The sequence below is a fragment of the Dipodomys merriami genome, unplaced genomic scaffold (genome assembly GCF_024711535.1).
Source record: "Dipodomys merriami isolate MVZ:Mamm:240054 unplaced genomic scaffold, mDipMer1.0.p SCAF_543, whole genome shotgun sequence".
NCBI classification, from domain to species: Eukaryota; Metazoa; Chordata; class Mammalia; order Rodentia; family Heteromyidae; genus Dipodomys; species Dipodomys merriami.
The window spans coordinates 471,297-543,385 of record NW_027206117.1 but is presented as its reverse complement, the minus strand read 5'-3'; the positions used below and the strand labels follow the sequence as shown (position 1 = coordinate 543,385).

Here is a 72,089-nt window from a genome sequence, read left to right as displayed (position 1 = left end):
TCCTTGCTGGTCGAGGCGGGTAGCGACATAGGCTCAAGGAGCAAACGCTTTTCTTGAACAAACAAACTTATTTTCTGCCAGGCACCACTATAATTTTAGGTACTCAGGAGGCTGAGATATGAGGATCACAGTTTGAAGCCAGCCAAAGCAAGAATGTCTGTGACTCTTGTCTCCAATTAACCACAAGAAAACCCGGAGTGGCGCTGTAGCTCAAGTTGTAGAGTGCTAGCCTTGAATTGAAGAGCTGAGGGACAGCACCCAGGCCTAGAGTTCAAGCCCCTGACCGACAAAAAAATTAATAATTCTATACTCTTCAGAAATACACACATATACATATCACTTACAATTTCAAAAGGGTGTTCTCATACTCTCAGTCACTAGTTCGTTCAATGCTCATGACTCCTCCACAGGGAGGAAACCATTATGAGAAAAGCAAAGAGGTTTCATTGAGTGAAGCCATTCGCTTAGTGTGACACACACAACCAGCCAGTTGCTGATCCTGCCTGCCCTTCATGTCACCTGTTCCACACTCCTCCATTCCACCACCTCATGTCCACTCCTCACTTCATAAGATTCCTGTGATAGAGACCTTCTAGACCCTTCTAGATCCACAGTGGATGGCTGATCTTGCAACCCCCATGAATGGAGCCAGAACTGTTTCTGTAAGAGCAAGTGGATCTTGGCCAATTTACTTTTGTAGGATGATGTTCAGGGGCTCCATTCAGCATGAAGTAGATAATTTCTGGGGCTCAGATAGTTCTAGCATTGCTTTCATGGAGCCCAGAGAATGCCCTTTGGTCAATAGATCCTTGTCAGTTCACTAGTATAAATTAAAAATTCCACCATAAGATTTATTTACTGATTTATTTATTTTTCCCCAAAGAAGATCATTGTGATTCTGGTTAAAATACAAACCTGCACAAAAGGGCACAGAGTCTGACCATTCGCTTACACACCTTGATCTCCTTCCAGCTGTCTTGGTTTCCTGATTGTCAATGCACTGAAGCCATAGTACCTGTCATACCTTACTGAAGGCAGTGCAGATGTAGCCCGCAGCAAGGTGCTCACAAGAGTCCCTAAGTGCTAAGTAAAACCAGGTCTCCTGGGTGCTTCTTTTTTGTGGTAGCTACTGGGGAAAGGAGCTGTAGGAGGGTCAGGACCGAAGAAATAGCAGTGCACCTGGGAGGAGCAGCTCGTGGGCCATGTGACAAGGGATGTGGCCCTGGTGGGAGGTGGGGGTTGGTAGAGAGGATAGATGGATGGTAGGGAATTCCAAGTGCTGTTGTCCTGCTGTCTGGAAAACCCATATAGGTGACAGACCAAGGCTGGTTTCCTCTTTCCTTCTCATCACAGCAGGTGGGGCCCACTCTGGGTGGCCGGGGGAGAGAGGGGAAGAGGAGGAGGAGGAGGAAGGCAATCAGGTTCTGGCTAAGGATGGGTTCACACTCTCCAGGAAACTATAACATGGGCTCTAGAACAGCCTAGTGCAGAATTTGGAGCGGCCAGGCGGGGCACAAGGCTGTGGATGATAGCAGGTGTGGGTGTTTTATGTCTGTGGTGGTGCAGGTTTGCCGGTTTGTATGACTTGCCTTTTAATGTTCTGCATCTCAGGCATTGTTTCTGCAATGCTCGCTCTTTCTCTTTCTCCCTCTCCTTCTCCCTCTCCCACTCCCCCCTCTCTCTGTCTCTCTGTCTCTCTCTCTCTCTCTCTGCTCCTAGTCATCTTCCCTTTGTTTCTGATCTTTGGAAATGCAGAGGCATCACATAGAAGGGCAGAAACAATGCAGTTCCTATGCCATGCACCACATGTCTGTACACACAGGCCACCACTGTGGCCCACGTCATCCTGCAGCTCAAGGATATCCACACACAAAGGACCAAGGATCAGGCTTTGTTAAAGCATAAAGCAGGCAACTTGCAACTCAGACTTTGCCCTTCACCCTTCTCTCCTCCAAAGATCTATTAAATGTGCAGACACAGAAATATGCTTATGCTGGCAATGAGGCTTGAACTCTGGACCTCATGCACTTCCTTAGCTTGTTTTGCTCCAGACTAGTGCTTTACCCACCATTTGACTGACCCCTCCAATTTTGACCTTTTTCTGGTTAATTGGAGAGAAATTTTCCATGGATTTGTCTGCCCTGGCTGGTTTTCAACCTTGATCCTCAGGTCTCAGCCTCTTGAGTGGCTAGGATTAGAGACATGAGCTATTAGCACTAATGTGAGAAAAAGTCTTTTCTATCAAAAGAGTTTTCTTCATTTCTGTTAATATTGAGAGATTTTCTTTTCTTTTTCCATTTTATCCACTATGGGTCTTTAACTCTGAGCCTGGGCACTGTCCTGAGCTCTTCAGCTCAAGGTGAGAGCTCTACCACTTGAGTCACAGCGCCACTTCTGGTTTTCTGGTGGTTTATTGGAGATAAAGAGTCTCATGGACTTTCCTGCCCAAGCTGGCTTTGAACTGTGATCATCAGATCTCAGCCTCCTGAGTAGCTAGGATTACAGGTGTGAGCCACCAGTGCCTTGTGAGAATTGTTTTTCTGAAGGGTTCCTGCTTTGGCCAGGTGGCTTCGCCCTTGTTAAGTACACTTTAATTACAAACTTCCTTTTCCTGAGCACCTGAGAAGCTCCTTGAATTTTAATTACATCTGCATCCCTTTCCACATTGTGAGCCTGAGCCCAGCCAATGGGAGCAGAGGGGTGGTGCCTGCTGGATCAGGGACAGAAAGGGAACAGCCAGCCTGCCTGCTCTGTGTGGTTGCTTGCCAACTTTTTGACTGATGGTGCATTCTTCTGTAGGAATAAACTTAGCCTTGGTGAGTTCCTTTTGAGATACCCAGGAACTAAAAATCCACTTTACTGTCCAGATCCTAAACCTACACAACCTGGAAGTCTGCATGTACACAGAAGAGGTAGGGCTTGCTGCCTGTCCTGAGCAAAGCAGCGTTGCTCTATATCTGACCATAATGCACTTGTACTGAGACAGGAGACAGCATGGGATAGACTAGAATCTCCATCAGCTCTGTGACCTTGTCTCTATCTCCTGGCTGTTCATTTGCCCATTCAAACAATGGAGTTCATGCTTAGCAATCTCTAAATTCTTCTCCAGTCCCGTTGGCCTTGTCCTCTTGCATTTCCCAGGCTCCTTCTTCTCTCCTATATATTTAAGACATTTTTAAAATTTGTTTATTCCTGGTGCCAGTTATGGGACTTGAACTCAGGGCCTGGGCACCGTCATTTATCTTTTACTCACAAAGCTGGTGCTCTACCACTTGAGCCACAGCCTCACTTCTGGCCTTTTTTTAACTCATTAATTGGAGATAAGAATTGCACAGTCTTTTCTGTCCAGACTGGCTTTGGATAGCAAGCCTCAGGTCTCAGCCTCTTGAGTAGCTTGGATAACATATATGAGATATTAGTGCCCAGCAATCAATTATATCTCTAAATGAAGTGAAACATACAGAAAATATTAATTTCAATGTTGGACAATAAAGTTCTATAACGAATCCTCCATCTTAGACTGTCTTTTTGTCAAGCATATAACTTCTTTCTACTCTGTCAAGTCCCTTAATAATGGCAGCCCTTATGGCCAAATGGTTCCTAACAGGTGAGTACCCCCTCCCCCCACACCAGGGAGGGATTCGAGGAAGACACATATTTTTTAAGACAGACATTCAGACAACGGCACTCATTCATGCCCCTAAACTCATGTCTTTTTTGTAAAACACATTAACTCACCTGGCACCAGTGGCTCACACTTGTAATCCTAGCTGCTCAGAATGAGATCTGAGGTTCATGGTTCAAAGCCAGCCCAGGCAGGAAAGTCCATGAGACTCTTATCTCCAATTAACCACAAGAAAACTAGAAGTGGTGCTGTGGCCTAAGTGATAAAGTGCTTGCCTTCTGCTGAAGAGCTGTGGGACAGTGTCTGGACCTAGAGTTCATGTGCCATGACCAAAAATAACCCCAAGAAAACAAAATAGACACATTAACTTCATCCTAGTATTCCCCATCCCTCCATCCACAAAAAAGTAAACTTCGTCACTTATTCCAGCATTAACTTTAAAGTCTAAAATCCCCAGTATGATCTAAGTCACATATAGACCAGTTTTAAATCACGCTTCCTTCTGAATTTGTACGCCAGTATAACCCAGTGTATAGCTCTAAAACACAATGGTGGATTGGCATAGAATGGACATCCCCATTTCTAGAGTGCTACATGGCACAAAAGAAAGGAATAGCCATTAAGTCTCCCAAATCCAACAGAGTAAGCAACATTAAATCTCAAGGATGAAGATGGGTCATCTTAATGAAATTCCATTTCGTGGACACTTAAGGCCTCAGGAAGACTTTCCTAGGTGATGCTCAAATTTCTACTCATGCTGAAATTTCATGCCTATGATTTCTTTAAGTTGGGGCTGTACATTGTAGCTTTGTGCGTGCGTGTGTGTGTGTGTGTGTGTGTGTGTGTGTGTGTAGCCTGGTCTTCAATCAGTCCTCTCAATATTGTCCTAGCAGAGATCTTGATAAGACTCCATTGTCACAGCCTGCTCTCTATAGTAGCTCTGTGATAAAGCGCTTGCCTTGAGCTGAAGAGCTGAGGGACAGTGTCTGGACCTAGAGTTCAAGCCCCATTACCAACCCCCCCCCAAGAAACAAAATAGACACATTAACTTCATCCTAGTATTCTCCATCCCTGCACCCACAAAAATGAAAACTTTGCCACTTATTCCAGCATCAACTTCGTCTAAAATCCCTAGTATGACCTAAGTCACATACAGACCAGCTTTAAATCACGCTTCCTTCTGAGGCTGTATGCCAGCAGAACCTAATGTATAGTTTTAAATACAATGGCAGACTGGCATAGAATGAACATCCTCGGGCTGGGAAGGTGGCTCAGTGGTAGAGCGCTTGCCTTGCATGCCTGAGGCCCTGGGTTTGATTCCTCAGCACCACCTAAGCAAAAAGAAAAAACCCAGAAGTGGCACTGTGGCTTAAGTGGTAGAGCACTAGCCTTGAGCTGAAGAGCTGAGGGACAGCACACAAGCCCAGAGTTCAGGCCCCATGACTGGACCCCCCCCCAAAAAAAATGCACATCCTCATTACTAGAGGGCTACATAGAACAGAAGAAAGGAATAACCATTAAGTCTCTCAAATCCAACAGAGTAAGCAACATTAAATCTCAAGGCTGGAGATGAGTCATCCTAATGAGATTCCATTTCGTGGACACTCAAGGCCTCAGGAAGACTTTCCTAGGTGATGCTCAAGGTTCCACTCATGCTGAAATTTCATGCCTATGACTTCTTTAGGCTGAGGCTGTACATTGTAGCTCTGTGCTTGTGTGTGTGTGTGTGTGTGTGTGTGTGTGTGTGTGTGTGTGTGTGTGTGTGTGTGTGTGTGTGTGTTTGTGTGTGTGTGTGTGTAGCCAGGTCTTCCATCAGTCCTCTCAATATTGTCGTAGCAGAGATCTTGATAAGACTCCAGTGTCAAAGCCTGCTCTCTATAGCAGCTCTGTCCCTGAAGTAGGACCCTGCCTGGTCTTCAAGGCTTTTGCAAGCATCCTTTGAAATCTGGCCGGAGGAAGCCATGCCCCCATAGCTCCCACCTTCAGATTGCCTGTGGAATTCACTGTATGTGGACAGTACACAAACAAGGCTTGCATTGTGGTGGCCTGAGGCACATCTTGGCCCTCAGAGCCACAGCTGGGGGTGTGGCAGAGGAGTGCTGTTGCAGAATGTAGGGATCAGAAACTAGAACAACTCTGGGCAAGGATCCCCATAGGTCCCACAGGTACTCTGGGCCTGTGAGGGGAAGGATAACCCTAGAAATCTCTGAAATGCCTTCTAGAAGCTTCTTTCTATCCTTTGCTAATCTCCATATGATTACTTGGTCAAAACCTTGCTTTTCTGTCCTCAGCACACTTTGTTTATGTGTGTGTGTGTGTGTGTGTGTGTGTGTGTGTGTGTGTGTGTGTGTGTATGTGCACACATATATGCATGCATGTGTGCATGCTGGTCTTGGGGTTTGAACTAAAGACTTTGTGCTCTCACTTAGCTATTTTGCTCAAGGCTGGCGCTCTGCCACTGGAGCCACACCTCCATTTTTGTTTCTTTGCATGGGTACTAGGACGTGAACTGAGGACATTGAGCTCTTGCTTAGCTTTTATGCTCAGGGCTGGTGCTCTAACACTTGGGCCACATCTCCATTTCTGGCTTGGCTTTTTGGCTGGTTAGATGAAGATAAGAGTCTCATAGAGATGTATACCCAGTCTTGCTTTGAACCATGATCATCAGATCTCAGGCTCCCTGAGTAGCTAGGATTACAGGTATGAGCCACTAGTGAACCGTGATCCTCAGATCTCAGCCTCCCTGAATAACTAGGATTACAGGTATGAGCCACTAGTGCTCAGCTTGAACATGCTATTTTGACTCTTTACATGGACAGTCTCAGAACTTTCCAGATCTTTCCATGCTCAGTCCCTCCTGAGTGTAAATTCTGGGCTTCAGATCATTTGATAATTCCTCTCTTCTTGCATTTTACAAGAAGCTTTTCAGAGAAGCCACATAGGTTCCCGAACCTTTGCTGCCTGGAGAGATTTCTTCTGCCTGATTCCAGAGCATCACCCCACACATTCTGCCTTCTATAGCATCTGAGGAGAGGGACAGAATTCACCCAGCATCTTTTTTTTTGGGGGGGGGGGTCCGGTCATGGGGCTTGCACTCTGGGCCTGGGCACTGTCCCTTAGCTCTTCAGCTCAAGGCTAGCGCTCTACCACTTGAGCCACAGCGCAACTTCTGGCTTTTTTCTTTTTGCTTATGGGCTGCTGAGGAATTGAACCCAGGGCCTCAGGCATGCAAGGCATGCGCTCTACTACTGAGCCACCTTCCCAGCCCCATCACCCAGCATCTTTGCAAGGTCACAGCAAGGCTGGCCTTTCCTCTTGTTTCTTTCTCACACTTTGCTCAGCATGTCTAACTGAGGCTCCATTTCAGCTGATTCTAAGTCCTGACTGCAACTGCTGAGAACACAGTTGTTTTCCCTCCCTACCACTTTATTCTCACAGAACCTATTGCCTAATGCTTCCTTTACAAAAAAGCAAGACTCCTCATGGCATTCATCTCCAAACCCTTCTAGCTTGGGCCCTGTATCCAGCTCCAAACCCACTTCCACATTGTTAGATATTTAGGAGAGCCACCACAGTGTACCACATGGCTCTGGGACCCATCTTTGTCATCTTATTCCATTGGTATGACTATAACAAAATACCAGAGGCTAGACACTTTATTAACAAGAGAAACTTGTGTTTTATTGCCTTGAAAATGGAGTCAAGTTCATGGCCCAGCTGTCAGAGGCTCAATGGTCAGATTATGCTACAATTGGCTTCCAACATGGTGCTTGGAACACAGCATCTTTGGATGGGGACGGACACTTGCTGAACATGGACACCAGCAGTCAGACTCCCCATAGATTCCTTTCTGATAGCATTAATCTCTCCACAAGGTCAGAGCCCTCCTGGCCTAAACACCACCCCAAGTCACCACCTTCTAACACTGAGAGGATGGGGATTAATTGTTCAGCGTGTGAACTCGTGTGTGTGTGTGTGTGTGTGTGTGTGTGTGTGTGTGTGTGTGTGTGTGTGTGTGTGTGTGTGTGTGTGTGTGCTCAGACCACAGTGATCTCACTTTCTGCATCTCTGATATAAAACATTCTGAGTGCTAAACAGGTATATTAAGCAGTTCCATGTAAAATCATATGAGCACCAGGAAACATGCCAGGAACTATAGATAGAGGGAGAAGGGATGATGGCTAGGATTTTTTTTTTTTTTTGCCAGTCATGGGGCCTGAACTCTGGGCTTGGGCGCTGTCCTTGTACTTTTCAGCTCAAGGCTAGCGCTCTACCACTTGTGCCACTTCACCACTTCCGGTTTCTCTAGTAGTTTATTGGAGACAAGAGTCTCACAAACTTTCCAGCCTGGGCTGGTTTTGAATCGTGATCCTCAGATCTCAGCCTCTTGAGTAGCTAGGGTTACAGAAGTGAGCCACAAGCGCCCGCTTTTTCTAGGATTTTTATCCCTTTCTCCTGAATAGAATTAAACACACTGTGAACAAAAGTGTCAGTTTGTCCTCTGTATCTTGGTATTATTTCCAGGCCACCATTGTGATTTCTGAGTACTAGGATAAAAAGATTCATGAAGCCAGCTTTCCAAATATATAGCATGGAGCTATATTTGGTGATACCGATTCAAACAGCATAAGCTTGTTTATGAATTCTAATTTGTATTTTACTCAGGAATCACATGGAATTAGACACCAGACTAAGGTGAGCTAAATGGAAATGAAATGGACAGAACTCGAGACTTCAAAACTCTGTTGGTCAGCCAGGCCCTGGGGGCTTATGCTTGTAATTCTAGCTACTGAGAAGTCTGAGATCTGAGGATTGCAGTTCAAAGCCAGCCCTGGTAAGAAAGTCAATGAGACTCATGAACCACCACAAAACTGGAAGTGGTGCTGTGGCACAAAGTGGTGGAGTGCTAGCCTTGAGCAAAAAGAGCTGAGAGACAGCATCCAGTACCTGAGTTCAAGCTCCACAATAGACCAAAAAGAAAACAAGACCAAGGATACTAGCCAGGCCCCACGATACTAGTTCAAGCCCCAAGAGAAGCACAAAATAATAATAAAAATAGATGCAATCATGGTTCTAACGTCTGAATTAGCTCTTACTTGTTGGAGTTCTCTTTATGAAGGGATCGAGCTATTAGGGGATACTGGGAGTAGGTGAGGAGTACAGAAGTCAGGCCATTCTCAACGTTTTTGTGTGACCCAACACTCAGTTCCATAACCTTGATGGCTGAGCTGTGGGGTGAGTTTTATAGTCCTTGCCTTCCCTCTCAGGGGTGCAAAGCATCCATTGAGTTCTTCAGGTAATAATGGTAGTGTGCATGCTCTTAGGAGGTCTCCTCATCTATATAACCATGTGAAGTAGAAATGGTGTTTCCACAGCCCTTCAAAACCACCTCCACCAGCACATTGACCCTATGGTAAGGTAAACATATGGGAAGTAAAAACACTCAGGCTGAGTCTGAAGCAGTGAGAGAGAGGACCTGCACCATGCACAGCTCCTCTAGGGTGGAAATCTGCAGCTGGTGCCTTACCATTTGAGCCAAAGCTCCGCTTTCAGAGATATATATATATATCTGTATATATGTATATATACATGCTATGTATATATATACAGATATATATTCAAATATATATTATGAAACCTTTATTTATTTAATATATTTTTTGTAAAGATACTGTACAGAGGGTTACAGTTACATGAGTAACGTAATGAGTACATTTCCCATGGAAGCATTGTTACCTCCCCCTCTGTTTTTCCCATACCATCCCTTCCCTCCCTACCTCCCCACTCCTCCCTTCCCACCCTCCACCAGAAGTTGTAAACTTCATTTTCACAAATTTCTTGTACATCTCATTGTTACAATGTGTCAACCTGTATCTTTATTTCAGCATTTTGTTTTTTTTCTTCCCTTCCCCAAATTAGAAAATTGAATATACAAGATGCAGGGCACTACAATCAGTGAACCAGGGGTTATACCATGGGGAAAGAACAGACAAAAGAAACAAAAAAATCACATAGTACATTATACATACATTAAAATAACAGCAAGAAAGATAAAACCTCTTGTTTCCCTATCTTGGGGTGGGGGGGAGTTCATTTCACTTAGCATCATCTGATATGGTCATATGACAGGCGTTTTTTTGAGGGGGGGGTCCGGTCATAGGGCTTGAACTGTGGGCCTGGGCGCTGTCCCTCAGCTCTTCAGCTCAAGGTTAACGCTCTACCACTTGAGCTGCAGCGCCACTTCCGGCTTTTTTCCTTTTGCTTATGTGGTGCTGAGGAATTGAACCCAGGGCCTCAGGCATGCAAGGCAAGTGCTCTACCACTGAGCCACCTTCCCAGCCCCGACAGGCTTTTTTTTAACCTGGGCTTTGAACTATGATAATCAAATCTCAGCTCAGATTAAAGGTGTGAGCCACCCATGCTTGGCTTTGCTCAGAATTTTTATCCCGAGGGTCTTCTGCCAGCTCTCATTTGGCTGGGGGAGGAAGAGACACCAGTGGGAAAAGGAAATGTGAGCTTTTGGTGGAGGGGGCTAGTGGAAGCTCAGTAGAACTTTCTGGAAGATGGAGTTCTGTATCTCCATCAGGGCTTCAATTCTTTGGACTTCCAATATCCACAATCACTTTTTTTTGTGCTGTAAGTGGGGCTTGAACTCAGGGCCTGGATTTTGATCTTTAGGCTAGCACTCTACTACATGAGCCATAGCTCCACTCCCATCATTTTGGTGTAAATTGGAGATAAGAGTCTCATAGATTTTCTTCCCTAGGCTAGCTTTGAACCTTGAGCCTCAGATCTCAGTTTACTGAGTAGCTTAAATTACAGGCCTGAGCCACCAGTGCGCAGCTTACAATGACTTTTTAGCAAGAGGTAGCTATAGGCAGCCTGTAGGTAGGTGACTTGTTAGATGGGTTTGGTTTAGTACCAGCAAATTGTTCCTGGAACTTAAGCTTGGAGCTTGGGTGCTGTCCCTGAGGTTTTGTGCTCAGGGCTGCTGCTCTATCACTTGAGCCTCAAGTCCACTTCTAGCCTTTTGGTTAATTGGAGATGAGAGTCTCATGAATTTTCAGGATGGCTTTGAATCATGATCCTCAGATCTCAGCCTCCTGAGTAGCTAGGATTACAGGCATGAGCCACTGGTGCCTGACTTTAAAATGAGATATTTTCACATACAATTCATATGTGTTTCTGGCTCCTCTGGGACACCAGTTTTTTTGATAACATTGGTCTTTTTTTGCCAGTCCTTGGGCTTGAACTTAGGACACTGTCCCTGAGCTTCTTTTGATTAAGGCTAGCATGCTATCACTTGAGCCATGGCACCACTTCCACCTTTTTCTATTTATGTGGTACTGAGGAATTGAACCCAGGACTTCATGCATGATAGGGAAGCACTCTACCATTAAGTCACATTTCCAGACAATATTGATCCTTATACATCTTCAGTAGTATACTATGAGAAATTGGTGTGTGTGTGTGTGTGTGTGTGTGTGTGTGTGCATGCATGCATGTGTGTGCATATGTGTTTATACATATGAATGAGTATACACCTTATTTTGCACTTGCCCAGAGCTCTCTAGTTCCAGACCTCTTGACCTGTCTAGCCATTTTAATAATTGATGGCCCAATCATTTATGACACCTGATCCAGGCAATCATTTTACCTTAGAAGTAAGTACATGAGGCCCAGATAAGGTGTGTGACTTTATCAGAGTCATACATCCTCCACCACAGACAGAGTAGGCATTGTTTACATAATATGAAGTTGCCCTGTGGCTCAAGTGGTAGAGTGCCAACTTTGAGCAAAGGAAACAAAAAAGCCAAGAGCAAGTGCAATATCCTGAGTTCAAATCCTAGTACTGGCACAAAAGACAAGGCTTTCTCTGCATCTCTATGTCATGGCATCTCATTTACCTCAGAGATGATCGTTGTTAAGATTCCTGAATGCTTACTTCAACATTTTATTTGCATGAATCTAATAAATTCTTATTTTAACACAACAGTAATTAGGCCACTCATGGTGTGTGTAGACCTCCTCCATTTTTGCTTAACATTTTTGCTTTCATTTCAGCACACAGGACTCTTTTATTTATCTCTTTTTTTGGCTGGTTGTGGGGCTTGAACTCTGGGCCTGAACACTGTCCCTCAGCATTTCAGCTCAAAGCAGTGCTCTACCACTTGAATCACAGCGCCACTTCTGGTTTTCTGGTGGTTTATGGAATATAAGAATCTCATGGACTTTCCTGCCTAGGCTGGCTCTTTGACCCTCAGTCTCAGTTTCCTGAGTAGCTAGGATTACAGGTGTGAGGCACTGGCTCCTGGCTTTATTTATCTTTGATGGCTGCTTATGACAGATGAACTTTAGGCTATTACTCAGGACAAAAAAAGTTAATCCACCAAAAAAGCACAGACAAGAAACATCTTAGACTTTGTGTATCCTAGGATCTCTGTACCCACTCTTCTTCCTTCCTCTTCTTTTGAACACTGCTTTAACAATGCAAGGATTATCACTAGCTCACACCAACAGTCTGATGCGGCTACTACCTCCGGTCTCGAATCACAGCTCATTTACTCAGGCCTAAGGTAGAAAATACAAAATGTATCTACCAGACACTTTGGGGGCACATTTCAAGCAAAATCGTGACCAGTCTTGCCTCAACCTTTGCATCTCTGAGTAAGAGAAGAAATCATGTGGAGACAGTGATTCACAGACTCCGGGGCTATTCAGTGGGTACAGCAGAGCTGCTGGAAAGCTCTTCAGTCATTCCTTCAGAGAGCTCTGTCCATTGTGCTGAAGATTAGTCCCCTGCTAGAGGCTTATGTGGAACTTGTCTTGGAATACAGAATTGGAAAGACTCACCTTTTTCTCAATTTGAGAGGGAGGCTCAGAGCATAGCCACACCCCTCCCCCCAATGCTGCTTTATCTCTTTCCTCCTTTTGTTTTGGTCCCACTTCTGTTGTTCACAGTCTTTGGTGATAGCCCTGCTGCCCACACGTTTAGGGCTAGTGAGTGAGTGAATCCATGTGGTCAGGAGGGGAAAGGAGTTGTTTCATCAATTTGGAGGCTTCTGGCTACCATGAAGAGAACCCCCTGGCACAAATGAATTTAAATAAACAACATATACCACATCAGGTATATACCATGTGCAGGCACAGAAGGAGGGATGTGTCAAGGTAAGACACAGAGAGTAGCTGGGTGGGGATGCATCATGGTTTATTTTGGCATATCTATTCAACATATTAAGTCCATCTTTGGGAATAAGATGGGTGGCCTTGCTCTAGGAGACATTGCCTGCCGCTGCTTCACAGAGACAGAAAACTTCTCCCCTCCTCCCTTACACCCTTGACATGCATTCCCTCATTGGCCAGAAATGGGTCACCTGGCCAATTGCTGAGCCAATCATTGATAAGAGGGATTTAGAAAACCAGCCCTGGCTGAGAAAAATTCACTGGGATTGAACAGATAGCTGTTTGGGCTGCCACTGCCCTTTTAAAAAATTCAGTGTATTTTTGTTTGTCAAGCAGATCACATATGGGACACTGGCAGAGAGGAAAGTGGGAAGAACTTTTCTTCTTCAGGGGAGAGATAGGGAGAGTTCTTTCTCTGCAAATCCCTTATCTGAGCTAACCTAGGTCCTGGGGATGAATGGACTTGGAGGAAGGCATTAGAGTGACAGGGAGGAAGAGGAAGAGTTGAAGCTTCAGAGTGAAGCCTGCCTCCTACTTCCTTTTCCATCTTTCTTTGCTTTTTCTTTTTCTAAAATTTCTGTTCTCTGCAGAGAACCAAGCATCCAGAACAGAAGCTCCCAATAGGTTTATCTACTCATTTATCCTTCTCTGGGAACATTTGCTTTGTTAGCATTGAAAAGATTTATTCACCCCATCTTTGTTTTCACCCTTGTGGGCTTTCTGCGTATTATTGGTTGTTTTTTTTGTTTGTTTTCTTGCTTTTTCTTTTTGTACCAGTCCTGGACATTGTCCCTGAATTATTTTTTGCTCAAACCTGCACTCTACCACTTGAGTCACATCTCCACTTCTGGTGGTTTCTTTTATTTAATTTTTTTTGGAGGGTCGGGTCGTGGGGCCTGAACTCTGGGCCTGGGTGATGTCCCTCAGCTCTTCAGCTCAAGGCTAGCACTCTACCACTTGAGCCACAGCGCCACTTTCTGGCTTTTCTCTTTTTGCTTATGTTGTGCTTAGGAATTGAACCCAGGGCCTCAGGCATTCAAGGCAAGCACTCTATCACTGAGTGGTTTACCACTGGTGGTTTCTTTTGGTAGTTAATTAAAAGAAGGGTCTTACAGGCTTCCCTACCCAAGCTGTCTTTGAACTGCGATCCTCAGATCTCAGACTCCTGAGTAGTTAGTATGACAGGGGTGAGCCACAGGCACCTGGCTCTGCTGATTTTATTTTAAGCTTAAAATGGAAAAGCTTCTCTTTGAAATTTTGCTTATGTATATCAAATGTCACTGGAGAGTTGGAACCAATTTACCAAGTGTTTATATCATTTCATTCATTCCCTAATGCATTCATTCTTTCATAATCCTGTAATATCATAAGCACAAGTCCAATGCTGGCCCTTCTTTCTTGCCATAGGGGGGATTTGGGTATGCCCTTTGAGGCCAGACTCCCAGGAGAGTCAAATGAAGAAATACCAACGACTGAGGCAAGTACTGAGAAATATAGTCCCCAAATTCCTTCCATGGAATTTTGCTCCAGTATCCATGCTGCCTGAATCCTGGAATAGGTCACCTGCCTAATCCTGTTTCACAGACAAAGATGGCACAGGTCAGCTGATGCTTTCTGTTGATGTCTCTTCCACATCTTCAGGAAGGAGACCACATGATTACATGACCAGAAGATCATGTGATCGTGTGACCACACGTCTCTTTCGCTGCTCCAAAGATGGCAGACACATGGGAATGGGGAACCACATTGGTTTCTGCATCAGGCTGACTTATTCCTTCTGTCTCTACTCCTGTTCTTCAGTTTTCTGGTCTACCTAATGGGAACAAAGATAATGTTTACCTCACTGGGTGATTGCAAAGATAATTCATGGGAAGTCTCTGGTCTAGGCCCTGCCTTTAACAGTGCTCAATACAGTGTATTCATTTACCTACCTGAAAGTGTATTTTAGTCCCAAACAGTACTATTTTCATAAGCAGAGAAGCATGATCATATGCTTTTGCTGTTTAGAAGGAGGTCATCTGCAAAAGGTTGCTGCTCAGACTGGGTTTCTGTCCTGCCTGGGGGCTGGAGTTGTTTGGTCACCCCATGCCTGTTGCTCCCTCAACATGTTAGAATTGAGCTGCATGTATCACTTTGAACTATGATTACTGCCAGTAAACTCTGGGCAGAAGACTGCATTGGAAATGATTCTTGAAGAGTTCAGTGGGACAGAAAATACACAAATGCAGAACATAGGCAACTAGACTAGGAGCATTGACCATTGCCAAATGTAGAGTAGCAAAGAGATCAAGGAGAAAATTCCATGATTATTTCATCCACAGAAATACCAACTGGTTGTGGAAATTTGGGTACATGGGTCTCTCTGCCTTCGCTTGTGTGTATGTGTGTGTGTGTGTGTGTGTGTGTGTGTGTGTGTGTGTGTGTGTATGTGTGTGTGTGTGTGTGTTTAAAAGAGACAATATTATGATGATATTATATTGTGCTATAGATCCCCCAGATTGTTACCAACCGATGGTTTTGCTTGACCCACAGAAGATTTTAGACTTTCAAATTAGTTTGTCAGGTCTGGTGCCTCTGGCACACACATATCATCCCAGCTACTCAAGAGGCTGAGATCTGAGGATCAAGGTTCAAAGCCAGCCTGAGCAGACCAATTGGAGAGGCTTTTATCTCCAATTAATCAGCAAAAAAGCCAGAGGAAGAGGTGTGGCTCAAGTTGGTAGAGCACCAATCTTGATTTTTTAAGAAAAAGCTAAATCAGAGCATGAAACCCTGAGTTCAAGTTTCAGTGCCTACTACCACACACAAATTAGTTGTCATCATTTAAAGAATAGATGGTTTCATTCTGCATCTGGAGGAACAGATAGCTGGAGTTGAAAATTGCTACCATTAAAAAATGTCATTGTAGCCGGGGGCTGGTGGCTCACGCCTGTAATCCTAGCTATTCAGTGGGCTGAGATTTGAGGATCTCGGTTCAAAGAAAGCCCAGGCAGGAAAGTCTGTGAGACTCTTATCTCCAATAAACCACCAGAAAACCAGAAGTGGCGCTGTAGGTCAAGTGGTAGAGCGCTAGACTTGAGCTGAAGAGTTGCGGGACAGCGCCCAGGCCCAGAGTTCAAGTCCCATGACTGACAGAAAAAGAAAAAAAATCCTTGTTATTATAAAGATGATGCACAGAGGGGTTACAGTTCCGTAAGTCAAGTCATGAAGACAGTTCTTCTTGGCCAGTGGTCACCCCTTCCCATGCTCTTTTGCAGTGTTCCCTACCTTCCCATCTCCACCAGTAAGTTGGATAGTTCATTTAAAAGTGTCCATTGAGTACTGTTACAGCATTGGTTCACCCTTTGTCCCTCCATTTCTATGCCTCCAACTTTGCAGCATTTGAAAGGCCATAAAGGTGATTTGTGGGGGGCAGGGGAAAGGGGGTGCTACATTTCCCGGAACTTCATCTCCACTCACCCAAATGGCTCAGTGGAGTTTGCTGCCTGCATCCCTGAGCAGATCATCTGCTTAGCATGATCCAGATTCTCCTGAGGGTTCTAACTACAGCAAGGCTTGCTCCATCCTTCCAGCCAAAAGGGGAAATAAAAGCAGATTGATATTTTCCTGTCTGTCTGACATTTCACCCCCTCTCCCAGAAAGAATGTGTATCATTAACTTTATTGATCATAACAGCCATTATTTAGTAGAATTTAGGATGATTTCAACACCTTCTCTCAATGGATTCTTTTGAGTTGTTGGCATTAACATCTCCCACTTGGTAGAAGAGGAAACAGAGGTTCAAAGAAGCTAAGGAATTTACCAGGCCAACCTCTGATGCAGATTGACTGACAAAACACAACCCCCTGCCCTGGAACCACTAGAATCATCCAACAGCAGAGATAGGGCCAACTGCTCATCCAATTAAATAACACCAATAAGGCGAGTTTTCAGAGCAGGAAGTTTCCATCTGGGATAGATTTCTCATTTCACATGTCATAGGAAGGAATCCTCAGACCTCTGAATATACCATCTGTGGGCTTGGGAGGAGACAGTGTCCTCCATAGAGGTCAAAGTTTGGCATTGTGATGAGACTCTAGCTGTCAGGCTGAATGTAGCCAGGAAGTAAAACATTGCTTCCAAAGTCAGGGAGAGGTGAGAAAAGAGCTCAGCTCCATGACACTGGCAGAGACCTGAGGCTGGTGCTCTGGGCAACATTTTGCTCAGCAATCTGTGGTGAGATTAGACCAGCTGGGCCTGTGCAAACATTGCACAGTTACAAAACTAGCAGATGTTATAATGGTCATTTGGACCCATAGCTATAGGGAAGATTTTCTTGTAAAAGTTCAGCAGTGGGCTGAGAAACTCAGCATAGCCTGGTGCTGGTGGCTCACACCTGTAATCCTGGCTAATCAGAAGACTGTTAGCTGAGGATCGAAGTTCAAAGCCAACCTGCAAAAGAAGGTCCATGACACCATTAACTTTAATTACCCCTGCAAAAACCTCCACCTGTAGCTGGGCACTGGTGACTCACACCTGTCATCCTAGTATTTAAGAAACTGAGATCTGAGGATCATGGTTCGAAGCTAGCCTAGGAGGAAAGTCCATCATGAGATTTTTTGGGGGGAGGGAGCGGTTGTGGGGCCTGAACTCTGGGCGTGGGCGCTGTCCCTCAGCTCTTCAGCTCAAGGCTAGCACTCTACCACTTGAGCCACAGTGCCACTTCCGGCTCTTTTCTTTTTGCTTATGTGGTGCTGAGGAATTGAACCCAGGGCCTCAGGCACTGAGCCACCTTCCCAGCCCCATCATGAGATTTTTATCTCCAATTAATCTCCCCAGAAAGCTAGAAATGGAGCTGTGGCCCAAGTGGGAAAGTGGTAGCCTGAGCAAAACAAAACAAAACAAAAAAGCAAAAAAGATTCAGGGACAACTCCCAGACCCTGAGTTGATGTCCCAGTGCCAGCCTCCAGAGAAGACAACAACAAAATAATGCAGTATGCTACAGCACACTCTTCTACAGATTTGGTATAGATGTGCTTGACCTTCATTCAAAAGACGAGAACTCTGCTTGATGCTTCTCAGTGGAGCAGAGGGGAACCTCTCCGTTCTCTGCAGGTGTCAACCATTCACGTTGTACGTTGAAGGTTCTATTCCCACTGGTTACCATTCCTCGGCCAAAGCTGTGCTATGTGATTGAGTTTTCAGTTCTCTCCAACTATTTTGAAGCTCTTCTGACCCATTTTCTCTCCTGGGAGATTGGTCCTTCTAGGACACTTCACCTGGATGAGTTTTGCTGGTTGGTCTCACATATAAAGGGACCAGTGAAATATCACACTTAGATGTTTTTTGATGGGCTGGGTCAGTGGGAGGTAGGAAGGAGGCCTAGGCCATTCTCTATTGCTTTCTTGATTCAGTGTGACATTGGTGATCATCATGGCTTCCATCTGTGTGGTCCCTGATGGACGTCCCTTGTGCACAAATCTGACTCTCTGTGGACACTTATAACACTTCTTCTGAGCTTTCATCTTCTTTTGCCTTGGGGAATCCACAGCTCTCTTTTGCTGCCAATCTCCATGTGGCTCAGTGGCCCTTGTTTATTCTTTAACCTCCTACCATCACTTCTTTCTTCCAGTTGGTTCACACAAGTGAACTGAATTTGTGTGTGTGTGTGTGTGTGTGTGTGTGTGTGTGTGTGTGTGTGTATGCAAGTACTTAGACTTGGGTCTCTTTGCTTGTTTTGAGTCCACTCAAGACTTGTGTTCTACCCCTTGAGCCACAGCTCTACTTCCTGCTTTTTGGTCAATTGGAAATCAGAGTCTCACAGACATTTCTACCCAGGCTGGCATCAAATCTTGATCTTCAAACCTCAGCTGCCTGAATAGCTAGGATGGCAGGCATGAGCTACTAGTACTGGGCTTTCCATGGGGCATTTTGTTTCTTGCTGAGACATGGAGCAGATGCTCCTGCTGAATTCACTCCTATGTGTTCCAAGTTGTTTTTCCGTTATTTCACAACCAATTACGTCCAGCCCATCACCAAGATCATCACATTGGCTGCCTGCCCCTGGCACATATCGTTGCCCCTCCCTGAGTTCTTGGTCAACTAGAAATATGAGGTCATTATGATGAGGTCATTCTTTTTGGAACTTGATTTCAGAACTAGGTTACTCAGGCTAAAGGCTTGCCGCCATCTTAAGGACTGTTTATGAGTGAGCTACTGTATTCCTTCATTCTTAACTTTCTGCTCTTAAATAAAAGTATCATGGCATTCCTTTCAAGCTAATTACTGCTATGATGAAGTGAATTGACATACATGGCAAAATTTTCATACAGGACAGTGCTTAGTGCTTCATACGGGTGGCCTTCATTGTCAAGCTAACCATGCTTTACATACTAGAGCAAACATTTAATCAAAACACATCGCTTGTCTTTTATAGGATGCCGATTGTCTCATGGGCACTGCAAACATTGATGCTGTGGTGCTTTCTGGAGCCGGGTATCTTGGGAAGGAAATGGTGAGCCATTGTGTGTGTGTGTGTGTGTGTGTGTGTACACGTGTGTGTGCACACACGGGTGCATGTTCTGGTCCTGAGGCTTGAACTCAGGACCTGGGCACTGTTTCTGATTTTTTCAACTCAAGGCTAGTATTCTACCACTTGTGCCACACTTCCACTTCTGGCTTTTTGGTGGGTCATTGGAGATAAAAGTCATAGGGACACTCCAGACTAGGCTGGCTTTGAACCATGATCCTCAATCTTAGTCTCCTGAGTAGCTAGGACTACTGTTGTGAGCCATCAGTGCCCGAATTGTAGTTGTTTTTTTTTTCTTTTCCCCAGCCCTGTTTGAGTTTTCTCAGGTGCTCCCTAATGTGGGATGGAGTTGTATGTGAAAAGATGATTATAAGCAAAAAATATTGTGTGTTGGAAAATGTGTTTAATTCACCCTGGCTACTGGATATCTTTGGCTAGCAACAATGTGCTAGAGTGGTTAGTTATTAACTCTCAGAATTGCTGGGCTGATCTGAACTGTAGGTACCATCTCTGTTCAGCTTTGCAGGAGAAAATCCCATTCATCAGCCTGAGAAAAGATTCACATTGAAAATTCAAGATATGAGCCAAGTACTGGTGGCTCACGCCTGTCAACCTAGCTGCTCAGGAGGTTGAGATATGAGGATTGTGGTTCAAAGCCAACCCAGGCAGGAAAGACCATGAAACATTTATCTCCAATGAACCACCAAAAAGCCAGAAGTAAAGCTATGACACAAGTGGTAGAGTGTTAGCCTTCATCAAGGGACAGTGCTCAGGTCCTGAGTTCAAGTCCCAGGACTGGCAAACATGTGCATGAACTTACCGTCCAAACCCCTTACCCACAAATTCAAGATATGATTTCTACTAAATGGTTGTCATTTTCTGCCATCTATTACAATAAAAAAAGACTCCATAGTTGGGATAATATAGGCAGGGTAAGGTGATAGGGAAGCTAGAAAATATATTCAAAAAATTAAGCTGCAATTAGGAGTGAGGGTATAATCAGGCTAAAAAAAATAAACAGTCTGGATGGGTGCTGGTGACTCACATCTTTAATCCTAGCTACAGGCTCACGCCTGTCAACCTAGCTACTCAGGAGGCTTGAGATCTGAGGATCCTGGTTCAACGCCAGCCTAGGCAGGAAAGTGCATGAGACTCTTATCTCCAATAAACCAAAACTGGAAGTGGCACAATGGCTCAACTAGTAGAGTGCTCGCCTTGAGCTGAAGAGCTGAGGGACAGCGCCCAGGACCAGAGTTCAAGTCCCACATCATCAACAACAACAACAAATAATAATCAGTGGAAAAATCATTATAACCACAAGAATTTGAATCAAAAACTGTTTCAAGAACACACAGACCTGCCTTCTTTCTAACACTTTCTTTTTTTCTTTTTTCTTTTTTCCACATGTAGAGTAAAGATTGCTGCTCCAGAGAAGTAAATAGGTGGGAATAAAAAGTGCCTTTTTTTGGTAAATCTATGACCAGAATGAGTATCTTAAATACGATCATGAGGAGCAGACTTCCATGGCACAAAACCCCTTTGCCAATCCAGATCCACTGTGCCACTCTTGCATAATAGTAGCAAAATGAAGAAAAACAACCAAAGGATAATTGAGAAGTTGTTAGGTAACCCTTCATCCAGGGGACCAGTTTGAGAATAAGGGGCTGCAACCCACATAGAGACATGAAGGTTACCTACGAAGGCCCTAATTTTCTGTTTGTAAGAAGCCGTCAAATTTTCCCACTCCTGGCAACTGGCAAGATACTGTCAGCTAACTTGTGTGAGGTTTTGTGGATGACTTCAAGCTTGTATTGTTAATCTGAGTTCCTCAGGGGTCACAGTGGGGCATGGAAATCTGGTAGGGTTCCCTTTTCTTTCTTTTTCTTTCTTTTTATTTGTCAGTCATGGGACTTGAGCTCTGGGCCTGGATACTGATCTTGAGCTCTTCAGTGCCCTACCACTTGAGTTACAGCACACTTCTGGTTTTCTGGTGGTTAATTGGAGATGAGTCTCACAGATATTCCTCCATTGGCTGGCTTTGAACTGTGATCCTCAGATCTCAGCCTTCTGAGTAGCTAGGATTACAGACATGAGCCACTAGTGTCCAGAGGGTTCTCTTTTCTATTCGGGAAATCTCTTTTCCACATATCTTCCCAAAGATACCTAAGAAACCAGAAACAGAACTTGATTATTTTGTGGCCCTTGGGATTGAATTTAAAGTCTCACATTTACCAGGCAAGTACTCTACTATGTTAGCTATACCCTCAGTCCTGTTTACTTTTAGGGTTTCTTTCTTTCTTTCTTTGTTTCCCTCAGATAGGGGTCTCATGTTTTTACTCCTACTGACCTTGGACCACAGTCATTCAACCTTTGCCTCCAGAGTAGCTGGGATTATAGTCATGCATTATCATGTCTGAATTTTTTTAAGTATTTGTATTAAAGTTTGAATTCAGGGCTTTGAGGCTCAAGGCTGGTGTTCTACCCCTTGAGCCACACTTCTACTTCTTGCCTTTTGCTGGGTGGTTGGATATAAGACCCAGAGGATATTCTGTTTAGGCTGGCTGAGAATTTGATCTTCATATCTCCGCCTCCTGAATAGCTAGGAGTGCAGATGTGAGCCACCAGTGTCTTTTCCTTCCTTCCTTCCTTCCTTCCTCCTCTCCTCCTCCTCCTCTCTTCCTCCTCCTCCTCCTCCTCCTCCTCCTCCTCCTCCTCCTCCTCCTCCTCCTCTTCTTCCAACTTTTCTCCTCCTCCTCCTCTTCTCCTCCTCCTCCTTTCTTCTTCTCTTCTTCCTCCTCCCCTCCTCTTCCTCCTCCTCCTCCTCTTCCTCCTCCTCCTCCTCCTCTTCCTCCTCCTCTTCCTCCTCCTCCTCCTCCTCCTCCTCTTCCTCCTCCTCCTCTTCCTCCTCCTCCTCGTCCTCCTCCTCCTCCTCCTCCTCCTCCTCCTCTTCCTCCTCCTTTTTAGGTAGGTTCTCACTAAATTTTGTCTTGGCTAGCCTTCAACTATGGTTCTTCTATCTCTACCTCTAGAAGAGTGAGTCAGCATAGCTAGAAAGGAAATAGAACTTTTGCCAGACTCACTGGGGTGACAAGAGCAGCAGGAATTCATATCATCTCAACTGTCTCTCAACCTTTTCTAATTCATTTCTTCCTCCCTCTAAACTTTGTGTGAGTGTGTGTGTGTGTGTGCAAGCGCACACGTGCACGCCCATTTATAATTGTGCTAGTACTAGGGCTTAGACTCAGGGCCTGGAGCTTTCATTTGGCTTTTAATGCTTAAGACTGTACTTTACCATATCGACCACAGCTCCATTTCCAACCCTTTTTTGCCAGTCGTGGGGCTTGATGTCAGGGCCTGGGCACTGTTCCTAAGCTTCTTTTGCTCAAGGCTAGCGTTCTACCACTTGAGCTACAGTGTTACTTCTGGTTTTTCTGTGTATGTGGCACTGAGGAATTGAACCCAGGGCTTTAGCCATGCTAGGCAAACACTCTACCACTAAGCCACCTTCCCAGCCCCTGTTCCCAATTCTTTGCTGGTTGATTGGTGATCAGGCTCTCACAGACTTTCCTGCCTAGGCTGGCTTCAAACCGAGGTACTTAGATCCCAGCCTTCTGAAGAGCTAGGATTATAGGCACGAGCCACCAGCATTCAGATTCATGCCATGTTTTTTGTTTTGTTTTTTGTTTTTGTTTTTGCTTCTGATGCAGATTGTAAGCATGTCTTGGATGGATTTATATCCTGCTTAGGTCCATAGCCCACACAGTACAAAGTAGAGTTTACCTTCACATGAGGTGAATTCTCATGGGCATTTAGTGGTGAGGATTACATAGTGTGGGCTATTATAGGACCCAGGCAGTATGTGATAAAATGGAAAAGCACACAGAAGAGACACTGGCATCTCTTTGATGGCCACAAAGGGAAAGTCTGGGTTTCCTCCTTCTTGACATAAGTTCCTTTTTGGATTCTCCACATGTGAAGTTGCTCTGAAGCGATCCTTCTTTGATCTCCAAAACACGCTTTGTAGAGCATCTTCATCCCTGACCCCCTGTGCCTCTCCTTCCCACAATAGCCGGATATTCTTCAGAGATAATGCCATCTGCACAGTAGCTTTGTGTCTCCTTCATGTCCCTCAGAAGTAGGGGCGGGGAGGCTTCAAAATTAGAGACCTACAGCATTACTGAAAGGTATTTGTTGCTTTTCTTTGAGATAAATGGGTGTCAGTGTCTCTGGGCAAAAGGAATCAAACTTTGCACAGCGATTCTCAGATCTCAGCCTCCTGAGTAGCTAGGATTACAAGGTGTGTATCACTGACACATGGCTGGATTCTTTTTTTTTTTTTTTTGTCAGACCTGGGGGTTGAACTCAGGACCTGGGCACTGTCCCTGAGATCCTTTTGCTAAAGGCTAACACTCTACCACTTGAGCCACAGCCCCATATCCAGCTTTTTCTGTGTATATGGTCCTGAAGAATCAAACTCAGGGCTTCCTGAATGCTAGGCAAGCACTTTACCACTAAGTCCTGCATTTCAAGCCCTGCATTCATGTTTGAGAATGGTTTTCTTTCTCTTGTCAGCCCTCTTTCCTTCTTGTAGTTTCATGAGAACCTCAATTCCTTTCTCCTGAACACCACCAGTTTCTCCTCCAAGTGGAAAAGAGATGGAAAGGATTCAGAGTTTTGTAATGCTTTGTTTTGGCTTTATTTTTCTTCTATTGATTTCTTTGTAATTAAAAAGGTCATAGAAATGTGAGGGGCTGGGAAGGTGGCATGCCTGAGGCCCTGGGTTTGATTCCTCAGCACCACATAAGCAAAAAGAAAAAGCCGGAAGTGGTGCTGTGGCTCAAGTGGTAGAGTGCTAGCCTTGAGCTGAAGAGCTGAGGGACAGCACCCAGGCCCAGAGTTCAGGCCCCACGACCGGGCCAAAAAAGAAAAAAAGAAATGTGAGAGAAATGGTAGAAAGATGGACGGGATCCTAATAGATGAGGTGGGTGGAATATGGTGAATAATGGTGAAAGCATCTGGTTGTAGAGAATGTGGACTGACAATCATTCCTTTATGCTGAGTTTTTGGGGTAGGGAAGCCAAAGGCCCAGGAAAGGGACTTGAGTGGCCTGTGGAATTTCTGTGGGCAGGGCTCTCGGTGAACAGCGCCCCTGGTGGCCAAATCCAGTGTAGCAGCGCATGTTACTTTGGGAAGCAAAGAACTGTCTGGCTCTCCACTAACCATGCAGAGACACGAGAAATGAATAAACCTGGGGACATTTTTTTAGATACAGCCATAGAATACATACATCTCTCTAGAGAATCAGCCTCTGTAGGCAGCTGGTGGTTTAGCTAAGAAGTGCATGGTTGGAGAAGAAAGGAGGGAGAAAAAGCCAGGGATGTTGGTTTCTTGTTTTAAGCTCTGTTAGCGTCTTCTGTCCCCTGTGCTAAGCAAGGTATTATCACGTGACTTTTTCAGAAGTGCAGTGTTGGATTGCTCTGCTGGTACTCAGCGACTCTCAGACAAGCATCTTCTTCAGCCTTCTATTCAATAGTTTTGCTGCTGACCCATAAACCACACATCATCTCTGGGCATAGTTCTGTTTCTCTCTCCCTCTTTTTTCTTCTTGGTGCTGGTTTTGGGTCTTGAACTCAGGGCTTGAGTGATGTCTCAGAGTGCTGTCTATAACTAGAGCCCCAGCTCTACCTCTGTTGAGTGTGTGTGTGTGTGTGTGTGTGTGTGTGTGTGTGTGTGTGTGTGTGTGTGTGTGTGTGTGTGTGTGTGTTTGGTGCTTAATTGACAAAAAGAGTTTCATTCATTTTCCTGCTCAGGCTGAGCTTGAATGATGAGATCTCAGATCTCAGATCTCTCCTCAGATCTCAGCCTCCCATGTAGCTAGGATTACAGACATGTGCCACTGGTGCCCAACTATGGTTACCTCTTCTTCCTTTTCTCCTGTTTCTGTGGTTCCTTTTGTTCATTCCTGGCCACCTCCATTTGGTGAAGAATGTTTTAGCCATCTTCTTCCCAATCCCTTACCCTTTCAAGAAGCCATGTGTGATATGATCACCAGATGCAATCTCTTTGATCATAAATAGGAACCCATTTTACTTCCTGAACTGCCTGTTACACAGTGGCCTCAACAAATGTCCTATCTCCTTCCGATCTCACAACAAGCCTATGATCAAAGCAGTTGTCTTTTATAAAAATTGCCAAACTGTGGGCCAGTGGCTTATACTTACAATTCTAGCTGAGATAAAAGGATCATGGTTTGAAGCCAGCTTGGGCAGACAAATCTGAGAGCCTCTTATCTCCAATTAACCACCAAAAATAAAGAGCTTTACATACAGCAACAACCTTGAGCTGCAAAAAAGCTCAGGAGCAGTGCCTAGGCCCTGAGTTCAAGCTCTAAGACTGTCAGATGCGCACACACATACACACACATGCACACACACACACACACACACACACACACACACACACACACACACACACACACACTTGTCATTTTATAGTTAAGAAATGGAGACACAGGTTAAGCAGCTTGTCCAAGATTAACTCACTGACAAACAGCAAAGCTAGGGAATAGACTCATGCCTCATGGGCTCCATCAGTCATACTTATTCTTCCTGGACTGCCATATCAGCTGCAGAGCTCTGCCTCGTTGTTGGCAACATGAATTATGGCATCTTGAGATGGGTGGAAAATCCCTGTGTATCACTTGGCTGGGCTTCGCCTGATGAAGCTATCTGGGTCGCCCAGGTGGACATTGTCTCAACAACAGTGATATATTCAGGTCCCATGAGAGAGAGAGACACCAGGGCCTCTTCCTTCTTCTGCTTTGGTGCAGGAGGAGCTACAGCTTCAAGGAAAGTGAGAATTTGGCTCTGGTTCCCGGGCTATTGCCAAACCAGCCTTTTTTTTTTTTTTTTTTTTTTTTTGTCGGTCGTGGGGTTTGAACTCTGGGCTTGGGCGCTGTCCCTCAGCTCTTCAGCTCAAGGCGAGCGCTCTACCACTTGAGCTACAGCGCCACTTCCGGTTTTCTGGTGGTTTATTGGAGATAGGAGTCTCATGGTCTCTCCTGCCCGGGCTGGCTTTGAACCGCGATCCTCAGATCTCAGCCTCCTGAGTAGCTAGGATTACAGGCGTGAGCCACCAGCGCCCGGCTGCCAAACCAGCCTTGTAGAGGCTGCTTCTGCTTAGGGATTATCACAAATTGCTGGGCCCTGCACCTGACAGCCAGCCAGCTGCAGGATGTGTTCAGAAAGCCAATAGAAGCCACCACTGCAGAAGCCTTCTGTTTATGTTCCGATCCTCCTTATCCATCATGTCAGACAATGGAGTCAGTGCGACAGTCACCTTCGTCCCAGATGAGGATTCAGGGGTGAGGTGTTACGTCTCTGGGGGACAGAGGGCCTTAGCTCCCTCGGGGAAGGGCGGTCACCTCCTTCTGGCATGTTTGGCAGGCATTTCCTCATTCAACTCCCATTTGTTAATGTATGTATTGAGCAAGTTGCTGATGCCTAGCTACTGGTAGCAACAAATAGTCCTTGACCTCTTCTAAAAGATGAGAAGAAACAAGTGCTACCATTCCTCCAGGGTAGTCAGCAAGAATCTGAAAGTTTAGTTCGGAGATTGCTGCTAACCGTGTGTGTGTGTGTGTGTGTGTGTGTGTGTGTGTGTGTGTGTGTGTGTTTGCGCACGTGCATGCATGTGTGCGCGTGCGCGCACTCACATGCCAGTACTGAAGCTTGAACTTAGAACCTTCTGCTTGCTCTTGTTCAACTTTGTTGCTCAGGGCTGGTGTTATACCACTTTATCCATACCTGTACTTTCTTGTGCTGGTTATTTCGAAATAACAGCCTCCCAGATTTGTCTGCCCAGGATTCTCAGATCTCAGCCTCCTGAGTAGCTAGGATTATAGGCATGACTTGGCACACAGCTTCTTGCTAATTTTTGAATAAAAGTTCAGAAAGCCATTTTCATCCTTGGAGCCAGAACTAATCTATTGCTTTTCATGCATGATCTCTCTCTTTACAATTGGTGATTTAAAAATAAATAAATGAGGGCTGGGAAGGTGGCTCAATGGTAGAGCGCTTGCCTTGCATGCCTGAAGCCCTGGGTTTGATTCCTCAGCACCACATAAGCGAAAAAAAAAAGTCGGAAGTGGCGCTGTGGCTCAAGTGGTAGAGCGCTAGCCTTAAGCTGAAGAGCTGAGGGACAGCGCTCAGGCCCCAGAGTTCAGGCCCCATGACCGGACCCACCCAAAAAAATAAAAAAATAAAAAAATGATCCTTAGTTATGGTGGGCCACTAAACCTTTCAAAAGGCTTAGAAGGGGACTGGGAATGTGGCTCAGTGGTAGAGCGCTTGCCTTCCATGCATGAGTCCCTGGGTTTGATTCATCAGCACCACATACGCAAAAAGAAAAAAGCTGGAAGTGGTGCTGTGGCTCAAGTGGTAGAGTGCTAGCCTTGAGCTGAAGAGCTGGAGGACAGCGCCCAGGCCCAGAGTTCAGGCCCCAGACCGGAACCCCCCCTCCCCCGCAAAAAAAGATACATTTCAAAAGGCTTAGAAACCAAGCAAAGGCTGGAAGTATAGCTTGATGGTAAAGCATTTGTCTAATGTATATGAGGCCCGGAGTTCATCCAACAGCACAAAACCAAATAGCAGCCAACCAAAGTTCTTCCTCCTGAGCTCTAGCCTCTCTCCACAAAGTGACAGCTTTTCCTTTCTGGAAAGCAGTTTGGGGACACGTAAAAAAATATGAGGGTGTTCTGTGTAGAACCTTGATTTTCTTAGCTAAACCATTTATCTTAGAAGCCTTTCTGTGCCAGTGTGATATGTTGAATTTATTCTTTTTAAAGATTGTGCAGGATTATATTGTAGGGATGTGCAATACTTAATGATGCAACCCAATGGCTCTGTGTGTGTGTGTGTCAGTACTGGGGTCTAGCACTACCACTTGAGCCATAGCTCCACTTCTACTTTTTGTTGGTTAATTGGAGATAAGATCTCACAGATAATCCTGACTGGGTTGGCTTCCAATTTTGATCTTCTGATCTCAGCTTCCAGAGTAGCTGGAATTACAGGTGTGAGCCACAGGTGTCTAGCCCCGTTTGATATTGACAGATGCTTATGTTTTTTTTTTTTTTCTTTTCTGGTTGCTTTATATTCAGCTCTACAATTTCCTTGGCATACTTTAGGCTAAATGCTTAGTGAAGAAACTGCTGATTAAGAAATGTGATTTAATTTGTTATAGCTGTTTCCACATTGTCTTCTGAAGCATCCTACAGTATGAGACTATTTTTTTCCTTACGATTTTCCTTCTTTTGGCCAATCTTGCAAAACCCATTTTCTAGTATGTGGAAGGAATAACCTGTTATCTCAAAAAATGACTTACAACTTCATTTAAAAATTTCTTTTGTGCTACTATATATGTTTGTATTCTGTCCTTTTTTTGAAGGGAGCTTAGTGAAAGTGTTATTGTTCATCTGTGTATTCATAAAGGTATTTTTGCTTTTTTTTTGATGAGTCGTGGGGCTTGAACTCAGGGCCTGGGCACTGTCCCTGAGCTATTCAGCTCAAGGTTAGCTATCTATCACTTTGAGCAACAGTACCACTTCCAGTTTTCTGATGGTTTATTGGAGATAAGAGTCTCGTAAACATTCCTTTGTGGGCTGGCTTTGGACCTCAATCCTCATATCTCAGCCTCCTGAATAGCTAGGATTACAGGTGTGAGCTATCAGCACCTGGATTATTTTTATTTTTTAAGTTGTCTAATAAGAAAAAGGTTTTAGAGAAGAAAGTCGACCTATATGAATGTAACCAAAAGCTGCTTGGCTCTAATTGAGGAGGCCAGAAGGAAAGGTAAGAGTGTGAGGGTCATTTGATTGTAAAAACAATCCCATCTCATTATTCTATAGGGACTTGGCCTGTGATGGCCTTGATCCTTTGTGAGTTCCTGTAAGTAATGTGCTAGTCTGCTTTTCCCAATACTTGTCCCTAATTTGCAATTGTCATAGAACAATGGCGTTTGGGGTTGGAGGCATGGCTCAGGTGATAGAGCACCAGCCAATGAGCAAAAACATCAGATACCCAATTTGAGTCCTAGGCTCAAAAGAAAATGTGTGAGGAAAATAAAGTATTACCTGATTGAAATATTACATATAAACATCATAATCACACAGTTTCAAATCTTTATTTAAATCATGGATCCATTTGAGTTGATTTCTTCTTTTGAAACTGCTAAAGGTAGGGATCTGATTTTATTCATCTGCAGGCAAGATATCTAATTTCTCCAGTCTCAAGTATTGAAAAGATTGTCCCTTTTCCAGTACCTGCCTGTCTTTTCTGGGCATGGTCAAAAATCACTTGGCTCCAGATGTTGGGGTTTATATATAAGCTCCATATTCAGTTCCATGCATCTAAATGTATTTTTAAATATATTTTGTGCCTGTCCTTGGGCTTAAATTTAGGGCATTCAGTTCCATGCATCTATATATGGTTTTAAATATTTTTGTGCCTGTCCTGGAGCTTGAATTTAGGGCCTGGGTGCTGTCCCTGAGCTTCTTTTGCTCAAGCCTAGTTTGACCACTGGAGACACAGCTCCGCTTCCAGCTTTTTTTTGCTTCAGATTAAGATCCTCAGATCTCAGCCTTCTGAGTCTCTAGGATTAAATATATAAGCCACCGGTGCCTGGATAGTTTTTCATTTTGAATAAAAGTTTACAGAATCAAATACTTCTTTCAAGGATAATTGAGTATATATAGTAATCAATAATTTCAATTTTGTACCTTTAAAAGGGTGTGTCAGCTGGGCACTGGTGACTCACACCTATAAGTCCTTGCTACTCAGGAGGCTGGAGATCTGAGGATCATGGTTCAATGCCAACTCAGGCAGAAAAGAAGTCCGTGAAACTCTTATCTCCTGTTAAACACCAAAAAGCTAGAAGTGGAGCTGTGGCTCAAATCGTAGAGTGCTAGCCTTGAGCACAAAAGCTCAGGGTCAGGGTCCAGGCCCCGAGTTCAGTCCCAGTTCTGGCACACATGCTCCACTAAAGAGAAATAGTAGTTATTGGTCATCCCCAATACCCCTTTAATGTACAAATCCCATCTTCATCATTTGAATCCTTCCTGTGAGTATTACATAGGTGATTGCATGAATATTGGAAGCTTACTTTAGGTGAATGTCATTCTTTGCTAAGCCACAAAGACATGCTTCTAACTTGATTTTCTGTGGACTTGCTTCTACATATATGTATATAATTTGTGCATAAATACATATATATGTATATAATTTAATGTAATTATAATATAATATATGTATAATATAATGTATAATATAATATATGCTAATGTATATGCATACATAAATTATATAAAATTATATAAATATATAAGTAAATGTACACATAAAATTTATGTATAAATTATATACATATGTAATTTAAAATTAAATATAATTAAAATTTTAAATTAAAGATTAAAATATGCCTCCATCAACCATACTGTCCTTAGGTGTTCTAATTTCTCTTCACTATTTTCATACATATTGAGTGTACAACCTATTGTAGAAAACATTGTACAATAGATTCTAGAATATGTTCCAGACCCAATCCTGGAGACTATTCCAGTGCCTATTCTAGAACCTATTCAAGAACATACTTTCTGGAAATGTTCTAGAACATTTTTTTGGAGCTATGACCTGTTGACTTTCTGACTTGTTTGAACCTGTATATGTCCCTGTTTCTGTCTGTGTTTTTTGTCTGCTCTCCTATTGGGGTCTCTCCAGTTGTCATCTTTGTGAATTCCTTCTCTTCTTTTCCCCAACTGAACTTCATGTCCATCACCTTGCTTTTTAGTCCCTGCCTGGTTTTGGAATGAGGATTATGCTGAATTCATAAAAAGAGTGTGATAGGGATGTTTTGCATTTAATGTCATTGAAGAGATGGAGGAGTATTGGTGTGAGTTCTGCTTTGAAGGCCTTGTAGAATCCAGATGTAAATACATCCAGTCCTGGACTTTTCTTTGGTGGGAGGTCTTTTTTTGTCGGTCATGGGGTTTGAACTCTGGGCCTGGGCGCTGTCCCTGCCCTCTTCAGCTCAAGGCAAGGGTTCTACCGCTTGAGCCACAGTGCCACTTCTGGTTTTTTTCTAGTGTTTTATTGGAGATAAAAGTCTCACGGACTTTTATGGAGGGGCTGACTTTGAACTGTGATCCTCAGATCTCAGCCTCCTGAGTAGCTAGGATTATAGGTGTGAGCCACTGGTGCCTGGCAAAGTTTGGAGGTCTTTTATTGCTGCTTCTATTTCGATGCTTGATATGGGTCTGTTATGTTGGTTTAAATTATCTTGGTTTAGTTTGGGCATGTCAATATTTGCTAGAAATTTGTCCATACCTTTCAGATTTTCAAACTTACTAGCCTAAAGTTTTGAGAAATATGCCCGTAGTATATTCTGAATCTTGGCTGTTTCTGTAGTGGTGTTTCCATTCTCATCTCTGAGTTTGTTTATTTGGGTGTGTGCTCCTTTTTTCTCATAAGATTTGCTAAGGGTCTGTCAATTATCTTAATTTTTTCGAAGAACCAAATCTTTGTTTTGTCAATTCTTTCTATAGTTTTTTAAAATATAATTTATTTAATTTGGATTTAATTTTAATTATTTGTTCCCATCTACTGGATTTGGGTTTAGCTTCTTGTTTTTTTTTTTTTTCAAGGAGCTTTAGGTGCCTCATTAAGTTGTTAGTTTCAGATCTTTCCAATTTGTTAATGCAGGAACTCAGAGCTATAAACTTGCCTCTGAGTACTGCCTTTGCTGTGTCCCAGAGGAGCTGGTAATATGTGTGTTCTTTTTTGTTGAATATCATGAACAGTTGAGTTGCCTTTCTAATCTCTTCCAATACCCATTGGTGGTTCAAGAGTGTGTTGTTCAGCGTTCATGTGTTACAGTTTTTCCTTTGGTGGCTTTTGAGGTTGAATTCTAATTTTATTCCCTTGTGGTCTGATAGAATGCAGGGCATAATTTCAATGTTTTTAAATTTGGACAGATTTGCTTTTTGGCCTAGAATGTGGTCTATTTTGGAGAATGTCCCATGTGCTGCTGAGAAGAACGTGTAATCTGATGCTGTTAAGTTTTGTTGATCTATACAGATTTTAAGATCCGATATTCTTCTCTTGAGTTTTTGACGGGTTGATCTCTCTAGTGAGGAGAGATAAAGTCCCCAACAATTAATGTCTTTGGATCTATGTGAGATTGGAATAAAAGTAGTGTTTCTTGGATAAGTTTTGGTGCTCTGTTATTTGGTGATTAGATATTTAGGATCATAATATCCTCCTGAAAGAGAGATCCCTTAATTAGTATGTAGTGACCTTCTTTATCAGTTCTCATTGATTTTAATTTGAAGTCTATTTATCTGATATTAGGATTGCAAGTCCTGCCTGTTTATGGGGTCCATTTGCTTGATATATTTTATTCCAGCCTTTCAGTTTCAGAATATGTTTATTTTTGTGGACCAGGTGTGTCTCTTGAAGACAGCAGATAGAAGGATCTTGCTTTTTGATCCAACTGGACAATATATGTTGCTTAATTAGAGTTAAGACCATTCATTAGTATTGAGGGTTAGGACTGAGAGGTGTTTGTCCTTACCATTTTATTCAATTGGTGGGGGGGAAGCTGTGCCTTGGCTGGTCTTGTTGTGATTTGATATTTCTCTGTGGACTGCTTCATTGCATATATTCTGTCCTTGTTGGTTTTCTATATTTAGAATGTCTTTGAGGATTTTTGAAGAGCTAGTTTGTTAGCAATATAGTGCATCAGATATTCTTTGCTGTGGAAGGTTTTTTTTTTGTCCGGCTGTGAATGAGAGGTTAGCTGTGTAGATTATTCTTGGTTGGTAGCTATTTGACTTTAACACATGGCAGACCTCTTTCCAGCACATTCTTGCTTTTATAGTATCTTCTGTGAAATCTGAGGTAATTCTGATTGGGTTACCTTTATATGTGATTGTTCTCTTCTCCCTGGCAGCTTTTAGAATTCTTTCTTTAGTGGCTATTGAGCCGTTATGGATTATAATGTGGAGGTGGGATGACTTTTTCTGTTCTGGTCTATTTGGTTTTCTAAAAGCTTCTTGTATGTGGACAGGCATGTCCTTTTTATATTTTGGAAGTTCTCTGCTAGGATTCTGCTGAATGCATTTCCTAATCCATTGGCCTCTCCAAGCCCTCTTGTAATCCTATTATTCTCATATTAGGCTTTCTGAATGTATCCTGTATTTCCTTCAGTGATCTGTCATGATTCTTAATTTTGTTATGAATAATTGTGTGCTCTTTCTCTATGGATTCCAAATTGTCTTCAGCTACTGATATTCTTTCTTTGTCCTCTTTCATTCTAGGTTGAAGACATTTTACTTTGGTGTTTAACTCCTTTCCTTCTTGCTGGTCTTTCTTAATGGTGCCCAGCTTCTAATTAAGATTTTCTTTCAAGCCTTGAATAGATTACCTTACCTCCTGGAGTTGATTATCTGACTTCTTTTTCCACTCTTTAATCTGAGTTTCTATCTTTTAATTAGATTCTTTCTCCCTCTGCTGGAGTTCCTCTATCTTTTTATTTGTGGGGGCCATGAAGTCATCTACTAACTTCTGGTTGGCCTCTGATAACCCCATGTAGGGTGTCCAATTTTTTATTTAGCAGGTTTACCAGCCATGCATTTAATCTATTTTGATCATCATCTTCTAAGTCATTATGGGACTGCTATGTAGCTTGTTTATGTGGAGATGGTGGTGGGATTTGTTTATTGGCTATTTTTCTTGTGTTTCTGCAGTTAGTTCTACCCATTTGGAGACAAGAACCACACTAGTACAACAGGACACTCTTTTAGGACCAGAGCCAACCTGGTGTCGTGTACATTTGTAGATCTTAGGGTTTCAGAGGTAAGGTTAGGTGTTTTCCTGTTTAGCTCTCTTTTTCCTTGCTTGCAGAGATATTTTAGCTTCCGGGTCGAGATTGCATATAGTTGTAACTTTTCAGACAATATAGGTTTGACTAATAAGTAGTTTGCTCCTTAAAGTTAACAAAATGGGCCCCTTGTATTCAAAGTTGGCAAATGGAACCAATTTTGTAGTCAAATATAGAACCAACTGTAAGTTTGGTCAGATATAAATCATTAGGGATCAATGAGCTGGATCAGATGGAGAAGTGAAGGATTAGGATTGGAGAGATACAAATTTAAGTTCAGGAGAGGACTTGGGTATAATGATAGTAGAGGGGTAAGAACAGCTTTGGGAAGGGTATATTTACTAGGAGTAGAATAAATACTTGTTACTGAGTGTAAAAGGTTTAAATAATTCCAAGAAAGCTTATGTAGCAAGTAGCTTAGAGATCAAGATGAAGATAAGAAAAATAATTTATATATATACATATATATATATATAAATTATTTTATATATATTATTATATATATATATATATATAGGGGAGACTTGCTGAGATTAGAAAAAGATCATCCAGATATTATTGGAAAGTTGCTTAATCTAAGTTAACTCCTGTAATTATTTTTTACTCTCATAGAAGGAGGCCTTATTTGTGTATAGAACTAGACAGGGTAGCCTTGATGGAGTAGTAGTATAAGGTAGAGAAAGAGAGGTGAAGGGGGAGTGAGAAGAAAAGAAAGAGGAAAAAACTTACAAATTAGCAAATTGGAAAGTAAAAGAAGAAACCAAATAATAATGAAAAATAGAAACTTTAAGTGGAATAGCAAATCCTAAATCACAATACACATAAGTAACACATAGAAGTACAAATGAACAACAAATGATCAGGCATAACAACTAACAAAGCAAAACCAAAGCAAGAAGAAAATACTAAAGATTGGATTTTTCAGGTTCTTTGGGGAGCTTTAATCTCCCTGTAGTCCTCAGAGCAGATTCCTGATGGAACCTCATATGCCTTGCTGTAGTCCACTTTCCTTGTGGCTTAGTTGGGAGCAGATGTCTTTTTGATTGGGGAAGGTGCCTGTTATCTAGATTTCCATTCTCAGGCCTGGTGGCAGGGAGTTTGGAGGGTTTCAGGCTTGTAGACTGCTATCATAAGCCTGGAGTTGGGTTCCCAGGCTTTGCCAGGTAGCCACAGGAGCCTTAGGAACAGAGCTTATGTCTGTGCTCAGTTTTGATGTGATCCATCCCTTTTGGAAGTGGGCTTGTGTCAGGGGGCTTTGGGATCCCTCAGAAAATTACCACTCACAGAGCGTGGATCCAGTTGTGTTACTCACAAGATCTGTAGCTGATGGTGTGCTGCACCACAGAGCCTGTCGTATGGTGGATAAGATGGTTCTCAATCAGAGAGTCTGGGTGTTAGCAGATCCAGGTGGGGGATGGCTTTGCTGATGCTGAAGGTTCTCTCTCCTATTTGGTGGTGTGGGGAGCCCTGGCACAGGGAGGACTGGGTAGAGGTTGGTGTGGCAGGCTGATGTGGACTGCGGGGGGTAGCCATGCTGGACTGCGGCAGATGTAGTGGAAGGTGGCAGACACTGGAGGGCAGTCTTGGTAATTTCTGCCTGTGGCTGCTAGGTTTGTTGGCAGAGATGCATGCAGAAGCTTGGTGGTGAAGCAGCTTAGAGCCTGGGGTCTGTGCAGGGTGACAGCAGGGAGGGAGCAGGTCTCAGCAGAAAGCCCAATAGCCAGAGCAATTGGCCATTAGAGCATACAACGTTGGATTGACTACAGCTCTGGTTTCCTGGAGGCCTTGTGCAGGGTTGCAGGGGGCCCACAGGGATCCTGCCAGTGCTGCAGGTTGGGCTGATTTGGGGGGCTTACCCGATGGTGCCAATTTCTGGCAATTGTAATAGTGGCGGTATTACTAAGTTAACTCCTTCCCCATAGCCCTTCTAGGTGGGGGACAGGTTAGAGGAGGCATTCACCAACTGGGAGATCTTCACCAGATTCCCTCCTAACATTCCATGGGTATAGTATTGAGCACTTTCTTCAGCTTTTGGGTGCTCCTCTGCTTAAAGTCTGCACTCCTCTGCTTAAAGTCTGCAGAAAGTCCCAAAACATCATGGCATGTGGTGCAGGTGTGCCACAGTGGTCCCGTTCACTCTTTCTCTTTTGCCTTTTCATATTTGCCTGCTAGGATAGTCCTCTTGTAGTAGAAAAAGCCTTTAGGGGTTTAGAGTTTTATTGGAGTGGATTTCTTGAGGTAAAGTGTGGCTGTGGCACTAGACCTTCTTTAGGTCAGAGACACTTAATGGGGTTACCTGTGAGAGCAACACCATCTTCCTACAACCGGCTGAATTTTTAAATTATATTTCATCTAGTTCTTTGTTGGAGCATTGCAGTTTTTCTGGAATTTAAGGTTTTCTGTATAACTTTGTCTTCAAGTAATCCAAAGCATTAAATATTACATTTAAAAGCTATTCTGTAGCACATAGATTTTGGAATTATAATATTAAGATGAAATTCTTATTGTTTGTACAAAATACCCCTTTTAAGTCCAAATGGGAAATAGGCTCATTTCAGCAGCTTTGGGTCTCCTTCTTCTTTTTGTTTCTCCAGTATCTTTCTTGTTTTGGAACAAGTGTCATGGGTTATCTGTCCATTCCAAAGTAAGACTACTCCATTAATTTAATAGCAAAGGAATCTAACCTCCCTGTCTCTCAAGACAGCTTTGAGTATAATGATAATCTGACCATTCACATTAGTGAATTTTCAGTCATATTGATAATTTTTTGTAAACCAATCATTAAAAAGTTTCCAAAAAGCAAAATAAAGATGATGTTCTTCTTTCTAAGGTTAAAAACTGGTATTTCAACAAAACACATTCTATTCTTCCCAGATTACATGGTGAAGAATTTCTCTTTCATCATAACCCTTAACACTGAACCCTCCCTTCAAACATGTAGCTTTATTCAATTTTCCTGTTCTAGCTTTCATTTTGGTACTAGCATCAGTAATCTCCTTCTAGTATTTGACAATGAAATTCCATTTATTGATAGAGAGCTCAATTCATATTGACAAAGGCAGATTGGTGAGCATATCATATAGCATAAAATATTGAATATTATTAACGTGATCTTATGTAACTATTCCATAAATTAATATAAGTACCACATCAATGTGCAATTTCATGTAATTTTTAAAATGCAAAACAATTGCATATCTACGTTATAAAATAATGCAGATAACTAGTAGAAGAGAATAAGCTAAATCCATTGCATCATTCCCAAAATTCTTTTAAAAATTTTATTTTCCCATTAATATTCACCTCGGGCCCTTCTTTTTCTAACAACCAGTGACATGTTGATGTCTCTAGATTTTAGTCACCTCTGATTAACCTCTTTCATTTCCACCTCCAGTTTGTCCTTCATGAGGAATAACTTGTCCCAATGTGCCTACAAGAAGACAGTAGTACCCAAGTCGACTGGCTGTCCCCATTCTTCCCTTGCTTTGTTAGGGAAGGGGGTATCAGCAACAAGGTTGCCAGGGACCAGGTGGCTGGAACCATGGTGTTGTGAATTATGAGTAACAGAGTAGAGTAGCAGAGAATAGGATACCAGGGAAAGGGGAATTGTGACTGTAATTGCTGAGTGACAGTGGCACCAACAGCTTTGCAAGGATTGGGATATCCAGACAGTTTAGCAGGGACAAGGAGGAAAAGAGAACGTGAAAGTGTGAAAGTTGTGAAGGATTAAGGTGGCACAATCAGGTTAAAAAGGTCGAGAGTGTGCAAACTGGGTAGCCAGTACTAGGATAAAGCAATTGGCATGGTAGACTGATGTGGTGCAGAGATCAGAGTTTCCCTCTCCAGTTTGGCTGTTAGATCTTTAGGGAATTACCATTAGCAGCTCATTATCAGCATGTTGGGTTCAGGCATGTTCCATCCATAAATGTCTACTCCAAATAGATTGCAATCTTTGACACTGGCTTTCGCATCTTTTCCCTTAGCATCCTGAGAGACCACACTCCACAATGCTGCAGAACAGGCTCCACATTGTGAGCTGAAATCACCTTTTTTGTTTGTTTGTTTTTGTTTTTTGTTGGCCGTGGGCTTGAACTCTGGGCCTGGGCACTGTCCCTCAGCTCTTCAGCTCAAGGCAAGCGCTCTACCACTTGAGCTACAGCGCCACTTCTGGTTTTCTGGTGGTTTATTGGAGATAGAAGTCTCACGGTCTCTCCTGCCCGGGCTGGCTTTGAACCACGATCTTCAGATCTCAGCCTCCTGAGTAGCTAGGATTACAGGCGCGAGCCACGAGCGCCAGGCTGAAATCACAGATCTCACTGCTCATCTCCAACATCAATTATCATGGTAGCAAGGGATCTGTGTAGTGCTCAGCAGCAGTGCTCTGGGAAGCTACCAGTTCTTACCCTAGCATTCTGGGAGCTCCCTTGAAATTGGCAAGAACGCTTGCTTCTGCTCTTCTAACTTCTGTGGCTCTGGAAATCCAGACTGTTTTACCTCAGATGTGTTACTTTGATCTACAGGTCCAAATGTTGCTTCCAACTTTCTTTGTCTCCTCTAGGTAATCATCACCTTTTACTATCTCTCCTTTTCCTACCATGTTGCTTACTTCATCTCCACATCCTTTCATTTCTGCTTTGTATCAACCTGTGGCTTTCACACCAAACCCTTCCAATTTCTCATCTGCCTATCTAGGTGTGAATCCGGCACAGCAAGCTACATGTAACTTCTGTACCTGTTTATCAACATTGACTCTGGAATCCAAGGTGGTACTAGGCAACTAAGAACATGGGTAGAATCTTAAATACTCCCCAGCCAATCACTGCTCATTGAGAAACATGCAAATGTGCTGTGGTCAGTCTCTCCATCTCCATTACTAGTTCAGTAGAATAAAGTGAAATCAAAATGGAGCCACCAGACAGCTGCTATGGCAGCAACCGAACCAATCATAGATAATTTAGTGAGAGGATATGAATCAAATGTAGTAAGGTAAATGCACATATTTATAGGACAGTACACAGGATTTCCATCAAACAAGTTAGTTTATGTCCAAAATGCCAGACCAATCTTGGGTTCTGTCCTAGATCTTCCTTTTCTGAAGGTACTGAGGACTCCTAGATACAACTCAGACCTAATGACATGGATGAATAGAAATGTAGGTGAGTATTGCTTAGTGTTCTGAAGTTGTGCTAAGGTGTTGTCTTGTCATGGCTAACATCTAATCAATGTCCTTTCTTGATCTCCACCACATCTCTTTATTTGGCATAAGTGGCATGTGGGAAGATCTAACAATGTCATCTAGAGTTTGGGCCTGGGGTTAAAAACTCCATTTTGTGATCATAAATATTCCACCACTTCCTGAAACAAAATGTAAGGATCAGCAAGGAAGTTGGGTTAGCAATTCAAAAACTTATAATTACTTTATAGTGCAATATCTGAAATCTTTCCTTCCCACCCCTCAGAATCTGATTCCCCAACTGTGTAGACACTCATACACTCTGTTCTCCTGGAGCATTTGTGTGGGGGGCATCATCAGCTTCTTATGTGTACTGCTATACAAAGGGAGATTTTTCTCCTAGGATCAAAATGACTTCAGTGATTGGGGTACTCTGCAACACCGTAAGGGCATGGTCATTTGTTCATACCCCTAAGTAGAACTGTCAAGGACTAAGGACTAGTCAGGGCTCACTTTCTGTCAGTGGTATTGCTCTGAGGAATTGCTGTCAATGTTGCCCACAGTGGCTAGGCTAAGGTCTCTCAGAAAAGCTCCAAACTCAACCTGCCTGAGTCTCTGAGTTGATCATCATTGAGCAACTATGCTCCACAGTATGTGAGTCACTCACTTCTATGGACCTAGGCATATGAAGGCTCAAGAAGAGAGTTCCCTGGAAGGAAGGTCCTGGAATGCAAAACATCTACTAGGACAATGGAAACCCATGGTTGGGTGTGCTTAATATGCAATGAAGTAACAAGAAAGAAAGAGACACTGTCAAACCCTAAACAAAGGGTCAGAAGGACTGAGGGGAAGGGAGCCCCATGATCAGGAATATAAATGGAGCTTACAAGCCCTTTCAGGCTCTGACTTTCTAGGTTGAAAGTAAGATAACAGATAGCCTGAGTTCCTAAGAGCTCAATGTTTAGGCTATATTACTTTTTCAGAACTTCTTTTCCCTCCTTCTGTGTTCTGAGAGGAACAGTTAGTACAGTGCTTCTGTCTCCTAGAGGCAATCTTTCTCATCACACAATGCTTAAAGTAACAATATATGGAAGCTTCTCTTAAATAAAAAATATGAAGTAGAAAACAGTGCTTCTCCTGAATTCCTGGCCCTAAGAAGTTCCCAATTCTGAGCACAGAGTCATCATGGGTGAGTGCTAATTATCTGAATGGTGAACTTTGAACACTCCCCAAGGCAGATACCATCCAGTACAGTAGTTGCCACCTATGATCCTGGTTATTAAGACTGAAAATTCTAAGATATTGAGTCCCAAAAGAGGAAACTGGGCCAAGGAGAGACAATTTATCATTGCTGGAAAAGGAGGAAGACAAATTGGAGAATATTTCTCTGAGCATGGACATGGTAGTCATTTCAACAGTTTTCAAATTGTGGCTCATCAGTAGAGACAACCAAGTCAAATCTCACTAAAGCAATACTAAAATATATAAAAAAAACTATTTGGATTTCGTTACTAACATCTTTTTTCTTTTTTTTCTTTTTTTTTCTTTTTTTTCTTTTTTTATTTTTTGGGTCCGGTCGTGGGGCCTGAACTCTGGGCCTGGGCGCTGTCCCTCAGCTCTTCAGCTCAAGGCTAGCGCTCTACCACTTGAGCCACAGCGCCACTTCCGGCTTTTTTCTTTTTGCTTATGTGGTGCTGGGGAATCGAACCCAGGGCCTCATGAATGCAAGGCAAGCACTCTACCACTGAGCCACCTTCCCAGCCCACTAACTTCTTTTTTCAAGTGTGTGTGTGTGTGTGTGTGTGTGTGTGTGTGTGTGTGTGTGTGTGGTGTCAGATTTTGTATGGAACCACATTGGTTCTTAAAAAACAACATATTGGCACTATCCTTTAGGTTTCCCAATCAAGACTCGTGGCATTCTAACTCTACCACTTGAAACACACAATTCTGCTGGTTATCTGGAGATCAACATGTAATGGATATGTCAATCTAGGTTGGTTACAAAGTATGATTTTCAGATCTCACTCTCTGAAGTATATAAGGTATAAGAGTGAGCTTCAATGCTCAGCCCAGTATTTCCAGTAAGTTACTTAATCTTTCTGAATCTCAGAAAGTGAAAAGAACTACTTTGTAGAACTTAGAATCTGGTGGGAGTTATGACTGGTTGCATGAAGTATAAGTGTTTGGGATGTGTGGACAGAGACTGACACTCTCATAAAACTACTGATGTTTATATTGAAATGAATTCCAGCAATTGGAAACAAGAGGGATTTTTCTGCTCTTATTTATCCATTTATGGGTAGTGAGGGGCCACAGAAACTCAAGGAGGACAGGGGAGCAAATGCAGCAGTGGTTCTCTGTAGATATTATGTTGACAATGAACTATACCACTTGTGGACAGGGACAGGGGGGAAAAACAGAGAGAGAGTGCAAAGGAAGTGATGAGACTGTCCAATAAGAAATGAACTCATTACCTGACTTACAAAATGGTGACCCATGTGTACACTTCCTTAACAATAACAATTTTTAAAATCCAGGTTGATAATTTTCTTCTCCAGTTTTCGCTAGAGGCCCTTAAGACTCAGATCCACCTATGGAGCTTTTAAAGGTTACTTTATATGATAATTAATATACAGCCAGAATCTCTTAAGAAATATTATAAAAAGTATTCCATTCTTAGTAACTTTCTGTTTGAGTGCAGATTATCTATGTTGTTGGCAGAGCTATTTTTTACTTTTTGTTTTCAGTACTTGTCAGGTGTTGAAATCCTTCTTAAAGCTTTGTGACAGAGGTCCAATATGTCTTGGCACCCTGCCACTAGGTATCATGATAATGAACCTTTGAAATTAATGTCCTTGATTATGAGTTTTATTTATTTATTTTTTGTTTTTGTTGGTGAACTCTGGGCCTAGTCACTGTCTCTCAGCATTTCAGCTGTAGGCTAGTGCTCTACTACTTGAGTCACAGCACAACTTCTGGCTTTTTCTGCTTACATGGTGCTGAGGAATCCAACCCAGGGCCTCATGCATGCAAAGTAAGCAGTCTACCACTGAGTCACCTTCTCAGCCCCTATGAGTGGTACTTTTGTGCTTTGATTTATTAAGCAAATCTATTGAGCAAGTACATTCATTTTGCCACTAGATATAATCAAAATTATGAATTATCTGATATTTTAATGAATAAAACTGTTGGAATTGTTTGTCTCCTCATGCCAAAATCACAAAGGAGGGTATTGTGTACTAAAACCACAAAAGAAATTCAAGATCTTGGTGCTAACAAGAGAATTCAAAATGGTTTTTCATTATGAATACTGAGCTCAAAACTCTTCTAATACTTATTTATAAATGCAAATTAATGGGGGAAAATCAAGCAGGAAGTAAAATTATATTGATTGTTAATTTTTAAAGCGGAAAATATGATCATTGATGACAGACTAAAGACAAAGTAATACCACAGCCCTGTATGCTCAATAAGAAATAAGAAACTTTTGTTGAAAAATTGAGTTGGAAAGTGAACATCAGGCAAAGGCAAGTAGTCAGAGCCTACCACCAACAAAGAAACACCACAATGTATATCTCAGAATAAGGAAACAACTTCAGAACAGAACTCATCATCTGTATCCGTGATTTCAATAATACGTGTACACTTCCCTACACATACACACACACACACACACACACACACACACAATGTATGCAACCACTCAACCTACTCACAAACATCCACTCATCATGAACCATGTTCTTCCTGTAATATTTGAAATTTTAAAAGTTTTAAGTATTGTAAATAATTAATAACAGATGCATAAGCAATCATTTTCTTAATAGCACTCTGCTATGGAAGTGAGAGTTCATGATTATTAAAACTACCTAAAACATCTCTGAATCTGGAAAGAATTTTTAAAAAGACAATCTAAATTTTGGGACTATATTTCTACCAGCTATTCTGCAAAGGATTAATGAAATGATACTTATAAGATCCAAAAATTAAGTACTAAATTAATACAATGAATACATGAGTAAGTAAAGTGAAAGACACTGATCAGAGAGACCTATGCTGCCTCCAGCTCTCAGCCAGCTGCACACTGTGGCACCCTTGATGCCACCTGGGCCACGTGGTTGTGTTCCCCAGAGCACTGGCCATATTGGAGTTGGAGCTGGGGGTGGGGGTCGGGAGAGGAGGGTAGGACATGGGGGATACTACACTAGGGTTGGAGCTCGGGGTGATGGGGAGGGGAGTATAGGCTGCAGGGGAGGCTGCACTGGAGTTGGGGCTGGGGGTGGTGGGGGGAGGAATGTAGGCCCTGGCAGAGGCTGGTGAGGGGAGGAAGGAGGGGGGGAAGGTCAGCTTCTCTGACAGCAGCCACCCCTATGTTGGCTAGCTTCTGGGGAGTGTCTGTGAGTTGGGATGGTTGGGGCGGATCCCCTGGGGCCTGGCAGCCTCGTGAGGAGAGGAAGGAGTCTCAAGTCCTGTCAAAGTAGACAATGAGAAATGAGAGAACCAGTGGATGAAGAATTTCAACAATAAAGAGGAGGACTTGGAGGCAAACTCTGGGGGTGTGGAGGGTGGTGGCCACAGGACTGAAGCTGCAGTGATGCCTCTCTCGATGCCTCTGGCAGTTTGTGAGGGCCAGCTCCACTGCTTTGGGCTCAGCCTATGACTGGTTTTGCACTGGGCACCAGGAACGGCCAGCCCAGCCTCAGCCTGCCCTCACGGAGCAGCAGCAGGGAGGTCATGCACAGTGGGGTGAAGGAAACATGCCTGGCCAATGCTGTTTCAGCCCAGTCAGGACAAGGGCCACCGGGGATGTTCCAGCTGTAGATCAGGACTGGAACCATGGACAAGACCAGGTGAGTCTTCTGGGAACCAGCATGGTGGCTCTCACATGTGGGCGGGGAACTTCCTTAGCTTGCCCTAGGGGTTTCCACAGAAAAGCTCATTCACCCTGGTGCCTCTCACACCTTCTGGATTCCAGCTGTCCTCCGGTCTCCTGCCTCATCCAAGTACAGTGTCAACTCCATGCCATTGAGAGGTCATTACATAGATGCTCACAGGGCTTCTCAAACCTGGTTCACCATGCATGCAAGGCTTATGGTGTGCCATCCTCCAGGCAAAGTGTACCCCTGTTTCAGCTTGACCAGCTATGCCTACAGGACCATGAACTCCATTCTTACACACAAAGCCAGGGATACACAAGGCTATGCTGCAGTCTAAGTATCCTATTCTTCATCCTGCTCAAGTGTGGGGTGGCTGTGGAGCCAACTGCACTATCACATTTTATTATCTCAGTGGAAGAAGAAAAAAGCTTCATTGTCCGAGATACAGCTGCCCCTGGGTTTCTATGTGTACAAGAGGTGTGTGTGTGTGTGTGTGTGTGTGTGTGTGTGTGTGTGTGTGTGTGTGTGTGTGTGTGCGTGTGACGTGAGAGATTCAGACAGAGCAGAGGTTAGTAATAAAACATTTCTTTCCTTCAGCACTGAGTTTTGGTATCTAGTGGTTTTTCCCCCCTCCACCAATCTTTAGTAAACGTTCTAAAGTTGTCCGTTTGTATACTTTTGTCCCCTGATCTTCCTGATGATCAGGTTCCTATGGTCTGCGTGTGAACTTCAGCATTTGCTGCATGAAGGTGGTGCCTTTTTAAACATCTTTTTTTGTAAATATAATTTTATTTTATTTGTGAACATACTGTACAGAGGAGTTACAATTACATGGGCAGGATAATGCGTACATTTCTTACCAAGCATTGCAGCCTCCTCCTTTGTTTACCCTTCACATCCCTTCCCAGACTCCCCCCTCCACCCCAATCCCAATCCTTCTCCTTCCCCCCCCTCCACACCCCCTCCCCGCACCGACGTTATAAAGCTCGTTTTGGACATGACAACTTGTACTTCTCATTGTTGCAACAGGTCCACCTGTATCCTTAAACAACTGGTTTTTCCCCATCTCCTCCACAAGTTATACTGACATCAAATATAGTGAAAGCAGGGTTATACTGTGGGGTAGGGACATACAAAGCAACAAAGAAACAAGCTTATAAATGCGTTAGAAACACATGCATGAAAGAAAAAAACGTTAAAATACACATCAAAGTGTTCATTTTTCTGACATCACATTATCTGAACTTTTCCGCTTGACTCATACATATACTAGATATTACAAATAAGGGAAACCATGGGACCTATGTTTCTTTGGGCCTGGCTTACTTCACTTAATATAATTTTTTCCAAGTTTTTCCATTTCCTAACAAATGGGGCAATGTAATTCTTTCTGATGGTGGCATAGAATTCCATTGTGTATATATACCACATTTTCTTGATCCATTCATCTACTGAGGGGCATCTGGGTTGGTTCCATATCTTAGCTATGGTAAATAATGCTGCAATAAACATAGTTGTGCTGGTAGCTTTAGTGTGGTCTTGTTTGTAAACATTTGGGTAAATGCCCAAAAGTCGGATTGCTGGGTCATAGGGGATTTCTATGTGAAGTCTTTTGAGGAACCTCCATACTGCTTTCCAAAGTGGTTGAACAAGTTTACATTCCCACCAACAATGATGTAAAGTTCCTTTCTGTCCACATCCCCTCCAGCATCTGTTGTTGTTAGAGTTCTTGATTTTTCCCGTTCTAACTGGAGTGAGGTGATATCTCAATGTTGTTTTGATTTGCATTTCTTTTATGGCTAGGGATGTTGAGCATTTCTTCATGTATCTATTGGCCATACTTCTTTCTTCTTCAGAGAAGTTTCTCTTTAAGTCTTTTGTCCACTTACTTATTGGGCAGTTGTTTCTTTGAGGATTTGTTGTTGGGGGGTTTAATTTTTTGAGTTCCAAGTATATTGTAGATATGAGACCCTTGTCCATTGTATGGCTAGTAAAGATCTTCTCCCAATCCGTGGGTTTTCTATTGATCTTGCTAGCTATGTCATTTGCCCTGCAGAAGCTCTGCAACTTTATGCAATCCCATTTGTCCAACCTTTCTTTGATTTGTTGTGTTTCCGGGTCTCTATTCAGAAAATTTCGGCCTGAGCCAAGGAGAGCTAGGGTTTCTCCTATTCCATCCTGTAATGTTTTCAGAGTGTCTGCTTTGAGTTCAAGGTCTTTGATCCATTATGAAGCTCTTTGATCTCTTTAAATGCAATTTGTGCTGTGTTAATGTGTTACTTAGCCAAACTGTTTGGACCTAGGCTGTGACTGTTAATTTTGAGATTATCTTAGCACTAATATGAGACACTATCCTTTCAATCTACATTTCTAGTGAAAGAAGTTCAACATGTTTATTAAAATAATTGCCTGGGTGTAAACAAACAAACACAAAAGCAGTGTTATAAATGTCCAATCACTAGATTTTAGTAAATTGTGGACCACTGAAATAAATTTTTTAACTAATGTTAATAATTGGAATAGGAAAAAATCACAAATTATAAAACTTAAAAATTGATCAAATACCAAAAAAGACACTGATCAGGAATGAAGTACAAATGTTAATGTTTAATAAATAAATAAAATATTTGAAATTCTTATCTACATAGGAAATACATACCCAAAAGTCACTGACATCCCATCTTACACATTAAAATACTTATAGCCACTCAAACAAATAAACCAAATGCTGGAGAGGTTGTGTGGCATTGTAACCGAGTACAACTTATATGTAGTTCAGAGTGGAAGTTTACACAATACCAAAAAAAAACCCACATATTTTAATGACCTTTACAGTAACTTGGATACATATTGAAGGAATATGATTCAACATGAACATCCATGTTAATGGCAGCAGTATTCATAACAACCAAGATCTGCAATCAACCTAGTTGTACCAGTAAATGGAATAAACAAAATGGGCTATTCATAGCTATAAACATATTCTGGAATATAAGAGAAGTTAATGCTTCTACTGTTACATTGCAAAGTATTTTTGGATATACACCTAATACTATTTTCATGGGCTTTTCTGGCATTGTGTTTTTTCTTTTATGAGGAACGTCAATATTGATTGTCAAAGTAGTTACTACAGGTTAAAGATATCCTGTAAGGGGCTGGGAAGGTGGCTCAGTGGTAGAGCGCTTGTCTTGCATGCCTGAGGCCCTGTGTTCGATTCCTCAGCAACACATAAGCAAAAAGTAAAAAGCTGGAAGTGGTACTGTGGCTCAAGTGGTAGAGCGCTAACCTTGAGCTGAAGAGCTGAGGGACAGTGCCCAGGTCCAGATTTCAGGCCCCACAACCGCACCCCCCCAAAAAAAAGATATCCTGTAATAGGTGAATATTAGACCAAAAGTTAAATATATCAGTGGACACATACAGGACCATCATATGTAGTTTATAATTTGAAGCAATTTTAAGAAAGCAACAATTGAGAAAAAAAGATAATGCTAGAAGTTTAATAACAAATTATTTTGAAAAGTTGAATGAAGAAGGTATAAAATAAGACTCATCAAAAACTGTTGAATGATAGAAGATGGATGAAGGTTAGAAAAACATTCATCTGCATGGCCAATTTGAATGAAGTAATTGCATATTTGGTGTACACTGAAGAAACATTCCAATTCATAACATACACTTAAAATGTTTATGAGAAGACAAATCAGGATCTGTCTTTTGTATATGTAATAGCAAAAATTCACAGAAGGATCAGAACTGTTAAAAAGAGAGAATATGGCCAAAATTGTTGATGTGATTGTTTGAATATATCTGTGTTTGTGTGGAAAAGGAGGAAAGAAGATGAAGAAAACATATGGGGTGCTGATCAAGATATATTTTCACATTTATAAACAAGGTAAAATATGAAAGATGTGCAACTAATTAGTGTTAATTTAACAAATCATTTTGCTCAAGTTTTAAAAGTGAAACAATAAAAATAACTTAATAACATCAAATAAAAAGGTCATTGAAGAAAATGTCCCATAGACAGATTTTCCCCATAATTTGTTTTATAACAAATGGATAAAATAAAATGTAATTACATCTGAAGATGTTAACACTTTCAAAGGTCACTTTTAGAATCCAGCAAAGAAAAGTATCAGAGAAGTAGAGAGCAAGAAAAACCTGTGCTATGGATGAAGATATTTAGTAGAACATTGTGATGAAACAATGTGCTCTCTTTTCCTAATCAACATAGTCCAGGTCACTTACCTTTTTACAGAACACTTGTAGTCAGAGAAGAAGAGTTACTAATTAGGTAGTAATTTATTACTTTTATTCATTAATCTTATTATGTGATTACTGAATGATGTAAGTGATCCTATGAGATTTTCTGACCTCATTTTCACGGTGTCTAATTCCTCCCCTTGACCATGATTCTTCTGCTAGTCTCATTTTTCCTTGTTTCTGAACTCAACTCCTGTGATCTTTCGGGTCATGAAAAAGAGCTGGAGAAATGTGAGTATGGCTTGGAGTCTGTGCTAACTTTCACTCCAGCTCAGAGGAACTATTGAAGGACCTCCACCTGAGCTTCAGAATCAGATATTAATTGACCTCTTTGGAAATGGAGAAATTCAGGCAGAATCTGTCATTCCTTGACTTTCTCTGAAGAGATTTTGTACTAGGGCACAATTCAGAGGATGAGCTTTCCCACCAACCACCACAACCTTGATAGAAGGATCAGATTTAGAACTGATAGTGGTCTCAGTTCCCAAAGGGCCAATGGGAATCCAGGAGACCACATGTTCCTCCTGATTAGGGACCTTCTGGTAAGAATAGAAACTGGACAAAGTCTAATGTGGAGATTAACTGAGACTGGGCCTAAGGGCCACACAAAAGAATTTCCCTTTCTTTGACTACAATTGTGTTGTTTAGTGAGACATGACACCTTCCTTCATATCAGAAAATACACTAGGTGAATTATGTCACTGCCACTATGTGGGAGGTCAGTTCCTTGGAGGAGAAGGGGTTAAATGTTGTGAGTACCAGTTTTTTCTCTAGGCCGTTATCTCTCCCATGCCTTCCCCTGCCAGAAATATGTTGCTTCTTTCCTGCATTCAACTACTTGTGTACCATAGGGTATTCTTTTTCTAGTCTCTTACATTCGAAGTAGCATAGGCCCAGACTCTGCTCCTTCCAAGAGGTGACAACAAGATCATATTTGTACTGAAGGTCAATCATATTGAAAAAAATAACTGAAATTAATAGCACCCTTTCATACTTGCATCTTTAATAACAGACAACATCCTTGTTGCTCATTCTGTAAATTCAATTCTTTAGTGGCAAGCACCATTCTAGGAGGTCTTTCCTGGCCACTGAAAATTGAACTCACTAGAAGCTGAAAAGTTTCATTTTGTGGGGTGGTGGATAATGGTGGCTCACATCTATAATCCTAGCTAGTCATGAGGCTGAGATCTGAGAATTGTGGTTCTAAGCTAGCCTGGGAAGAAAGTCTATGAGATTTGTCTCTAGTTAATCAACAATAAAACAGAAGTTGTACTCTGTCCCAAAGTGGTAGAGGGCTGAGGGACAGTACTCAGGCCTTTAGTTCATTCCTCGTGACCAACAAAAGGAAGTTTCATTTTTCTACCATGGTTTCTTCTTCTAACACACTATGTGCTTTATCTGTAAGTCTTAGGGTTCCTGTGTCTCACTCAAGTAGATTTTTTCTTTCAAAAATAAGAAAGTCTACAAAGTCTACCTATTGTACATTCACTAAGTTTGTAATAAACATTTGTTAACTGTTGGTGTGCAGACATTAGACTCTTACTTTAAAGAAACTATGTTGGCCTTCATTCCACTTGAACAATTGTGTGGAAAATAGATATATCTTTGGATTCCTTTGGTTCTTTCTAGAATCTGTATTCTCCAGATTGTTTTTCCATTGATGCAGAAAAGTTCCAAATTGTGGCAACTATTATTTATTGTATTGCTAGTTTTAAGCATGGAAAAACCGATCAAAGATATTTCAAATTTAATTTTGTGAAAAATGTTCATTCATTATCTAAATTCAAAAAACATAAATTACTAAAGGAACTGTTTCTTTGGTAATAAAAAAAAAAGAAGATCATTCGGGTCAGAAATAGTCTCTTCCATGTAGGAGTCTTGGAGGGTCTGCCTATATAGTGATCTGACTTTGAGAAGTAGTTTGCCATAATGGGTCTTTTCAACACTTCTTGTTTGGCACTAGAAGCCTGGTGAAACAAACACATTTGTGTATGATTCTCTTTCAGGAAGTCCATGGCTGACATTGATTGTGTTAGATAATAATTGTCCTCCTATCATTTCCTTCTAAGTAATTTTAGTTATATTTGTGATTTTGGGACTTGTATCAGGTTATATGTAACAATATCCTGTGGAGCAATTTAAAGAAGGAAACTTCAGTATCTCTGTTATAATGTAGTGGTATCATAAAAGTTCCTTATATTTTACAATATAAGAAAAGTAACAATGATTATCTTATCAACTCTAGCTAAATTATGTAACATTAGGCATTATGATAATAGTGTCTGAAAGTCCACAGATCACTTTATTTTCAAAAAAATCAAAGTAATCAAAATATTGATATTTTTGAAAAGTATATTATGAGGCACGGATATTTCCAAAGACAATGTTACCCACAAGACATTTTGTTTCTTATTTTGTCATGTAGCTAATTTAACTTTTCTTTTTATCCAAATTATAACTTACGATTTACTACTTGTGCTACAAAAAATGAAGCACAAATTTATTTTTTGTCTTTTTTACTCATTTGTATTTATCATTGTGCAAAGTGGTTTCAATTCAATGAGTTTGTTTATAAGTACAATGCATCTTGATTACTGTTCCATGAATCTACCCATCTTTCCCCAAACTACCCATCTTCCAAGTTACATGGTTCCATTTTTACATTGATATCATTAATATAATGATTATATTTGCCATTCCTTCCTCTTTTCATTAATCTAGCCCCTCTTTTCTTAAACTTCTTCTCCAGCCGAACATCATTTCCCTTTCTGCTACTTATTTGCTTGAACTCTTCATTGTTTGTTAGCTATTCAGAGAATCATCATCACTGAAATACTTTCATGAGCATACTGAGTATTGGATTTTTAATTTCATTTTGATTTCAACTTGTACACAGGAGTTGACATTCATTATGAGTACATGAGTACAATCTCACCTATTTCATAATTTTCCCCAGCACACTCACTCCCACCTTTTCCTCAAGTTTCTTCATTTGGTAGGATATGCATTAAATTAGAGCACTGCATTTCACTCCAATTTATTGCTTCATTTATCTATTTCTTCTCACCTTGACTCCATCCATACCTCTGAGTACTTGATTCGTAGTATTTATTTTGTTGGAATGTGAGTTAGCTATTCTAAGGAATTACATTCTTTGAATTATTCTCTGAACTATCCATATTTCAGTTCATACCTAGGTGTATAGTTGGATTCCACCACAAAGTGTGCATATTGTTATGATCTATATTATGTCTAACTTCCTATATAACAGAAAACATATGTCATTTGTTTCTCTGGGTTTGGCTTTCTTCCCTTACTTCATTTAGCATGATTTTCCCAAATTTATTTCCTTTCTTTGCAAATGATTCATTATAATTCTTTTGAATGGATAAATAAAATTCTGTTGTGCATGTACCTGTGTATGTATGTATGTATATATATGCATATATGACAATGTATATGCATACATGTATGTTTATATGCATATAGCTATCATATTTTCCTGATCTACATGTCCACTGAGAGGCATAGTCCATGTCTAAATGTGATTTCTTGTACTATTATGCTTTTGCTTTCAATGTTTTGGAAAATGACTAAAAATCATTTGCCTAATCTTATGCATACAGTCTATTCTATAACAAAAATCATTCTATTAATATCCTAATCTGTTGGTTTACGTTTCTTTTCATGTTGGCTCCTATAAATCACAGGGGTTCATAATTGCATATGAATCTGTTTTTAAGAGCAACACTAAATATTTGCTTGTATATAGTTGACACTTGCTAATAATTTATTATAAAATTACATACATATGCATATACAATTTATATATATTTACACACATATATGCCTATATATGCATGCATATAGAATATATATGTGCATATATATATATGTATATATACACACACACAAACATATATGTGCTACTACTAGGAATTAAATTCAGGGCCTAGTTTCTTTTGGTTTTCCTTTTTGCTCAAGGTTGACCTACTTCCATTTGAGCCACAGCTCCTTGTTTAGCTTTTTGTTTCTTAGTTGTAGATAAGAGTATCATGGTCCATTTTACCTTGTCTGTCGTGAATCTACTTTCCTCAGATTTCAGCCTTCTAAATAGTTAGGTTTAAAGGCATGCAGCATTAATACTAGCCCTATTATATTTGAATTAAAAATATATTTAAAGAATGATAACTTGTAGTATTTTCAAATAAATCTTTTCAGTTAAATAAAACATATTGCTTAATTTTTTTCTTATTCCAACTCACCTACCAAGAAAGGAAAGGAAAAATGTGAAACTGAAGAACCTCTGAATGTAACCATTCTCAAGCCTGCTAGCCACAGTTTCTTTGCTGGAAAATAGAAGAGGATGCTACCATATACAGGCAAAGTGGAAAAACATGCTCTTCACTGAAGATTCTGAAAGGCTGATGACAATGAGGACAAGCAACTTTATCCATGAAATGTCACGAAGGATACGCTGTGTTCGGTGACTCTAGTGGATAAGTTTAGCCAACGTTAGAGGATGGTCATAGCGATGAGAATAATCAAAGGTGTATATGGGATTACAGAGGTGTGTTTTCTTGAAGATGAATGCTCTTGATTTTGTTGCTAAGCTTGTCAACCCTCTTGAAGTCTCTTGTCTTGCTGCTGGCCCTTTTTAACTGTTTACTCATTTGCTTCAACTGGGCCTTCTTTTCACTTAAAAGGATTATTAACTCCATGTGGTCCTGGTAAGTTATGAAAATAGGAAGCTCCATTATTACTCCATCTTTCTTTTCTACTTTTTATTTGTTCCACTATGAGAATATGAACTCACGGCCTGGACACTGTGTTTTAGCTTTTTCTGTTAAGGCAGGTATTCTATAACTTGAGGTAAAGTTACATTTCCATGGTTTTGGAGAACTAAAGGGAGATTTTTGTCTGGACTGGATTTGAACTTCAATCTTCAGTTTGCAGACTTCTGAATAGTTAAGATTATAGGATTGAGCCGTTAGTGCCTGGCCCCCAACGCATTTATTTCTTAGCCACAAACATGGCATGCGTCTTATAGAGTTTTGTAATTGAGAAATTCTCATCATATATGAGAGTTAATGCAATTTCATAGGGAAACGTTGGAAAGTCAAGAAGTGCTCACTAAACAAATTCAAAATGTGGTTTGTTCTTACTTTCTTGATACAACAGCCCCACTGATTTCTCTCATGGATATCTTCTAATCTACTTCTAATTTACTTCTAATTCACAAGTGGATATAACTCAATTTCATTTAACTACATGAATTCTTGTTACATGTGTTACTGAACTACATTACATCTGAGGCCTAGTGACTACATGAAATCATCAATTTAATCATGAATGACCTCTGCTCTTTTGCAATAACTAGACTCCTTCAGGGTTCTGAGACACCAAGATACTTTAGGAGACACAAGCCCCTTCTCCTATCAGACTTGCCAATGCCAATAAGAAAACTTGCCTGTAACATGAGATTCTCAGCAGTGAGAAGGGTGTTCAAACTACACCTGCCTGGACACTGCTTGCTCACCTTCTGAAACTTCTCAAACCTTTCTTCAATAATGCTGTCTGCTGTATGTAGAATTGTTGTTCGTCTACACCAGCCATCCAGACATCTCCTTATTCTCTTCATTGAATAGGATCCACGAATTGAGTCTGTCTACAATCTCCTCTTTGCTTATAATCACCTACAGAGAAAAATGCATTTGGCTGTTGAAGACAGCAAACAAAATGGTGCCCTTCCCTCCTATTAATTGAGTGTGAATTTCATTCATTTTAGTCAGCATCTTTGAGGACTTATATCTGTGTTTTTCCTCTCAGAAACCTAGGGTTCAACATCATCAGACATTCTCATACATTTGCTGAAGTAACAACTCTATGTGACCAACAACACTTTTACCCATTGCAAATCTATTACCATCAGGTCACAACAAACCTTATAAACAAGAAAGGCTGAATATATTAAGCACCCCATAAATTCTTCTGCTTTATATCTTTTCAATATTTATTTTCGAATGATGATAACCTAATTTAATTCTGATGATATATTTCCTCTTAAAATTAATCAAATTCTTACATGATTAAAGCCAAATGTCCTGCTTATTTAATTTAAAAAACTATAATTCACATCGTGTAAAACCAAATGTATATAAAACAACGTATCAGGAAGATTCAAGCCATATATATATATATATGATGGAAGATTCATACATAGTAAAATAAAAGAAACCTTAAACCAATGCCCATCATTCATTTGATCCTGCACCTCTAGTGGAAGAGGGTGATTTTACCTATAAATCATGGGAATGTCATCTCAATCCAGTCTATTCTACAGAGGCTAACCCCAAAATACCCAATGCTTCATTACTTACAAACAACTCTAGCAAGTAGACTTTATTCACATAGGATTCTCCTCCCTACAATGATAAATGGATTATGCTAATAAATTTGAAAGTAAATAGTTCAAAACAGCCTGGCTGAGAGTACAAAAGGATTTTGAGGTCTTAGAAATCTTGAAATACTTCCAGTTAAAAAGGGGCCACAGAAGGTCCATTGCTAAAGTTTTAACATGAAGTTCATAAATACGAAAGCAAAGGGATTTTCTTCTTACACACAAAAACCTCAACAAGAATTTTCGAGTGAAGCAAAATTACCAAATGTAGCACCATCTACCCAGCCAAATGTGTTGAAATGGTTTGAAAGTCTATCCCTAGAAACCCAAGTTTTGTTTCTATATCTCTGACATGTATTTATTTCAACTTTAAAACTTTAGTCTTTCATGGCTCAGAATTCCTAGTTAATCTCACAATGGCCCTACATACTGCTCTACATTAACTTTTGGAGAACTTTCCTAGAACACCAAACACATTCTTTGTGTATAAAATTTGAATAGAAAACTTAAATTGACTTTTAAAAATGAAACGAGTAAATGCTCATTCTGATATAAAATATAGGTCAACACTTCAATTTAGAGGACAATGAAGTTAATATTTAGTTGAAATTTATTTACTAATTATATATATATATATATATATATATATATATATATATATAAGTTGATAAATACGTGACATCCGTGACATCTCCTTTTAAAAAACTAAAAAATGTATTGTTTCTGAAGTAGTCATCACATACAATTTCTCTTCAACTGGCATTATTTTGGGGCTAATTTTCTAAATTAAAGAGTGTAAGAAATGTTTTTAAAAATATAATTAGTGCAGATTTCTAAGCAAACGTTTCATCTGGCTATGGATACATAATTTTTTGGTTTGTCTATTTATCTTTGTGGTGGCTATCAAACTAAGAATTTTAGGAAAACTAGGCAAACTGTCACTAGCCATACCTAGGATTATTTTATGTTCTATTTATTTTAATTTTTGTGATGATCTTGGGTTTGCATGCATTGCCTGAACATTGTCCCTAAAATTTTTCTGCTCAAGGTTATGACTTTAAAACTTGGGCCACAGTTCTACATCCAACCTTTTGGTTGTTAATTAGAGATAAGACTCATAGACATTCTGTCATTAGGCCCAACTTCACACCAAGCTTCTCAGTGTCCATAATATCAAGGACTATAACCATGAGCCACTGTTAGCTACATTATGTGTTTTTTAAAGCATCTGTCAATAATAATAGAAAACTATCACCATTACTAAAGGCTTAAACCTGTAAATCTAGCAATTTCAGAGGCTGAGATTGATAAGATCATGTTTTAAAACTAGACTTGTCAGACAATTCAGAGTTTCTTTGTTTAACCTGCAGGACACAGGGTTTAAATCAGGCCTAGGCACTTTATATGAGTTGCTTTTCATTAAGGCTAGTGCTCTACCTCTTGAGCCACAGTGACACTTCCAGCTTTTCCTAAGTAGATATTAGAGGGAAGTGGTAAGGAGACCTCACAGTTTGGCTCTTAACTGTCATCAAAAAACTAAGCCTTCAAAGTAGCAAATCAGAGATTCTTACCTTCAACTAAGCAGCAATGAAAATACTGAAGGTGTGATTCAAGTGGTATAGTGTCAGCCTTGCTTGGAAAAAGTTAAGGAAATTCAAGCCTCAGTATTGGCACATATGTACACAAAAGCATGCACATACATACATATAAAGGATCCTATACTCAATTCCCTGGGATTAAAAAAATAAAATATTAAATTAAATTAGGACAAAAATAAGAAATTCAAATTGCTAAAAAAAAAAAAAAAAAAAACCTACCATAGCCGGGTGGTGGTGGCTCACACATAAAATCCTAACTACTCAGGAGGCTGAAATCTGAGGATCACGATTCAAAGCTAGCCCAGGAAGGAAAAGTCCATGAGACTCTTATCTCCAAGGAACCACACAGAAAACTGGAATTGGCACTGTAGCTAAAGTCGTAGAGCATTAGCCTTGAGCTGAAGAGCTTAGGGATAGCACCGAGGCCCAGAAGTCAATCCCCACGACAAATAAAAACAAACAAACAAACAAAAAACTGCCACAACTGAATTGTGACTTAGGTGCTAGATTTCTTTTTTTTTTGTTGTTTTAAATTTAATTTTATTTTATTTGTGAACATACTGTACAGAGGAGTTACAATTACATGGGCAGGATAATGCGTACATTTCTTACCAAGCATTGCAGCCTCCTCCTGTGTTTACCCTTCACATCCCTTCCCAGCCTCCCCCCTCCCCCCCAATCCCAATCCTTTTCCTTCCCCCCTTCCCCCCCCCAGACCGACGTTGTAAAGCTCGTTTTGGACATGACAACTTGTACTTCTCATTGTTGCAACAGGTCCACCTGTATCCTTAAACAACTGATTTTTTCCCCATCGCTAGATTTCTTTCTTCCCATAAATGAGGTATGAGTTCAATCCCGAGTTGTTCATACCAAAGCAATCCAATAAAAGCATACTAAGAACTAACTAACAAAAAATATGTCATTCGTTGTAAAGAAAATTAAAACTTATGAAAATAATTGAAAGAGAGCTAAAAGGAGAACCATGGCTCAATAGTGAACAGCAACTTAAGCCACACCACCATTTCCAGTTTTTAGCTATTTATTGGCAAAATGAATATCACAGACATTGCTGCTTGGGATCCCTTTGAATCTGGATCCTCAGATTTCAGCCTCCTATGTAGCTGGGATTACAGGTGTAAGACACCAGCAGTCTGAGATATGCATTTATTTTGTCATGTTTTGTGGCAAATTATCACAAATTAATTTGTTTGGCCACTGAATACCAACTATTGTAGGATATAAGATTGGGCTGGTAACTTGGGTGTGGTTTGTCTATAGTAGCTGCTCAGTTTCTAGCAGGGGCCACTAGCCTATAGTCTCTCACAGAATGTGGGGATCTCTTACAAGCTTATGAGATGCTTAGTAGGGTTTAGGTTCTGTGGTGGTGAGACTGTGGTTTCTGCTTTCTGGTCTCCTATCATACAGCCACTGTTGTCAGCTCCTAGGCATCCCCATACTTTCTTGAGAAACATATTCTCCTTACTGTTTGATTCATTCTGTTTGCATCACTGACTTCTAGAAAGGCCTTAATTTGCACTCACACCTTGGAAATAACTCATACCAACTCTTGTGGGAACTAATTACATTTGTAGAATCTGTTTAATTTTGTTATCTACCAGAGCATATAGTGGGGTTAGATCATGCCCGACTGGAAGATAAAAGACTTCCCAAGGGTCTGAGTTGTTGTGTATCACCTGACACACATTAAAAGCTATTTATTGGGGCTGGGAAGGTGGCTCAGAGGTGGAGCGCTTGCCTTGCATGCATGAGGCCCTGGGTTCGATTCCTCAGCACCAAATACGCAGAAAAAAAAAGCCGGAAGTGGCATTGTGGCTCAATTGGTACAGTGCTAGCCTTGAGCTGAAGAGATGAGGGACAGCGCCCAGGCCAGAGTTCAGGCCCATGACCGGACCCCCCCCCCAAAAAAAAGCTATTTATTATCTGGGCACTGGTGGCTCATTCCTGTAATCCTAGCTATCTGGAGGATGAAATCTGAGGTTCCCAGTTCAAAGGCAGCCTGGGAATGAAAGGTTTAACTCCAATAAACCACTCAGAAAGCTGGAAGTGGTACTGTAGCTCAACTGGTATAGCACTCACTTTGAGCTGAAGAGCTGAAGGATTGCGCAGAAACCAGAGTTGAATCCTCAGAATTAAAAAAAGAAAAACATTGGAAAAAGCTATTTATTATTCTAAGTGTCCTCAATTTCAGACACTGGTAATGTTGAGTTATTGTTTGACATTAACCAATGAAGTGTGAAATTTAAGAAAATGAAAGATAGTTCCTTGGGTGGAGTGGAAAATATTTTGGCAGTTATAGGTAATGAAACACAGTTAGGAGTTAAATTGAGGATAGATTCAAGAGCAATGGCCGTGGCTTCAGAGATGGGACAGAGCTAAACATGTTAGACATATGTTAAAAAGAGGACATGGGGCTTGGAATGTGGTTTAGTGGTAGAGTGCTTTCCTAGCATGCATGTAGCCCTGGGTTCAATTACTTAGTACCACATAAACAGAAAAAGCCAGAAGTTGCCCTGTGGCTCAGGTCAAAGGGTGCAAGGCTTGTGCAAAAAAGAAGCTCAGTGACAGTGCCCAGGCCCTCAGTTCATGCTCCAGCACTGCCAAAAAATAAAAAGACAGAACATGTCAATAATGAATGAGGGAGGGATCCAGAAACCAAATTCCTCACTGAATATTTTCTTTATTTCAATATCATTCCAGAGAGAAAAATGAGGCATAAAGATGGTCCAGAAAGAACATATCTTATGAAGTAATACAAGATTCTTTAAAAAAAAATATGGAACGCTTCACATATTTGCATGTCATCCTTGTGCAGGGACCATGCTAATCTCTGTATCATTCCAATTTTAGTATATGTGCTGCCAAAGTGAGCACTACAAAAAAATTTTTTTTACTGCAACTGGCCTGTAGAGACAATCCATTAGACATAATTGTGACTTGCAATAGCATAAGAGCTCATTGTAATAGCACAAATGCTTTCTGGATATTATGTATGGGTCCTGAGCCTTGATAAAAGCCTAGGTGCTATTCCTATGTTTTTCCTCAAGAATATTACTCTATTACTTAAACCACAGCTCCATTTCTGACTTTTCTGGTGATGAAATGGAGATAAGAGTGTCATGGACTTTTCCTGGCTCACCTGGCATAACATTGGGATAACATTGGGTTAATACCTGGGATAACATTAATAATGTCAAAAATCTCAGCATTCTGAAGAGCTAGAATTATAGTTATGAGCCTTTAGTACACAGAGAAATATTTCTTTTTCAGTGGAATGAATTAAGAATACAGATTCTTAAGGAAGATTCACCCTCAGTACTAAGTAAATCATCAAGAACAGTTCACGTGGATACACACACACACACACACACACACACACACACACACACACACACACACACACACACACACACACACACAAGCACACAACCAGACACACAAACCCACATAAACATCTCAGGGATCTATATCTCTTTCCCCTAAAGAGTAGTATGGTCTAATGGGCAAACTGTGGTGTCACAGTCATGTAATCCCAGATATTGAGAGGTAGAGGTATAGGAGCATGGGGTACTAAGGGTGACTTGGGTGAAGTTAGCACAAGATCCTATATGAAAAGCAAACTGAGAAAGAAAGAAAAAGAGTTGGGTGCATGTAGGCACAAGTGGCAAGTTATGTGCCTAGTAAGTTTAAGGCCCTCAGTTTAATCCTCAGTTCCATGAAAAAGACAAAAGGAATAAAATCTCAGTCCATTTTGTCATTGTTTAAAATCAATTAACCTGTATACTTCATGAGGAATATAAGGTCTATTTCAAGCCTAATAGTAGTAGCTGGAAAGTCTATATAGCATGGTAGCACATGGGACAAGGCCCCGTAGGTGCATCATATCACAGAGGATCTCAGCATTATGGCATGTGCTAGAATGACAGGGATTAAGGGGCATAGGTTGCTTTTAACAACTGATAACAGTGATAACGTTAGTCCCTTGAGAGTTGATGAGATAACATTTATCCATTTATGACTGAAACATCTTTTAAGGTTTCTACCTCCTGACACTGCTACATTGAATAGTTAAACTTCAGTATGAGCTTTGATGGTGACAGACCATTAACAGGCTTCTGACCGAGGCAGGTGAGACCATTGGAAGCCAAGGATGTTAATACAACTAGGCACCTTGGACAACTGCTTCGATCTCATTGATTCTGATATTTACTGTATTTGGGGCCATCTCACAGCCAAGATCCATCAAGTCCATGTCTGTTCCATGTGCCAGTGTCAGTTATGCTGAGTGTTACATAAACCTCTAGACAATAGGGAGAAATAGGATGGAGATAGACACAAAAATGTAAGTTTGGCATTCTTCTTGGCCCTTATATAACATTAAAAGATTCATGTAGGTAAGTCAGGAGAAAGCTCTATGTCGTTATAAAATACATACAGCCATATAATAACTACTCTACCACCCTGAAAGATACCTTGTAGAACAGCCTGTTTACACATAATACAGACACTCCTATGAACACAAAAGATGGAAAAAAACAAACAAGTTTCGGTTTACAAAAGTAATTGTCAACCTCAGAGTCAAAGCAGACACCCTGAAAACAGTAATGGAAAGAATAGGAGAAACACAAGGTCTCCTTGGCACAAGTCAAAATTTCCTTAATAGAGACCCAGAAACACAACAAATCAAAGTTACACAAATGGGATTTCATGAAAGTGCAGAGCTTGTGCATGGCAAAGGACATACCTAGCAAAATCCATAGAAAGCCCACCGATTAGGAGAAGATTAACCATACAACAGACAAGGATCTCATATCTAAAATGTGCTTGGAACTCACAAAAATAAAACCTCCAACAAGAAATCCACAAAGAAACAACTGCGCAATAAATAAGTGGGCTAAAGTTTTAAAGAGAAACTTCTCTGAAGAGGAAAGGAGATGGCAAATAGACACATGAAGAAATGCTCAACATTTCTAGCCATAAAAGAAAAGCAAATCACCAAAATTACTCAAGCTGATTTAAAATTTGGCAAAGGAGCAGGGTATAAAAATAACCCTCAAAAATCAATGGCTTTTCTGTATGCCAACAATGAGAAAAGCGTGGTTGAAATCAGGAAAGCAACTCCATTCATAACAGCCCACCCAAAAAATACCTAGGAATTAATTTAACCAAAGAAGGGAAGGACCTCTATAATGTAAACTTTAAAAACATGAAAAGGGAAATCAAAACAGAACTTACAAAGTGGTAAAACCTCCCATGCTCCTGGATTAGAAAGATCAACATCTTGAAAATGGCAATATTTTCCAAGGGTTTCTACCAATTTAATGCAATACCTATCAATATTCCAACCCCTTTCTTCAAAGAATTAAAGAGGCTATCCAAAAATTCATATAGAACAATAAAAAACCCAGAATAGAAAAAAAATCCTTAACATAAAGAACAGTGTTGAAGGAATATCAATACCAAATTTCAAACTCTACTACAAAGCCATCGTAATTAAAACAGCTTGGTACTGGCACAAGAACGGACATCAGGAACAATGGAATAGAATTGAAGAGGCAGAAATGAACCTACAGATATATAGCTACCTAATCTTCGATAATGGAGCTAAAAAATAGAATGGAAGAAAGCCTCTTAAGTAAATTGTGCTGGCAAAATTGGTTAATCACTTGTAGAAAACTAAAGCTAGATCCTTATATATCAATCTGCACCAGAATCAGCTCCAAATGGATCAAAGACTTCTGAGTCAAAGCAGACACTCTGATGGAATAGGATGGAATAGGAGAAACCCTAGGTCTCCTTGGCACAGGCCGAATTTTTTTTTAATGGAGACCCAGAAACACAACAAATCAAAGAAAGGTTGGACAAATGGGATTGCATGAAATTGCAGAGCTTCTACATGGCAAAGGACATAGTTAACAAGATCAATAGAAAGCCTATGGATTGGGAAAAGATCTTCACTAGCCATTAAACAGAAAAGAGTCTCATATCTAAAATATACCTGCGACTCAAAAAATTATATCTCCCAACAACAAATCCTCAAAGAAACCACTTCTCACTAAATAAGTGGGCTAAAGACTCAAAAAGAAACTTCTCTGAAGAGAAAAGAAGGATGGCCAATAGACACATGAAGAAATGCTCAACCTCCCTAGCCATAAAAGAAATGCAAATAAAAAGAGCAGAAGTACCATCTCACCACAGTTAGAATGGCTATAATCTAGAACTCTAATAACAACAGATTCTGGAGGGGATGTGGATAGAAGAAAACCTTACTGTATTGTTGTGGGAGTGTAAACGTGTTCAACCACTTTGGAAAGTTTATGGAGGTTCCTCAAAAGACTCCACATAGAGCTCCCCTATGACCCAGAACTAGCACTTTTGGGCATTTACCCAAATGTTCACAAACAAGATCATACTAATGCTACCAGCACGACTATGTTTATTGCAGCATTATTTACCATAACTAAGATATGGAACCCACACAGATACCCCTCAGTTGATGAATGGATCAAGAAAATGTGGTATATATACACAATTCCATGCCTCCATAGAATTTCTTTGTCCAATTTGTTAGGAAATGGAAAGACTTGGAACAAATTATATTAAGTGAAATAAGCCATACCCAAAGAAACATAGATCCCATGGTTTCCCTTATTTGCAATAACTAGTATATGTCTGAGAAAAACAGACATTTTTAGACAAGTTGATGTTAGGCGAAATGAACCCCAAGATAATTTTTTCTTTCTTGTGATTGTTTCCAACATATTTATAAATTGATTTCTTTGTTGCTTTCTTTGTACCTCCCCCATGGTATAACTCCTGTTTTCACTGCATTTGATTCTGGTACCCTGCATCTTGTATATACATTTTTCTAATTTGGAGAAGGTAAGGGAAAACATAAAATGCTTAAATAGGGATACGGGTTGACCCATTGTAAAAATGCAATGTACAAGACCCTACGTTGAAAACAAACATTAGAACTTCGGAGGTGGGGAGAATACTCGTGGAGGTGGGAGAGAAGGAATGGTAGGGGAAAAACAAAGGAGGAGGCAACAATGCTTGATAGGAAATATACTTGATAGGAAATTACCTTACTCATTTAATTGTAGCCCCTCTGCACAGTATTTTTTTTATAATAAAAGACATACAAAAATTAATTCAATGTATGATTATGGGCCAGTACTAGGATTTGAATTTATGGGCCTTCCACTTACTTTCACACTTCAAACTGGGATCTCTATCTGTCTTTATTTATTTATTTTTTAAAATCAGGAATGCTTCACAAATATGCGAGTCATTCTTGCACAAGGGCCATGCTAATCTCTGTATTGTTCCAATTTTTGTATATGTGCTGCCAAAGTGAGCAATCTTTAATTTTTTGTTGATCTTTTTTTCAAGGATAAATCTAATAACACTGTCCCCTAATTTTGTATAAAATAAGTTTTGGACATATATTTAATATGTAATATATTTGTGTGATATACATGTATATACATACTATTTATCTGCAGGAGTTGGGCACACTGAAACAATTGAAGGCACTGATTTAATTTCACTGCTGTCATTCTATTTTAAGACTTTTTTAAAATCAAAACATTTATGACCATGATTTCATCGAATGTCCTGTCCAATATTGATTTGTGTGTATCAGGCAGGCTGTACCTCATCTCACACAAGAGTGCAAGAATAATAGGGTTTAACTCATTACAAGTGGCTCATCAGGACATAGGAAATATCCCTCAATTTGGTTGAGCTGATCTCCATTGTTTGTTGTATACTATGCCTCTGCTTTGGCTATGCAGTTTACCATTTCAAGATGATATTTTGTTCTTTTGGAGACAGATGAATGGAGAAATGTATGTGGCCTCCAAGACAATTACCTGTATAAGGTTAAAATTCATACTTTCAAATGGGATATTTGCCATCCCTGTAGAATACAAATGAGGACTCCCACGCACCAGCTATCTACTTTGCAGCCATTGTAATATTCATGGAAGCAATATTTTATAGGGACAAAATTAAGGTACCAAATATGTCCTTCAGCAACTACCCTACGGAAATCCTTATGCTCATGCCAAAGTCATTGAACTTCACATTGCCTTTGTCATCCAACACGATGTTATTGGGTTTAATGTTTCAGTTATTTTCAGTTTCATTAAAGTAGTGCACAGTCCTCACAATCTGTTTGAATAAACTCCTGACTTCATTCTTGAAAAGGCAGTATGATTTTCACATTTGTCTAAGGAGGTCTCTGGATGGCCAGTTCCACTACCAAATATTTGTGCTCATCCATTTCCCTCACCTGGTATGACCTGATCATGTTTGGGTGACGGAAAATCTTAATAATGTCCATCTCATTTAAAAATTTTTTGTGGGTCCTGGGGCTTGAACTCTAGGGCCTAGGCATTGTCACTGAACTCTTCAGGTTATGTCTACTGCTCTACCACTTGAGCCACAGCACCACTTCCAGCTCTTTCTGTTTATGTGGTGTTGAGGAATCGAACCCAGGGCCTCATTTATGTAAGGCAAACACATACCACTGAGCAACCTTCCCGGCCTGTCCATCTCATGTTTGATTTAACAATTGAACTCTCATCTTCAGGATTATTTTCACTACAACCTTATTGACTACGCGGTGGTGCTAGGCCAACTTTCCATATCCATAGCTTCCATAGTCAATGATTTCCTCCTTCATGCTATATTGTTCAGGGAAAATCTCCTGCCATAGCTAATGATCACCTTCAAAGTATCTTGTTCATTGAAAATCTCCTTCTCTGAAGAGCTTGAGGATAATACACTATGTTCTTCCATCTTTCTGCTAAGATGGCAAGGAGTAAATCTACCTAAACTTAGCTAAGAAAATAAAAACCCCAGAGCAATAACCTAAAGGAAACTGTCAATGTAGCACTCAGTCCTGCAGGTCACCAGGAACTCTCAGCAATGTAATGGACTGCAGAGACCACTCACAATATTTGCAATGGACCAATCACAGCTTGGAATGAACCCACTGGATCTTCTGGTCTTGAGCCTGGAGGACTGTTGCCAAGGTTTCCACAGGGATGTGAGGTGCACAGAATGATGCCACTGGTGCTGCCTTGGCAGTGTTGCAGGAACATAAAGTGTATCAGAAAGTGCATTCTGTCCTTGTTGGCTTCAAGATCCTACGGTTGCTCCCAAGGATTTTGTCCTTGAGTAGTATCCATGTCCTTATGTCTGCTCCTGCCAGAACAGTGGCCATGTGCAGGAGCATACATCAACCAGTGGCTTCCATTCACTATATGTGCAAGTCTTGGAACTTGCTCCAACAATCTAAAAACAAAGTGGAATCCTATGTATTCCTAGATGCAGGGGACACATAACGAAGAGTTCAATTGGAAACTTTCACTAAAGTGGATCCAGATTTCTTTTTATCTTGACAATAAAGAGAAAATTCAAAGAAGTTGTTAAAGTATAAGAGGTGTCCCTCTTTGTTGAATTAGAACCTTCTTGCACAACTGCTTAAAATAATATGAAAGTCCTTATTTGTTATGGACGTGATTTAGTGTTTTGGTACCATATAATAAATAATTTCTGATCTTTAAAAAGTTGTAATATCAGTATGCACTTTGGTGTGTTTTCAATGGAATCCAAGATGAGCCCCATAGCTCTTGAGTAGATCTAAAACAATATCACATTCAACAATAGCATGTGGTTGAAAGAAGGCAGGTAGTACCAGCCTACTGTAAAGTGACTATTGCCAGGATGAATCTTCTGTAGAAATACTGTTTTTTTTCCTTTTCAGTATTTACTAATAAAATACATCCATGTATTATTATAAATTATGTTCTCTATTCAGCTCAGTGAATTTTGACAACTATTTAATTATGTAATACTAAGAGTCCCCTAATAAAGTAAAAAAATGGGCACTTTTGTCATTTACATTAAAATGCAAAGAAAATAAGTCCAAGTAAGTTTTATACTTAGGTGGATAATGGAAAACAGCTGTTTTCTCACTCAGAAATTGAATCCAATAGGGTATTTCATGGCATCCATAATCTGAAAAGCTGCTCTAACTTTTGCCTTTTAAAGACCTCATCAGTTAACTCAAGATATTCAATGTCTTCTTCTTTAAATGTAGAATGACTGATGTCAAAAGGATAGTGGTATCGCTTCAGAATCATCTGATACTGTATCAAAATGCCCTATGCCATACATCTCCATGAAGTGGGTTATTAACATCTATAGGAGTGAGAAAAAATAGAGCATCAACATTTCTCATGATAGTTTCCTCTGAGATAATTTACATCAGAATCCTTGAAATCCATAAGGCAATGTGTTGATAAGTTCAAAGTGAAGAACAAGGCCTGGAGTAGGGAACTTAGATGGTAGAACCCCTAACTAAACAATTGGAGGTCCTCCGCTTGAACTCTCCTACTGCCAAATCCATGAGTCTTCCTGTAGAGAAAGAGGTATAGCTGTTTATTTCAATTCCATTGTGATGCTATAACAAAACTCCTTAAGACAAGGTCCCAATAGCTTAGAGAAACTTATGGGTATTCAACAGAAATTCTGAAGGACATTATCTAGAACCAAGAAAATTCAATATGCTGAGAGGTCAGCTTCACCAGGCCTTTAATGTGTTCCCTTGTTGCTGCATTCTCACATGGTCGAAAGGCTAGAAACTTATTTAAAAGAAAATAACAGAGCTGAGAGACTTCTTCCCACCATCCAGATGAAGTTTAATTTGTATCAGATTATTATTTCTTCTGTCATGTCCCTCCTCCTCGTTTTTTGTTGTGCTTTTTTTTTTTAGCTGACTAGCCTTGAACACTTGAACCACGAAAGAACGGATGTTTAGATTCCAAGTATGTACCCCCAAAATCATCTGTTGCTACTTCTTCTTTGGAAGTAAACCACTTACTTGCCCCAACCCCTGTGCTTTATTTTCCTTCATGTATCATTTTTTAAAGTTTTTGGTCTATTTTGTATTTTGCAGGTGATTTAACAAGGACCCTTCACAAATAGTAGGTGAATACTCGACCACTAAGTTTCAAATTCCCTGCATAGATTTTTTATTTTTTATTTATTTTTAATTTTATTATTTTTTAAACAAATTTTTTATTATAAAAAAAACTGTATGGAGTGGTTCCAGTTACATGAGCAAGGTAATGAGTACATTTCTTATCAAGCATTGTTGCCTCCTCCTTTGTTTTTCCCCTACAATTCCTTTCCTCCAACCTCCACAACTACACTCTAACCACCTAAATTTTGTTTGTTTGAGATGTACAGGATTATTTATTTCTTCATTATTAGACTTCGTGTGTACCCAACTTACTGAAAGCATGTAAAAGTGTAAAACGGTAAATATGTTTGAATTTTTATGTAGACTACCATGCAATCTTGCTCACAAATCACAATATTTTCCTTCCATTGCAATCTTATGCAATCTTCTGTGATCTTGTTGTTGTTGTTGTTGTTGTTCTTCTTCTTCTTCTTCTTCTTCTTCTTCTTCTTCTTCTTCTTCTTCTTCTTCTTCTTCTTCTTCTTCTTCTTCTTCTTCTTCTTTTTCTCCTTCTCCTTCTCCTCCTCCTCCTCTTCCTCCTCCTCCTCCTCCTCCTCCTCCTCCTCCTCCTCCTCCTCCTCATTCTCCTTCTTCTTCTTCTCAGTTAAAACATCAAATGTGTTGTCAAATGCCATCATTGATAAATTTCTCTCTTGTTTGCATCAGAAATGCCTTAGCTATTTTTAAAGAATATTATAAGTGCTTGATAGATATTCTACTTAAGCTAAAGCTATTTTCCTTGTTTCAGAATTTTCACTAATATTAAAAATATTAAATGCTTCTGTGTCAGCATCTATTGGGATTATATGGGATTTGTTCTTTACTTAGTTTAATAAATTGCATTAGATTTCCTAAATTGTAGCTATGTATGTAGGCTTGCACTTTGGTGGTAGAATAACTTGATTTCTATGTGTGAATCCTGTGTTAAATCTTCAGAAAAAACACACACAGGAAAAATGGAAAAGGAATAAATGTAATCTATCCATTTCTGATACATATTCTCTTTTTTTAGGAACTTTTGCCTTTCTCTTCATAAGTAAAATTACTATACATGCATTCTCATTTTGTCATTGCGCTTATGAAGTTAGTTAAGAAGTATTTCTTCTTTTTAAAAAATTTCTGGAGCAGTCAAATAAGAGATGCATTAGGTGAGATGGTATATATTGATTATTCCAGCTAATCATAGTCTATCCCCACAAAAAAAAGAAAGAAGAAAGCAGGAAAGAAAGAAAGCAAGCCAGCCAGCCAGCAAGCAAGCAAGCAAGCAAGCAAGCAAGCAAGCAAGCAAGAAAGAAAGAAAGAAAGAAAGAAAGAAAGAAAGAAAGAAAGAAAGAAAGAAAGAAAGAAAGAAAGAAAGAAAGAAAGAAAGACTCCCAGCCATCCAAACTAAAAAACACCATGTAAGTAAAAAGGCTTGGGGCATTACTCAAGTAGTAAAGGACTTGTATACAATGGGCAATTTTCCAGGTTTGACACCTAAAAACAGGGGAAAAATGCATTTTCTTGGACAAAATTGCACGTGAAATATTTGATTAGAGTTTTTTTTCTTTCTTTTATTTCAGAGACATAGTTTTGCTAAAACCTATATAAAAATTTCCAATCCTCCCAATTTAACTCCTAAGAGTTGAGATTAAAAGTATAGGTTTTCACACCTAGCCTCGTTGACATTTTTTACAATAAATTGTATTGGCATAAATTCAGTATACAGAAAAGTCTAAATGTAAACAGTTTGTCTGTCCCCTCATTGTCCTACTGTTAATGAAATATACCAATATTGTATGTTTGTAAAATAAAAACACAACATTGGTGTAATGCTATTTATTAAATTGCAACCTTTACTTCATTTTGCCAATTTTTGTACTACTTTCAATTGTTTTTCTAGTATCTACTACTGTTGCTTTTTCCTCTGCCTTTCTCCTTTCTTCATGTTACCTACTCAGCTGTTTCATTGATGAGGAATATCAAAAGTAGGTTAAAATTCACCATTTGCCAGGGACCAGTATCTCGTGATCAAAGGTATTCAGAAAGCTGAGATCTGAGGATCACAGTTCAAAGCAAGCCTGATCAAGAAAGTGGTAAACTCATGAAAAAAACAGCATTTAAAAAATAACCAAACAACTGGAATGTGGCTTAGTGGTAGTGTGCTTGCATGAAGGTCTGAGTTTGATTCCTCAGTGCCACATAAACAGAAATATTTGGAAGTAGCACTGTGGCTTAAGTGCTAGAGTGCTCGCTAGCCTTGAGCAAAAGATCCTCAGGGTCAGTATCTAAGCCTTGAGCTTAAGCCCCAGGACTGGCAAAACATACAAAAAAGTAGCTCCCCTCATTGTTTTGTATGTAGTGTTCCAACTCCATGGTGCACATTATCCCTTACAGCAAAATCAATACAACAAACCAAAATTTACAATGCTCAGTATCCCATGTGGTCATCAGTCATCATATTGTACACCAGATGTGCAGAGTTAAGGAAGAAATATAAAGAAATAAAGTCACTAGGACAACCTCTCTTGAGACTATACAAGAAAAATTTATGTTCTAGCGTATCACTCTAGAAGTATCACTGAACTCTAGAAAGAAGTGTTCCAAGAATATAAGCCTTGTTCACCTTGGCTCCCACTGAGCATGAATATAAAGTTCATCATCAATAATGGTTGGACTCAAAGAGAGAATTCACAAATGGGATTGTGCCAAACTAAGAAGTTTCTGCATGGCAAAGGATATCATTAGCAAGGTAAAGAGAGCCTACGGAAGGAGAGATCTTTGCCAGGTCTATGTCAGAATATACAAAGAGCTCAATAAATTATACTAACAAAGAATTAACAACTCAATTACAGATGGGCAAACAAGCTAAGTAGAGACGTCTCAGAAGAAATAAAATTGGCCAGTAGTCATAAAAATGTTCAATATCTCTGGCCATAAAGGAAATGCAAACCAAAACACTTGAGATGGGCTAGAAAGGTGGTTCAGTGATAGAGTGCTTGCCGTGCAAACATGAGGCCCTGGGTTTGATTCCTCAGCACCACATAAGCAGAAAAAGCTGGAAGTGGTGGTGTGGTTCAAGTGGTAGTGAGCTCTATCCTTGAGCTGAGGAGCTGAGTTTCAGTGCCCTGGCCCAGTGTTCAGGTCCCACAACCGAACAAAAACAATAACAACAACACTAAAAACAGAATCACTTGACTTGCTTCTCTTTTTACATCGCATTTAAGCTTGATTATAAAATATTGTTGGTGGGAATGTAATCTTGTTTAACTACACTGAAAAACACCCACAAAACAACTTTACCTACCTTGTGGTTCAGTACTACCATTCTTGGGCATTTATCTAAAAGACTAAAAATCCCGATAAAGTAAGGCCACCTAAACATCTATGTTCATTGTCAAGGTATTTATATTGCACAAATAGCTTCAATAGATGAATGAATCAAGAAAATTATATATATATATATATATATATATATATATATATATATATATATATATATATATATATATACAGAGTAACATTACTCATGAATTAGAATATTCCATCATTTATAAAGAAATTGATGAACTGGAAAAATTTTTGTGAAGTCAGGATGCATGTTTTCTTTCAAATGGGGAAGCTTGGTCTATATGAAAACATACAGAGTATTGTATGCACGTATACCTAAATATATTTCATGAAGTACAGTATATGTTGGAAAGAATTTAAATGCTGTAATTCTTTAGAAAATCCAACAGTACAATAAAATGTAAATGAGGAAACTGGCACTTGAATGGGGGGTAGGAGGTGAATGAAGTCACAATTTTCAATGCATATCCAATGAAACTAGGAAAATTGAGGGGAAGGAGCTGTTTCAGAGATGGGGAGATGATGAAAAAAGTATCACAGATTAGGATTCATTGTACTTACAATTAAAAATGTAATTAAAAATAATTATGCTTGATCCTACCTCCTATGATTTCCATATTCACACTTCTGAGTAGACATCCCCTTTCCAAACCATCATGAAACACCTCATCTTACTTAGAAAGGGTATAACTTTGCTGTGTCTGTGAACCAAGGAATTGTAGGCAGATTAAATTAATGCTGTCCACATATGTCAAGCCATCAATATAAGGCCAGAAACCATGAAAATATTACAAGAACTGGCAGGGGAAACACTATGACTTCTACAACACAGGTCGAAATTTTCTAACTAAAGATCCATGATCACAAGAAATCCAAGAAAGACTGGATAAACGGGATTGCATGAAACTTAAGTTTCTGCCTGACAAAGAACATACCAAGCCAAATACAAAACCCATGGAATGGGAGAAGAATTCCATGAGCTATTCATCAAACGAGATCCTAATAGGAAAAAAATATGTAGATAGCACAAAAATTGCCCCCAATAAACCATGAAATAACATCCCAATTAATAAATGAGGTAATGACCTAAAGACAAACTTCTCAGAATAAGTAATTAAGGCCAATCAACACAAGAAGAAATGTTC

General features: G+C 40.6%; 2 non-coding genes across 2 annotated transcripts; both read right to left on the bottom strand.

The window, feature by feature from the left end:
- Positions 1–59,346: 59,346 nt before the first annotated feature.
- Positions 59,347–59,450, bottom strand: LOC138811642 (U6 spliceosomal RNA). Its single transcript, XR_011367466.1, has one exon. It is a non-coding gene; the product is annotated as a U6 spliceosomal RNA (small nuclear RNA).
- Positions 59,451–63,836: 4,386 nt separating this feature from the next.
- LOC138811643 (U6 spliceosomal RNA) lies at positions 63,837–63,940 on the bottom strand. The gene has a single exon (XR_011367467.1). It is a non-coding gene; the product is annotated as a U6 spliceosomal RNA (small nuclear RNA).
- Between the last annotated feature and the right edge of the window lie 8,149 nt (positions 63,941–72,089).